Source organism: Notothenia rossii (genome assembly GCF_949606895.1).
Source record: "Notothenia rossii genome assembly, chromosome: 5".
NCBI classification, from domain to species: Eukaryota; Metazoa; Chordata; class Actinopteri; order Perciformes; family Nototheniidae; genus Notothenia; species Notothenia rossii.
In genome coordinates, this window is record NC_136903.1 from 62,417,836 (window position 1) to 62,478,783 (window position 60,948).

Here is a 60,948-nt window from a genome sequence, read left to right on the forward strand (position 1 = left end):
ATCTTAAGTAAATATCCCACACCTGGTGCAAAAGCGATAAACAGTGACACTAAGAAAGTTACATTTGATGGTCAAATATAGGTTGTTTTGTATGTGGGTGAGATGCCAGTGAGGGAATGGTTCCTTGACACTTAATTTCCCAAAAATGTTCTCTTTCTGGCCACACCAGAGGTTTGCAGAGGTTCAAATGTTTGTCACTGGTCAGAAGTGAAAATCTTCCTGAACCTGAAATAATGAGATTAGATTCAACTTTAATTTATTGGCACTCGATAACTCACAGTGGCACAACACAATGCATTTAAATTCCCTTGATGAAGAAAAACAAGAAAACAAAATTATTTTTTATGTTGGAGTGCGGAGCTGATGATTCTTACAGCCGGAGGAAAGAAGCTGCTCTGGATTCTGGTGGTACAGCAACAGGTGGTCTGGCACCAGAGTGACAAACAGACTGGAAGATAGATAGAGCTGATCCAAAATGCAATTTAACGGAGTGAAACAGAGAAACAACTCTAATATACAACACTCAGATCAGAGTCATGCAGACCAGATTAGTGTGAATATCACTAGGGACTGGCCCGACTCGGTCCTGGGTTAGGAGTCATTCTCTGTCCAGGCAACAAGTGGACCCCTCCCCAGGACAACAGGACAGATAAGATAATGTAGGATACTGACAAACTACATCTTTAGCTCTATTGCTGGTAAGGCTCTTAGGTGATTGCGTCTGTCAATTTCTTGTTACGCCATTAGGTGGTGGCAAAGTCCAGACTGGAAGGTCACCAGTTAAAGTCCCGGCAAGACCAAGCGCTACCGAGGTGTAGCTGAGCAAGGCACCGTTCCCTACACTGCTCCCCGTGCACCGTTCATAATGGCAGCCCACTGCTCCTAAAACTAGGATGGGTCAAATGCAGAGAAACCATTTTGTTACCTGTACTGTGTAATGACAATAAAAGGGAAACAAATAAAAATAATGTATTCTGTGTTACACACTATGGTTACACATCATTCAAAGTAGAGGCTGCATTCCAAATCCAAAACATTTCTTTCTACTTTCACTAAACTGCAACTGCCCACAAAAAGTATGCTCTTGTAGGCAGTTTGCATACAATTGGGACATACTTCTTCATGACAAAGCGCCTTAACCTACTTAATCTTATATTTGCTGCACAAAGGATTGTGGGTCAGAAAAAACAGAAAAGCATGCTCGCTTCCGAATGAGCAAAATACAACCATGCAGTCGGGCATCCTGGTATTTTTGGATGAATCAGACTAATGGTGTATTACCTTACCCTGTGTTGCAATACTCATACTACCATACTAACGTGCCAGAAATAGATTAAGTATGTTACGATACATATTAAGCAAGCCGAACATAACAAGATGTCAGACTGCATTTAGTTGCATTTTTAACTATGCAAGAGAGCATGCACTTTTCGCTATTCTGACCGACAATTATTTGATCAAGAGGGTCAAATGTTAAGGCGCTAACGTTAGGACAAGGTAGAATGTAATACAGTATACATTTTTGTAAGGGCAGCTGAGGAGTGCACTAAAAGTAAAAAGAAAAAGTATTTTCAATGCATCCTCAATCTTTTTCTTCCATACTCAATAATATGATACTCTGGGTTTTGGAGCTCAATCTGCAGCTCCAATTGTGTAGAAACTTGTTTTTCCCTCAAAATCGCTGATCTGCTCAGTGCAACACTGCCACCCTGTGGACACCAGCTTATTTACACCTGAACAAACTCATTCTGCAACAGATTATAACTAAATTGTAAAAATGATGTGGTACAGTAATAACATTTTATTAGAAAAATAAACCAAAGCCGCCCGCAATGAATATTGGCTTGAAACATATTGAGCTCATTGACCTGGTACTTTACTATTTCTGGATCTGAGACAGTATGTCTTAATGAGCCTCCTTCTTGACATCATCCTGAGATACTCAAGCTCTATTCAACCCCAAAGGGAGAGCCACCCTTGAGCATCTTGGCCTGATTCTCAGGAATGTAAATTGACTAAAAGACCCATGTTTCAAAAGAACGAGATCGCGGGTACAAGCGGCAGAAATTCTCTCTGCAGACCCATTCTCACAGCGTTTATCAACCTAAAACCTTTTTCTTACTCAATATCAAGCCACACTTATTGTTTTTACTTCGGCTGTGACTTTGTGTGAGCTCAGGATGAGTTTGGCTGTGTATCACTAAACAAGGAAATCACACCTGCACGGAGCTCAGCGCGATTCACAACGTACCGACCAATCGGAGCACACTGGGCTCACAGGGAGGGGGGGGGGCAAGAGCTGCAACGAGCCGTTTATGCGGCTTTCACACCACCGCTTTTCCCTTTCTAGCTCCGACCTAGAGCTTTTCTGGTTCTTCTCCGGTTTCCCTTTTTTGCTCCCGCCCTGTTCACACCGCCCAGAGCCCGACTGGTGCAGCCGCTGCTGCGTCATGACGTCACCGTTCACATCGCTGATTTGCTCCCCAACGGTGTTACGGCGCTCACAACAACAACAACAACAACAACGGGGGACTGCGTTGGGTCGATGATCGTGTTGCTTTAATGCCCAATCCCAAACCACTCCCTCGACCCTACCCCTCCGTGACGGAGTGAACTCCGTCTGTTGCCACACTCGCAGCTCAACGAGGCTCCCTCCTGTCAGATGGAGGGAGTAAATACAGCAGCAAGCTTTGGGACGGCCTCCCCTCTCTCCGGCAGAAACAGGAAATGCCGTAACTGTATGTAACAACGGTTTCAAATCAGCATGTCTTAGACAAAAACTTTAAATGGATAACTCAAATAAAACTCCAAACATCTTTCATTGTGTTTCAAAGCTCTTTTAGTTTTAAACCTGATGTTTATAAGCTTCTTAGTTTTTGAAACGGTCTGTAAATACACATAACTTTATAATAAAATGCACACATTTACCTTTTTCTAGACTAAACACAGGTATGATCCTAAGTTAAAAACATATGAGGTTATCATGAGTAGTGGAGAGAGTGAATACTGCTGAATACACATACTTTACAGAGATACTGTATGCGAAACCAATGTGAGTTTGGAAAATTGCACAGTATAAATCTATTTTAGTATACCTCAACAATGGAATTATGATCAGTGGAAATGGCCATGACATGGGACCTTTAACATCCCGATAGCAATAAATATCTTAAGTACTTTGACAAAAAATCCATAAAAGAATTTCATCTGTGGAAGCCGTAGCGCTGTAAAAAGCACGACCAATCATTTTAGCCGGCCCGGGTAAAATAACTGGATGGCCTACCTGCCTGTCAGCCTTCCATCTGTGCACAAACTTATCTCGTGCCCTCATTGTTCATGTGCGCGTTCGTGTGTGTTGGAGAAGCGGCTCTGTAAGGAAGTGTCAGATTTTTTCCGGCTGTGTATTTTCAAATTCTAGAGCACTTGAGCTGGTTTCTCCAAAATTACCTACCCCACCTTTAACTTTAGTCTAAGTTATCTCAGTGGGTCACAAAACGGTTTGGTCACGGTTAATGTAAATAAGTATTTCTGAGGCACACGTTTATATGATCATTATAGGTATACAAAAAATAAGAGCATATATGACAAACAGGTATGAAATACTATATGACAGTAAAGCAAGAATACACTTTAAAAGGAGAGTGATTTGTAAAATATCCATAAAGAAATAGAAAATCGGTTTACAGTTCTGTTTAATATGTGTTGAGAGATGTATCAATAGATCTCTTCATGTTGCTCTCAAAGTGCACCAGATTGATGCATTTAATTTCAATATTTAAAAAAAAATCTTCCCTGGGGAACATGCCCCCGGCCCCCCTAGAGGATGTACTAAGTACTAAAAAAAAAAATAGTAATTTACCCTGCTTACACGTATATGCCATGAGCTGATTATCGAACCTTCATTGTAACAGTCGCGGGTACACTGTTTATGTGCGTGTGGGTTCAAATTCAACTGTAGGGCCCGGGACATTAATGGGAAACCCTAAATGTTTGAGCAGCCTCTATGAAACGTCAAGCTACCCCAAAGCACCCTCAAAACAAAATCTCTGGCGCCGACCGCTGCTCGTTGGATCCGAATGTTTCTGGTTTTGCGCCGTCCCGTTCAAATGAAATCGCCGCAAATCATATTTCCACGCACGCGCCAGGGCCGGGGGAGCAGTTACACGGCTCGTGTCTTGTGCTGCATTCACTTGCACTCCGACGTTAGAGACTTTCTCTCAAAAATGTCCAATCAGCCAGAACTTTTCTTTCAAAACAAAGCTGCCAACTGGGGTGGCAGCTGGGGTGGCAAGGCCTATTTTTAGGGTGGCAGTTGCCACCTCGATAGATCCGCCCCTGGCCGGCAGTGACAATTGAATACAAATAGAATAGAATAGAATTCCTTTATTGTCATTGCACCAGGTACAAAGAAATTTAAAAAAGCAATCCTCGCAGTGCATTTCCACATAATACGAAAAAATAATATATAAACATATACACATATAAACATATGCTCACACATCCATAACAACATGCATACATGCCCGCAAATAATTTAAATACAGTTTACAATATAAAAAACACAGGGAGGATATTTGGCATCCCTGATGTCAATCAGTTAATAAATTAATAAAACTATTAAAAAGTAGTGAAGTTGCAAATTGTTACTGTGTGTGTGCTTGTTCAGCGTTTGACGGTGTTCAGTTCTCATATGACTCTGAGGTAGAAACTGTTTTTCAGTCGGTTTGTCCTTGATTTAATTTACCTGTAGCGTCTTCCGGAGGGCAGAAGAGTAAACAGGAAGTGTCCAGGGTATGAAGAGTCTGCAATTATTTTGCCTGCTCTGTTGAGGCAACGTTGGCTGAAAAGTTCCTCCAGAGAAGGCAGTGAGCAGCCGATGACCTTCTGGGCTTTGTTGATGACCCTCCGAATGGCTTTCCTGTCCTTTTCTGAGCAGCTGGCACACCACGTGGTTAGGCAATACGCCAGCACACTCTCTATGAAGCAGCGGTAGAAAGACACGTTGCATCATCTGCAAAAAAGCTGATTACATACAATCCTGCAGTAAACAAATTTAAAATGGAAACTTTTACCATCTCGCATTTCAAGGTGCTTTAGTATTTGGTTTCGCTGCTGCAAAGCCTAGCAACACATTTAGCAACTCATTCAGGCTACTAGTGGAAAAGCAAGAAGCATTCAATTATGGCAAATCACATTTTAATATCTATATCAATAAATACAAAAAACACATTTAGATAATGAAATGTAATATGTTTATAAATATATAAACTGTATCTATTTATTTGTATATGTTTGAATCACTGCAATTTTGTTTGCGTTGATTGCAGCACTGGTTAAAAAAATGTTTAATAAAAAGTGTCGTAAAAACTAGCAAGTGTTCATCTTACATATTATTCAAAGTGATATTTTGGGGGGGGGTTACCTTGGTTACAGTGGCGAGCCGTGACTTTTATACCTAGGCCCTCTGACCTCACCCGCCCTCGAAAAAAAAGAAGAGTTATTACGTCACACCGTATACCTCAGCGGAATATCAAAACAGCGGCCCGGGGTGCAAAACGCATCAATGACAGCGACCCTCTACCACACAAAAAAACACCATTTATATAAACACCTATCATGACAGGGCACCCACAGCCAAGTAACAATTACAAATGAATTAAGTCGGCACGGCGGTCCACATTGAAAATGACTTAGGCCTACCTTTGAAGATCAAATCACTGAAACCCAAAATCCATCCTCCTGTCCTTTTGGATTAAGCACTTGATGGCGGGGTCATGCAGCTGATCCTTTGTCCCTCCAGTTTATCATTGTAACTCAATCTTGAAAATGACTCGGTTAATAATTTTGCAAACGATGTCATCACTATCACTGAAGTGAGCCATCATGAATTTACTTATGCTAATCATAAATATATCGATCATAAATCTATCGATTAGATTTATGATTCAAAAATAATAAAAGTAGGGTAGACATGTGGATATTATCCGGCTGAAAAAAATGTGCATTTATCTAAAAGGTTCGTTTTCTACAGACCTTATTTCAAGCTATTTTCCTAAATCCTATGGAGAAATCCCATTGCTTTCTGTCGAGGGAATCCGAGCGCAGCTTACTTCCGGGTTTGAGGACGCGTCACTTCACCACTTGCATAGACTTCACAGCGGGCGGAACTTGTCATAAACTCCGGGAAATAAAGCCCGCCCATTTAGATATGATTGGTCCAGCGCCATATCTCTCGTTGAGTTACTATAGTTGGCCCTCTGTGAATGTAGAGGGACTAGGGCCCCGTCTCAGGTCGGTTAAATTAAATCCTTGCTTCCCTCACTTGCGTCGTTTCCCTGTGTTTAGTCCCTCCCTCCAGGGAAGCATGGAGGGACGCAAGGAAACCACGAGAAGCAGGGAAATGAGTTTTAAGAGCAATGGGACGTCCTTTCCTCCGGAGCGTCACGTGAAGCGACGTCCGTTTGTGATGACGCCGCACAGCTGTTCGTCTGACAGCAGCTCTGTCCCCGTTATTTTCACAAACACCCCTGGCACACATTTACTGACACAAACATTTGTATCATCTGTTGTAGACCCCAATAAATAAAATCAAATAAGAACTAATTCTCAAAAAAGATAAACGCCATTCTTAAAATGTATACACGAACAATAGTTTGATTAATATTGATTAGAGTGCACAATAGAAATAAAATAATTGAGAGAAGAAAAATATATATATTATCTATCAAAACCCAGTTAGATTAACATTCATTGGATTGCACACTTTGTTGTTTGTGTGGATATGTAGCACATTAACATTTTAATAGCACTTAATGACTGACTGAATGGAAATGACAGTAAATGAAAATATAAAAAATGTTTCGAATAAATGAATAAAATGATTTTTGACCACTTTGTTGTTCAGATATATCACATATTTGTAACTAAATGATACATGAATTGAAACAAAACACAGTTTAAACTGAGGAGTGACTCTCGTGAGTTTCATTTATTTTCTTCACTCCGCTGGGGTACTGCTCTCATGTCAAGAACAAGAAGCATGAGATCAGTGCATGCACTGCGTCGTCCAATCAGTGAGCGATACACAGTAAGGGGGCGGGGCGAGTATCTGAGGATTTCATCGGAGGATGGACTGGTGGTTCCTCGATTATCGCTCCTCCATTATCGCTCCTCACTCCTCGCTCCTCGCTCCTCGATCCTCGATCCTCGGTCCTCCGGCAGAAATAAGAGCCATGGGACGGTACTCAAGATGGCGCAGACAAATCAACTTCCGGTGAGACCGAGGACCGAGGAGCGATGAAATGAAAATAGTCGACCTGAGACAGGGCCCAACAAGCTCTCCCGTCTTCAGAGTAACTCGCAGATACGGAATTTAACCCTTCACATTCCAACAGAAACTGAACAGGCAGATTCGAAGGATTTATTTATTTTGAAATGTTATTTTAAATACAATTAAATCAAGTTATTTAGGTAAAACTAATGAAACATTTAACAAAAAAAATATATTAAAAAAAATATTTTTAAAAAAATGTTTTTTTTTTATGTTTTCAAATATAATTTTTTAGAATATCTTAGACCCTCACAGAGGGCCTAGAGGGCCCTGACGGCTCGCCACTGCTTGGTTGGTGATTGGCTAATGGTTACACGACCCCAAAAATACATTATGACATCATAAAGTGGCCAGAATCTGATCAGCTAATTTTCACACAGGTTTTTATAGAAATGGATCCGGACAAAAAGAGAGGGGCCTTTTATCCTGAAACTTTCAGAATCTCTTTACACAGAGGGGAAACATATTTATGTATAAAAGACATGAACAAGTCGATTTTGCATAATAGGTGACCTTTAAGATATTGGTGTTTTCAACTCTGTCTATGTACTGCTGCCATCTGGAATCTTTTATATATAGAATTCAACATCCTCTGGAGCGCTCCTACATTTTAAGAAAATTGATAACATTTGATAAATAGCTGTTATCTGTAAAATATATTAAAAAGTTTTATAAGGCCCTGATAGGCATTGTGCTTCCGGCTGTGATAAAGTTTCCCTTCAGCTACAGATAATTAGTTTATCTGCAGCTCTCTCTTTCTTCTCTGTTGATCTCTATTAGTCTCTGACTTTTCTTTACAAGGCCATCATTTACTCTTTAATGGAATTAATCACTTGTCCTCTATCTCTCCACCCACAATCCTCTGACGCTGGCCGACATTTCTAACTGAGGGAAACTCGTCCTGGAGGGTGTCGTCAAGACGACTGCATCTCTAAGGGTGACTGTGGTGACACCGTGGCAACCATGGACTCCAGTTTTTTTGGGGTTCATTACTGTTGGAGGTGACTGTAATGTTAAGCAGCTGCAGAGGAGCTCCAGGCGACAAACATCTAAACTACAGACAGAGTGTGTTCACAAAAGTTTAAACCTGAGCTGACTGACAGTTTGCTGACTTTCAGTTTATCTACACTGACTCAACATCCATAAGATCACTCAGCCCTATTTTTATAAATTCCTTTGTCACACGCCTGAATCTGTCCGATAGAGAGGGAAGGATTAGACCAGAAAATAGAAAAATTAAAATCCCTCAATTGAATTTCATCTCCCCTTTCAAAACACCTGATTATGTAAAGGGTATTTGCGAGTGTGTAAACAGCCAAACTGTCAGACTGAGGTGGGGGAAGCTGTTTGGGATTGTAATTTTTGAAAATAACCCGGAAAATGTTTGATGTTTTTTTACCCTAGAGACACAAATATCACATGTCAGAGAGATGTGGCACTGACGTTTGTTTCATTCAGCAAATGAAACGCCCCACTTTGTTTTGTGACTCTTAAGCCTGTGTGTGTGTGTGTGTGTGTGTGTGTGTGTGTGTGTGTGTGTGTGTGTGTGTGTATGTGTATGTGTGTGTGTGTGTGTGTGTGTGTGTGTGTGTGTGTGTGTGTGTGTGTGTGTGTGTGTGTGTGTGTGTGTGTGTGTGGGGCTTCTTTATAAAAAGGTCTGGAGGTCATACCTGAAGTCAGTTTAGTGTCTGATCATCAGAGGAGCTGCTGTCACCAACAGGGACAATTAATGTAAGTTTATAGAGGGATCTCCCCCTCACTTCACTTATATTCATTTCTGTGATTTATTCTATTACATTTTTTGGGTCACGTTCCGTTTTCTCTTCTATTCTAAGTTGCTTCGGTGAATGTGGTGTGTTTTGGTGAAATTGTGTTCATCAAACTGCTATTGGATTATTTAAGGTTGTTTATGTTTAAAAGTATACATGTGATGCAATTTCAGTTTTATAAATCAATTTAACATATGTCGGATTTATCTTTCTAAAAAAATGTATTCATGGGATTAACATAAAATCTAACAAAATGGAAATTTGGTAATCTGACATCTATACTTTTATTGCACTATGATGATCATTCTCTTATTATCATCATTGTAATCATAACGTGCATTGTACAGTCATTGTCGCATCTATCATCATTGCATAATATAACTATCACAATTTGTGTAGTTATTTCTTGCATTAAGAATATTATTTAATATAATATTCACAATTTCGAAATAGTTATTTCGAATATATATATATATTTCTCTTATATTGTGTTTACTTTAAAGTTACTCCTAATTTGAATAGAGATTTAGCATTTTTGTCTTGTCGTTGGATACATCCTGAGCTTCAGGCACTTCATTTCTAGATCTATGAGTTAGATCTCACATAATTGAACTGATACATTTAAAGATGGATAAAGGCAAACACACTCACACACACAGAGTTAAACTGAGATTTCAGATATCTTTACACGTTATCTATTCTGCTTTTAACAACCTTCCTGACAGCAGTTGGTTGGTCAGTTTACACGTTGCTCATCCACTACTCCGACGAATGAGCTGTACCATTGTGGGTGTATTTAGATTGAAAGAAGGGTTGCTTATTCTTTTTAGGCGCAAAGCCGTCAAGTGTTTTATGCAGGGAGAAAAACAACAATAGATGATGTGTTTTGTTGCACAAGGTGTTTTAGGGTTTGACAATTTAGTTTTTTAAATCTCTGAAATCTTGTGAATTGATGCAGATATACAAAGGTTTTTCAAATATAACAGCAGAATTTGGAATATGTGTCTTTCATGGACCAGGTCACTTTTTTCCTCTGAATCTGAATTTTTAGTGTTTGTCTTACCGTTTTTGTTTCAGAAGATGCAGATGTCCCACAGACCTGTGGAGTGGCTCGCTGTCATGCTTCTCATTGTTTTTACAGCTGCTCGGTGTCAACAGAACGAGAGGTGAGACTCCTGTTCCCACCTAATTTATTATTGATATTTATACATGATGCAAAATCGTGCAATAAGTTCAGAAACTTTTTTTAAGCTGTACAGTATGTCTTAGAGGAAGACTTTTAAAGATACAATATATATTATATCTATACAGAAAATCACAGCAAAACATCAGAATGTCTACAAAAAAGCAACCAAATTCTATAACAAAATCAGATATCGATTTTTCAGTGTTTTTCAGCAATAGATGTTTAGGATGATCGCTTTGTAGCTATATGCGAGGGATGCATGTCTGGTGATGATTTTAATATAACAGGATTTACTGTACATTTCAAGCACCTTTAATTCATAAAGATGTTTTTTCAAAAGTAAAAAAGCACTTTTTATATTTAATATCCTAATTTTACAAATAAAATCATAACCATTATATAATCATCCCTGTATAAAGCCTATATGCTTTAAATAATGTACACATTCACCCATTGAATGAAGACTACAACTAGCACTTGTATATAGACATTTTATAATTCTTTGTTTTAAGTCTCTATTTCTCCAATACACTATACTTCTGTACTTTGTTGTGCTTGCTTTTACAGTAGATGTTATAGGTTTATTTTTGTGCATGATCAATGCAAAAGGCTTAAAATGGCCAATAAAGCATTACACGTCACAGATATTCATTGATAAATACACTTAACTTGCCACTGTATGTATTTAGAATCTGACTCTGTACTTGGATGAAATATCTGACCAGTCTTTCTCCTCCCTGTCCCTGCAGCCGTCGAGCTGTGAGCGAGCACCAGCTGATGCACGACCGCGGCCGAAGCATCCAGAGTCTCAAGAGGCTCATCTGGCTGTCCAGCGCCATCGAGGGTCTCCACACTGCCCAGACCCGCTCTGCTTTCAACCCCACAAAGACCCTGAACCAGGCTCTGAATCCAGCGCTGGTGTCTGGGGCCAGGAGCCCACAGCCCCCCCGGGTTCAGAGCCTCCTGAGAGACTTCTTTAACCCTTACCTGACTCAACAGTCAGACAGGGAGGCCTAACATCACTTTGATGCTCAAACATGGGGCTGCTACACACATACATAAAACGTTTTCTGTGTCCATTCTTTGTCTTAAGATACCCATTCAACTGCAGATGTGCAGAAATGTCGTGATGTATAATCGAGGGCTGGGCGATACAAACAAGTAATGTTTTCAAGCATGGGGGGAATCACAATAAAAAAAACTACAAAAAAAGTCAAGCAAAACTGATAGAAAACTGAAATATTGTGCCCGCTATGTGCAACACAGAGCTTGAACCTGACTTGTTGGTCTGGATGAATTGTTTTTAAACTGTTTTGACTCGCAAGCCCCTAGAGTCTAGAATATGGTGTCACAACCCGTCCCCCCCTCCATGCAAACACATTGATTGCTCATAAACTGTACAGCTGTAGTGTTGCTGCATGGCAAGTGGTTACTATTACCCAAGAAAATATCTTTGGACCCACTTGAGGGTCCCAACCCCAAGGTTGAGAACCACGGGTTTAGAGGAGGTGTTTTTAAAGTCAGAGAATTCAGACCTACTGCAGACAAAGTCTGGAACAAGATACCTCATCCCCTTTAGGTTTCCTGGATTGATCTTGGCTATATATTATTTGATCCCATTGACACTATTGCTGTTTGACATGACGTTACACTAAACCAAATACATTTAGAGAAGGTCTGTCTTGAGACATGTATCACTTTCTAACTAAGGAGAGGGGAAAATGTTTGCCCCAAACTATATTTGACCATTTAACTGCTGCATTAATTTGTATGTTGGACAGGACGGAGATACAAATGTGTTTAACTAAATCTAAAGTAACTAAAGCTGTCATAAAAAATGTAGTGGAGTAAAATGATAAAGTTGCATTAAATGTAAATATTCAACTGAAGTATGAATTACAGTAGTTCGACTCCACCACTCCTGAGAACTTCTTCTACCATAATACCGTTTTTTTCCTGTGGACACCAGAAAAAAACCATTAAACAATTCAAATAGGACGTCCCTTGCTTTTGGTGCATTTTAAACTTCAAAATGCGTGCACAGTTTCATTTTAGGAAAAACAATGTTAAATTGAATTTCTCCTTGAATAGCCTGGGAGACCAAACTCAGGGCCTATGATGATTAGAACAACGCGAGATTTCCTTGATGGCTAACGTGAACTGACGTGAACTAGCTGCAACAACCACTGTGACACCGGTACTGGTGATCCACCTCCAGCTGCAAATCGTCCCTCCGGTGGTCTACGTCTGATAGAGAGAAACGTATAAACTAACCACCCACAGAGGGGTCCTGTCTGCTGGCTTGAAGCGCCCTCCTTGCCCCTCGGACTGTCCGCTGCTCTCGTCCTTTAATCGGCCAGGTCAGTCGGTGTTACATCCGTCAGTTAGCTGTCTCTGGGGTTAGCTCGTCAAGCTAACTTCAACTAGCCGCACTCATCAGCGCAGGTGTCAAGAGTACACTCTACATTCATCAATATTTTTAAGAGGCGATGATATTTTCATTAATGATGGTGTGAATAAGTGATAATAAGCCAACATGAAGCAAACTATTTAAAAATATTAAAGTGACAACATTGTCTTCCGTAGCTACCAGCTAATGCTAATTTTCAACAGTAGCAATACTGAAAGGAAGCAGCTAGCATGCTAGCATTAGCAAACCGCTGGTAGCAGGTTGTTTTGCTAACGTCAGTAGCTCATGTGTTGCTGACAGTCACAATAAATGGGTTAGTACTACGGACACGGTCCATCAAGTAGATCACACACTGTCTTTGGTTGTTACAGTTGGCAACAGTTATCTGAATAAACCCTGTCAATGTCTGCAGATAATGGGGTCTTATTTGGTATTCATGTGTTCATAGTTGATATTCATGTCAGGTACTTAGTGCAGTCATGTGGTTAGTACTGTAGTATACACTCTGATGTAAGCCCTGGTGCTAACAATAACACGTGTGTGTTCAGGGCAGTTTCTGATCATTTTGGTGGTGGAGAGCAACTAAGTATATTTACTCAACTACTGTACTTAAGTTCAATTTAGAGGGACCTGTACTTTACTTGAGTATTTACATTTTGTACTACTTGATCCTCCACTCCACTTGATTTCAGAGGCAATTATGTTCTTTATATCCTACTACTTTTTTATTTAATTTGATAACTTAAGTTACTTGAGTGATTTAAATTATAATTGCAAAACATGTTCACCACTAAATAATGATGTATCATTAGACATGATTCATCTGGATACGTATATGTCCTCTTTATATACAGTCTTTATTGGTCTGTATATCTAGATGTCAAAGCATTTGCTGTACTTTTGTATAATTTTCTTTTTTCAATGTTTTACTTTTATGTTTACACTGGCATTAGTAATTTGAAATAGTCATGTACTTTATCCACCCCCAGTGACTAATCTCTCTCGCCTGATATTAGACTTATGTTTCACTTGTTATTATAATATCTAAACCAGTGGCAGACTTATTATCAGACTTGTCTTGGGACTGATCTGAACCGAATTTTAATAATGGGTGCTGATCCTGACATAATGAACTAATCAGTTCCATATATTGATCCAGCTGGCCTATTGTCGTGTGTTTAGCTCTATACAGTATTTAATGGTGCAATTATAAGCACCGTTAATCCTAAAATATTGTAGCAGAAATAAATAATATGTTGTATTACTTAAAGCTCTTTAAAGATGTCACGAAGTACTTATATATTTTTGTCTCCCAGAATTATTTGAGATTGAGGTACAGTTTGTGCCGCCAAAACGTAACATGAGACAGTCTGCAGTCTGAGGAGCTAGTAGCAGAGGGCTTACTCAATGTGTCCTTTGTTTGGAAATATTTTATTCTTGAAATACAGAAAAGCAAGAGAGCAGCTTGTAATGTGTGTACATCAACATCCTGAGCGGCTTCTTACAATAATGCTAATTTAATTTAGCATCTGCAAAAGCATCACGTGAAAGAACCTCAGGAGTTCATGCTAGCCAAATACTAAATATCTGTATCTGCACATATTAAAATGCAGGTATTGGTTTAGATCTGACAGAAAGTATAACAAATAATCATCAGATTAAACAATGATGAAACGCTCTTCAAATATATTTTCACGGGACAGTATCGTGACAGTGGTCTCTTCTTTGTACGTATTTTGCAGCCTCATCCAGCCCCACTGTGGATCTTTAGCCCCTCCGGCAGGACAGTGGCAGAGGCGGAGCCAGAGCCATCGGGGACCATAGCAGCAGGCAGCAGGGCTCTATGAGCGCCACGGGGCAGCAGCAGCAGCAAGGGGGGGGCCTGCGTTCTCGCCGAGGCCTTGGCCGGGAAAAGGACCCTGGGCCGGGCCTGGGCATGGAGGCGGCCTGCTGGCTGGCCCCCGGAGTGCTGCGCAGGCTGATCGAGCTGCCCACACCCCCCCTGTCCCGACACCAGCTCAAGAGACTGGAGGAGCACAGGTGAGCCAGCTGACTGAGACGCTCAGGGAAAACCTTACACCAGGGGTCAGCAACCTTTCTGATATGAAGTGCCTTTTAAAAAAATTAAAATGTGATCAGTGTGCCAAATCCACATTAAGATCACTATGACACGCACATGCCATGGCATGACCACCCAAACAGAAAGATATGGACACAAGATGTGTGCATATTATTATGGTACTCACCTCCTCTAGTGGGGTCCGGGGGCATGCTCCCCCGGGAAGATTTTTTTTTTATATTGAAGTTAAAAGCATCAATCTGATGCACTTTGAGAGCAACATTAGGATACAGCTCTCAACACCCATTTTAGACCCTCCAGAAAAACGCGATCCTGCGATCGCAAAATTTACCGCATAATCAGCAAAATGGCGCAGATTTTTAAAAGGCCGCATATTTATCAAAAGGCCGCATAATCCCCGCATTTTTCCACACAAAGTTGAGGAAAAAAAAGTTAACTCGTGAAGTAGTGATGATGATGACGCGACGTCATCAGCTCGCGCATCACAGAAGGTAAACAACACCGTAGAGTGAACGTGTGGAGCTCACACGAGAGAGAAAACACCAAGATGAAAAAATCTGATCCATCTCATTTACCGACGAACATTTCTGCTAAAGACCGAGCAAAGCAGTACCCCGATGTCTTGCACGAAAGTGGGGGGAAACTATTCTGCACCCCGTGCATCTGTGTGTTGGAGCATAAGTCTTAGAGAAAATCGACGGTGACGACTCACTTTGATTCATTCAAACATTCAAAATGCTTTCTGCTGCTGCAGACAAGAAAGCCAAACAACTCACGTTCACCGAGGCATCAACCTCCAAAACCCTTTCGAGGGCTACAAGAAAAAAAGTGAGTAGCCTACAAGGTGTGTGTGTGTGTGTGTGTGTGTGTGTGTGTGTGTGTGTGTGTGTGTGTGTGTGTGTGTGTGTGTGTGTGTGTGTGTGTGTGTGTGTGTGTGTGTGTGTGTGTGTGTGTGTGTGTGTGTGTGTGTGTGTGTGTGTGTGTGTGTGTGTGTGTGTGTGTGTGTGTGTGTGTGTGTGTGTGTGTGTGTGTGTGTGTGTGTGTGTGTGTGGTAAGGCAAGGCACCAGAGGATCCACATGGTTCAGCACCACGGCTGTGATGTAAGCGAATTTTACCTCATGAAATCACATAAAAACCCCGCATGTTTAATCAAGGATTTTAGCCCGCCTTTTTGCTGGAGGCTCTACCATATGAAACGGAACTGTAAACAGATTTACTTTTTCTTTACGGATATTTTACAAATCACTCCCTTTTCAAACTCTATTCCTGTTTATTAATAATAACTTTCTTTTACCGTCATATAGTATTTTATACCTGTTTTTTTATTTATTCTCTTTATAACTATAATGATCGTATAAAGGTGTGCCTTTACCTCACTCAGCTGAGGTTATCAGCCTCTTAGTCTGACAGATGAGCTCTCTTCCACCTGGTTGTAGAAAAAGCTCTTTATATCCCTTAGCATAGCTAGCTAACCGGATGCAATAATCCCCGGTACCGCTCTCTCTCTCTCGCTCGCTCACACAAAATACGCTCGTGCCACACACGCAGGGCCGAGCTTGAATGACACACAGAGACCCAGAAGTAGTTGTAGGCCTACTGTAATGTAGCATATTATTTTCTATGGCGTTATTGTATGATCAGTATGACAGACAGGGACTGACTGGGACTGAAAATCAGCCTGGGAATCTCATCCAGACCAGCCCATGTGAACTGTCAACGGGGGGAGGGAACGGTGGACCTAGTGGCCCGATGGCCAGTCCGCCACTTGATGGCAGATGAACAGATCGCCACTGGGCTTACAACTAAAGACACAGCCACGCAAAAACTGTGGCATGTGTACAGCTCTGTGTACTACAATTTTGGAAGTGCTGGAGCGGCATTCCGTGGGCCGGGCCCTCCGTCAGCACTACACCACGTTTTGACACGTTAGGCTCGTGTTGTGTTCAAGGAACCTGTCCTTGGCCAGGAGAAACAGGCAGTCGCTTGGTTAATTCTGTTGCGGTCTAAATTTCTTAAATGTTTTGTTTCCTTCTGCGCTGTGTTGCGTGCATGGCTTCCTTCTGCAGGTAACGGGGAGACGCGCTCTGGCGACGGTCTCGTTCAGGATCCGAAAATACAATTTAAATATTTTAGGGTTGCCGACCCCTGCCTTACACTATAAGTTGGATCATTATGTATTCCTAAGGGAAATACTTGTTCCAGAGATTGCTAAAAAATGAAACAACATGGTAATAGAACTTAAAAACATACCATGGTTGCAAAATAATTAAATAAAATTCCAGTTTCACAAGTAGGTTTCACAAATAGGATGCATTTAGTCAAATAATTTAAAACTTAGTTACTGTTTGAGATTGATCATTCTCAACATTTTTTTTTTATGTTTCTGATAATATCAGAAACTTATCTGATTACATAGGGTATGCATACCAGTATTTGATTAACATTCAAAATTGGCATTATACAGAAAACATTAAGAGACCACTGCAGAATGATCAGTTTCTCTGGTTTTTACTATTTATAGGTATGTGTTTGAGTTTGTTTGATTCTATAAACTACTGAAAACATTTCTATCAACAGACACTGGAATGGAATGGCTGCCAATGCTGCCATACATGTAGAGATTGAGATTTAAGAAACATTTGGAGTGTTTTTCCCCAGAGCTGTATGTATTCAGTATAGTTGTACAGTTGTTTATTATAATAAACTATATCACAATTGCAGCTTTGAAAATTATAATCTTTCCTATAGCATTTCAGTATTAAAACAAGTTATGTTCCATCCCTAATACAAGTTAGTTGTATTTGTATTCCACTGCTCTCATCACGACTCCTATATTGTGTCACCATCATTATTTCTGATAAATCTCCAGTGTAAATCCTCTCCTGGCTGCTGTTCCCCCCCCCACAGGTACAGCAGTGCGGGGCGCTCCCTGCTGGAGCCGCTGATGCAGCGTTACTGGGAGTGGTTGGTGGGACGAGTCCCCGCTTGGATCGCCCCCAACCTCATCACCATCATCGGCCTGGCCACCAACGTCTTCACCACCCTGGTGCTCATCTACTACTGCCCCACGGCCACTGAACAGGTCAGGGTTCATCTTAAAGCATTTTAAATGTTAAAATTACTAATTCACTCCAGTTGCTTCTCCATATTGGATTTGTATCTGTAATGATACTGTGAATAAAAAACAAAATATTATGAAAATCAGCATGAAAGGTAGCTGCAGGAAGGGTTTTAATGTAAAACATTTGCAGTAGGTTTTTGTGAGTTTTTACAGCAAAGGAGAATACATTAGAATAAAGCCATGAATAAAAGCATGTTTTTGTGTTGTTTAAAAGACACTGAAGGAGCTGCAGAGTTGATGGAATATAAATTGGCATTAAGAGGACATTAAAGCAGATGAAGAAAAACTATTGCCATTATGTTGTAATACGAGACTACATATTGTTTTGAGTTTCTTATACTGTCAGAGTAGTCTTTTCCTGGTTTTGAGGCTGCATTCCATTGTATGTGAATGTGCTTTCTGAACTTACTGGACTTTCCTAGCTGTTATACTATTCGCCTTTACCCACTTAATCATTAAATCCACTTTACTGATGATTATTTATCAGAATTTTCTCCATGTGTAAATAATTTGTGAAGGAAAAAAAATCAAACCATACATTATTGTCCTAATATCATCATTGAGGTATTTGATCAGATATATCGTGATATTTTTGTTTCTCCATATTGCAGAGCCCCAAAGCACATCAGAAACAGGGAGGTTTTACTTAATTAATAACTTAATTCAATAGTTGAGTATCAATATCTTAAGGGAGGTATAGTATCAAGTAATTCTTTTGTCTGGGTCACCTGATCTGAGATCTCTTTTACCTGTTATGTGCTTTGAGTTTGATATGAATGTGTGTGTGTTTCAGGCTCCTCTCTGGGCGTACCTGCTGTGTGCGGTGGGTCTGTTCATCTACCAGTCGTTGGACGCCATTGATGGGAAGCAGGCGAGACGCACCAACAGCAGCTCTCCGCTGGGCGAGCTGTTCGACCACGGCTGTGACTCCCTCTCCACCGGTCAGTTCTCTCCGGCTGGACTCTGATCCACTTTGTCTTTATTCTGAGACTCGTTCTCTAAAGCTGACTGTGTTCATGTGTGTGTGCAGTGTTTGTGGTGTTGGGAACCAGTATAGCCGTGCAGATGGGCACCAACCCGGACTGGATGTTCTTCTGTTGCTTCGCCGGGATGTTCATGTTCTACTGCGCTCACTGGCAAACATACGTGTCAGGAACGCTGCGCTTCGGCATGTAAGTCAAGCGGCTTGTTATTTGTTGGTTTGATGGTTTAAGTTATAAAGGTTTTCATTTTACCCGAATACCTGATTTTAAATGATTTAAAAACATATTTTTTTCTTGCATTCAACAAAAACATATAACATGCACTATTATTAATTTTGTCTTAAATTGTATTATTCATTTTACATTTCAAATTAATAACAGAAACACTAAGGCATTATATTATATATTTAAATACCCACAAAATGAAAACAATACAATTATACAACAACAAATCTTTCTCTTAGTTTATTGGTTAAAAATACACACAGTAAGAGAAAATTGAAAAAAGAAGCAAACTCCAATATATATATATATATATATATATATATATTCTGTTATTAGACATTAAAACATATATGTGTGGGGGAAACTTCTGTGTAGCAGTGCAAGAGGAGTCACCGACTCAGGAAGGAGACACGGGGAGAGCTGGAGCTTTGATGTCAAACACTGATGGTTTATTTAGGAGCTTCGGCCGGAGAATTCACAAAACAAGTCTAAGAGCCAGAGCTGCTGACTTCACGGGAGAGTTGCCACGTCAATTCTGGAGCGCCTCTCTCTCGTTAGACCTTTTAACTGGTTCACAGAGAGTAATCAACATATTTGGGGAGATAGCCTAAAACAGCTGGGAACACTGAGTTACTTGCGTCTGACACTTATGAACTCGAATATTTCACACCTTGGAGTCCACAAACACAGAGAAGGAAGTGTTCCAGTGTACCCACAACAATAAACCATCTGTGACCTAGAGTTTCCCGGTCATAGACTGGTAACAACAACAACATTGTGGCTGAAGCAGGCAAGCAGCCCATTTCCTTAAAGTGGACCTATCATGCTATATTTGAATAATATAGTGTAGGACCATACCTATATAAGGCATATTTATACTTTTTATTTTCCAAGATACCAAACAGATCATGCATTTTAGCCATTCCTCATTTCGCTCAATTTAACACTTGTCTTTTCATGGGCTGATTCTGAGAGAACAGCACCATCTACAGGCCTGGCATATGTACTACAGCGTCTCCAGTGCTTTCAAACGGCAATGTCCGTGGCTGTCTCCTCCTGATTGGTGGAGTTGGCCCAATGGCCGTAGCGCAACTTCTGTGACGTCATAGAAGTGTTCAAATTTGGATCAGTCTGTATCAGATCCGTTGCAGCCCCTTTTTAAGAGATTTGGGTATGGACGAAAATAGAGAGGGTTGTGTTTTCTGACACTTGGTGAGTTCCCTGGAACACCGGGGACACATATTCATGTATAAAAGACGTACAAAAGTGCATTTCTCATGATAGGTCACCTTTAAAGCTGGGGTAGGTAAGTTTCAGAAATTGGCTCGAGTGCACTAAAATTTGAAAGTACACAGCCAAAAAGAATCCGCACCTTCCTTCAGACTTCCTTACAGAGCACCTCCTCCGCGAGAGCAAGCTGCAGTAACGTTACATATTAGGCAAGGCTAAACACCTCTAGGTTAGCAATACTACACAGCCAAAGCAACTCCGATATTGACTCTGGTTTGACTTCTCCTAGTTTCCATTTTCTTTTTGTTCTTAATTTGCTCCATTACATTTTTTCTTTTGCGACCATTAGACGATGTTGAACCTAACTCTGCCATGGTGAAAGTGGCCGCCTGTTGCTGGCGAGTGGCGAGTCATTGAAGTACTGCTGCAATGCACGCCCAATGACGGCACGCCCAATGAGGGCACGAGATACATTTGTGCGTGCACGAGATGGAAGGCTGACAGACAGGGCGGCAATCGCCTGGCTAAACGGATTGGTTGTAGTTTTTACAGTATTACGGGTTCCACAGATGACATTTTTTTATGGATTTTTTGTCAAAGCACTTAAGATATTCATTGCTATCGGGATGTTAAGAGCATTCCATGGAATATAACAAAAAGTGTATCTCGAGCTGGTTTCTGAAACTTACCTACCCCACCTTTAATGCTGCGTTCACAACGGACGCGATGCGAATATTCGCTTCGCTCTAAACGCTCCTATCACATCGCTCTAGTCGCTCGAGTTTCACCGCGGTTGCCAGCTGTGTTTACTCGCATCATTCAAACAAGACGCACTGGCTCGGGAGCTACAACCACAACAAAATGAACATATTTGACCGTGATTAAATTGTAATACACGTTTCTAAATGATGCCGACGTAACAACATACTGATACCGGTTAGTAAAAACCATGAATTAATGCTTGACAAGTCTGCAGACAGACGGCAGGCGAAAAACCTGTTTAAAATGCTTGTTTTCTGATTGGAGATTGGGTCGACCAGGCTAAGCTAACGTTGTATGCTTACTTCACACTGATAACAACGGCCTACAGACATAAATAAACCAGCGACTGTATTCGCCATGACATAGACAGTCTGTGGTTTGTACTTGTTTAACTTCTGTACAGTTTCTGAACAGATATGAGGAGCTGTGATCTCTGTGTGCTAACTGCTAACAGCTAATGGCTGATGTTTTCTGGTTGAACGTCAGTGACGGCAGGCTGAGATCCTCACCTCTGATTGGCTTCCGCGAGAACGCGTCACGTGAATTTGATGCTCGAGTTGAACAAATTGAACTCTCGCGTTTGACGCGGCCTCCTTCAATCGCCTCAATCGCGTGATTCGAGCCGCGTCCACCGCTTCATGCGCGCCGTCGGAGCGAATTCGCGTCTGATCGTGTCTCTGCATTGACTTAAAGGCCCAGATACACCGGCCAGTCACCTGAGAAGTCGCCGACACCGACTGTTGCGTCGCCGGACTCTCCTGCGTATTTGCCGACTTCGCGCACTGGAACACACCGCAAATCCGAGCCGAGCACGTATGAACTGCGCGTATGCGTGAGTGGCAACAACTCTCCTTACCAGCAGGCGGCGGTAGTGTGTATTCATCATTCAAAAGAGGCAACAACCGGAACAACCGGAAGACAGAGAAGAAGAACAGACTCCGTGATATAAACAAACAACAAATAGCGTTTTTCTTTCCATTTTCACTGTTGTCCATTGAAAACCGGAACAAACAGGAGCTCTATAAACCGATGAGGTGAAATAGACGTCCGTGTGTGTTCCATCTTCCATTTTAAATCATTTGTTTACCTCCCTCACTTCCGTTAACGCTTCTCATGCACTGATTCGCTAGCTGAACAGCCAATCAGTGTTATCCCTTTGTCCGACTTCCGGTGGTGTTCCCGACGCCGATTCAACATGTTGAATCGGTGATTGGCTGTTCAGCTAGCGAATCAGTGCATGAGAAGCGTTAACGGAAGTGAGGGAGGTAAAGAAATGATTTAAAATGGAAGATGGAACACACACGGACGGCTATTTCACCTCATCGGTTTATAGAGCTCCTGTTCGTTCAGGTTTTCAATGGACGAGAGTGAAAATCTTCTTCTCTGTCTTCCGGTTGTTGCCTCTTTTGAATGATGAATACACACTACCGCCGCCTGCTGGTAAGGACAGTTATTGCCACTCACGCATACGCGCAGTTCATACATGCTCGGCTCGGATTTGCGGTGTGTTCCAGTGCGCGAAGTCGGCAAATACGCAGGAGAGTCCGGCGACGCAACAGTCGGTGTCGGCGTCGGCGACTTCTCAGGTGACTGGCCGGTGTATCTGGGCCTTTACATGTAATCGCGCCGCCCCCAAACGTCGCATCGCGTCCGATGTAATTGCAGCATAAGGGAGATAACAGACGTCAGGGTTGGTCATAAACGTCAAAGGGCAAAAGGTGGATATCTATGAGAATGATTCCCCAACAATATGTACAATATATCTGTTTAAAAATGAAAGGGCTGTACATTCTTTGCAGAAATGTGCAAAACATTTATCATCCTTTTATCTAAATCAGTATTACAAGAACAGTACATTCATGCATTTACTCTCTTTAAACAAATATGGTGCCAAAATCTGAAAAGCCTGTTAGATTCACAAAACAGACAAGAAGCGCGCTGACATTGAAGCTAAACTAAAATACTGAGTAAGAAAGTTCTAAAAACTCCACATTATTAATATTTTATATTTATAAAACAATAATAATACATGCATGTATTTAATATATCACTTTTCTAAGGAATCACAAAAACTTTGCAAAAAGCAACAACATTTTTTTAAAGCATACAAACGCATGCAAAAATGGATGTATTCTGTGTGTTGATTTGACACAACAGAGGTGCAGATGTGTGTATCAGGATTACAGATGTTCACAGCAGCTGTGGGTCCCTGTCTGTGGAACACCACGGTAACCTCCCGCTGCTAACTGCATCTCCTTCACCAGCGACCTCTGACCTCCACTCACATGTCGGTTCTGCTTAAAGCTGCAGCCAGTAAAACATGGCTCAGCTGATCTCAAAAATCCTAATATGTTTGCTAATTCTCAATTTGCTAATTAGGAAATTAGATTTGACTTTGCATTACCAGGTTAGACAAATGTCCATGTGATTGAGTACAGACTGACAGCAGCCTGTGGAGCACAACTGTATAGTTCCAATATTTACATTTTCCTTCCTTTTATGAGAACAAATTCTGAATAATCTACATATTCCTAAACTTCATTTTCTAACTACTGAAAAAAATGATATAACTGCTCTGAAAAGTGAAATTAAATATTATATTTTACAGTGAGAGCAGAAGAGATGCAGTATCGTCATCGTCTCGTCTTAGTCATGTAAAAAAGGTCGTTGACGAACATTTTTCGTCATAGTTTTTGTTAACGAAGTTAACACTGCCCCGCCCCCCCCTGAAAATAATGAGTGACAGGCTGATAGTAGCCTGATAGAAACTTTATTATTCACTTAATGACTGATTGAGATATGATGAAGCTAACTTAATCTCCTAAAATCATGCGATTTATGTAACAGTAAGACAGAGAATAAGTGTGCACCCACATGCAGTATTTTTGTTTTTATATGCTGTTATAAATACTCCTGTTGTCTGCTGTGTTCAGACTAAAGTCCTGTTAGTGATGCCACATTCAGGACATTCAGTGTCCTTTTTTTAACAGAAGACCGTTGCTAGAAGCTACAGCTAGACTGCAGAAGTATTAGTTTTTAGTTGTTGAGGATGGAACACCTTCACATTCAGATATAGGAAGGCTAGACCTATACAATTGGTTTACTTTGGTTTATAATTTAATGTCAAGACATTTATGTTATTTATTTCTGACTTACTTTCTAAATAATAAAAAGGGAGTTCATATTTATCTTACTGCATGTGTTCATTGATGAAAAAGAAGCCATGTGCAGTAATATAGAAAATTGAGGATGCAATGCATTGTTATGCATCGGGATATCGAATCGAAGACAGGATAATCCTAATCGAATCGAATAGTGAGACCAGTGAAGATGCACAGCCCTATTAGCTTAGCATAAAGAATGGAAGTAGGTGGATTGCTGATTGCATTTTAATGAAGCTACTTTTCTGTTAAAAATCCTTCAAAATAACCGTGCTGTGCAGAAGAACCCCAGAGCGCTCCCTCAGCTCCAGGTCCAGCAGCGTGTTGTGGGAGAGGCAGCAGGAGGGCTGCGTGCTGCTGCTGGTCCTCACTAATCCTCACTGTCCTCTCTGCTTCCTCCTCCCTCTCAGCATTGATGTGACTGAGGTGCAACTCTTCATAATAATCATGTATTTGCTGGCCGCCGTGGGAGGATCTGCTTTCTGGCAGTCACTGGTAATTTATGGGTTTTAATTCCTACAGATTGAGATGATGTTGTAATAATGTAAACATTTTCATTTCTTCTTGCTTTTACATTATTTTGTACTGTCATTTTTATCTGAAAATAATAACTAATTTACCATTCTCTAATACTACTCATGATGCTTTTATTGCGGATGCAAAGGTGTATTTACACACATTTACAAGCTACAGAAATATCTGGACGATTAAAGATTGATCAACACATTTTTGGACGTAAATGTCCAATATGTGTTATTATTACTTCCTTTTTCTGTTTTGATTTCTAGATTCCGATCCTAAATATCCAGATGAAAATGGTTCCCGCCATCTGCACTTTTTTAGGAGCCATCTTCTCCTGCACCAATTACTTCCGAGTTATTTTTACAGGAGGTGTGGGCAAAAATGGATCCACGATAGCAGTAAGTCATTTTAGTTTTTATTATATTTATTTATTCTTTTAACATCCAAATAACAACAAATAAATGATATGCTCTGACAAAAAGAGAACAGACACTATCTGTGTGTGTCTGTCATAAGATTGTTAGATCTTCTCATCCGCATGATTACGAGAATTAACATTACATTTGTTGTGACCCAAACTCAAGTATTATTTAATACTATATCTGATAAGCTTTCTGTGTGTCTGTATGCCCCACCATGCAGTATTGTTTTGATATTGAGAAATACTGTGTGCTTCTATGTTGCAGTCATTGCTACATAATGGCACAAATACCAGTAGTTCAAAGTTTCTGACTAGAATAGACATATTTTTATTGGCATCAGTTCAGGTTTCAGATCAGTTTATTATCTTATTAAAATGATCTTTGTTTTTGTGTGCCTGACCTCAGGGAACCAGCGTCCTCTCTCCAGTCTTACATATTGGTTCGGTTATTATTTTGGCGATGATGATATACAAGAAGTCTGCTGTCCAGCTCTTTGAGAAACACCCGTGTCTTTATATCCTGGCATTTGGCTGCGTCTCGGCCAAAATCACCAATAAATTAGTTGTAAGTCAACTCTACTTTTATTAGGATAAAGATTTGAATTTTTTTTGCAGAGATTTTAGTGTCAGAATGAATCTGTTGTGGTGTGATGCCGATTGTTTTTATTTTTGTCTGCAGGTAGCACATATGACAAAAAGTGAGATGCATCTCCACGATTTAGCCTTCCTGGGACCAGGACTACTGTTTCTGGATCAGTATTTCAATAGTTTTATCGACGAGTACCTGGTGCTGTGGATTGCATTGGTGAGTATTTGTTTAAATCTACTCAGCAGTAACATATGTGTATATGTAGTCAGGTTACGTCCTGATTAATCAGTAATGTAGAATACATGTCAGGAATAAGAGATGAAAACACTTATGTCAAAATTGTGAGATAGTAAATTACAATTATTAAATTTGAACATGGTAAGTCACAATTATGAGATATATAGGGTCAGTTAAAAGTATGATTTTATACATTAACAATGAGATATTATAAAACTGAAATGCAGTCCAAATTTCGACTTTAACAATGTTAAATATCATTTGACATGAGATAAGTCAATCATTTTCAAATATAAATCAAAAAGTATGATTTTTATTTGACACATAAATATTTATAACAATCAAATGTTGAGATACTGAGTTAAAATAGAGAAAAGTATGGTTTTATGAATTCAAACCATGGGATAGTAAGAGAAAATGATCAAATATGAAGTCAAAAGTATGGTTTTTATCATTTGAAACTGAGATATTTATGATAAAATCGAAATTAAGATACTTAGTAAAAATGTATACTGATATGCAAAGTCAAAATTGTGAAATATTAAGTTCAAATAATGATTTTAAGACTCGAAAACATGAGGTTTAAATATACGTTTTTATAAATAAAACCACGAGATAAAAAAAATAATTATATAATAACTGAAATGTATGATTTAATTTATGATAAAGTCAAAAGTAAGATAGTGAGTAAAGATGATGAGACTGAAGCAAAGTCAAAAGTCTGAAATTCTATATTGTGATTATAGTTAAAACTATGAGAAAGTAAGTCGAATAGAAGGATTTTCAACTTTTTAGGTAGCGATGCGGTCACTGAGACCCTCCTGTCAGATCAGTGATTCTGTTTCCCTCTCTCTGCAGATCATTTCCTTCTTTGACTTGGTGCGTTACTGTGTCAGTGTTTGCAACCAGATTGCCTGCCATCTTCACATTTTCGTTTTTAAAATTGCGCCTTGCTCAGTGCTCAGCTCCGCTCCTCACTGAGGACACGCCGCCATCACTGACTCTTCCTTCCCGTTAGTCACGCTCTTCTTTTCTTCCTCTGTTTTCCACGTAGCGATGCAGGGGATGGCGTGGTGTAAAAGTATGTGCTTCTGCCAACTGAATGTGTGGACAAATAATATATATTAAGATACTGGAGTATTACTGTCTTTGTTTCATCTTCTGCCGCAGTAATAACAATTCTCCTTCTGACAAACTGGTGAGCAGATACTTCAGGAGAGTACAGGTGCTACTCGGTGTGTACCAGGAGAGCAACTTCATGTGTTTTAACTGTACGTGTGCACAGAAAAAATGTATAGGACATGAATCAAACTCTTTGCTTTAAATGATTATAATTTTTGTAATATTTGCATAACTTCACCTTTTTGCTATTGTAAATACATACTGTTACAGTGTCTGCTTTTTCTTTTAAGTTAAAATCCTGCTTTGACACATGTATATACCCTCATGTTTATTATTTTAATACAACTTTATCTCCTGCACATTAACAGAAACTGCGACTGATCAACAAAAATGTGGTTTTGGAGGAAACTTAATGTCGATCTTAGAGTATTGTTATTGCAAAAAGATTCTCCAACAATGTTTTTTTTAATGTAATATGTTCTACTGAAACTCCTCCGTTAGCCGACACATGCAACTTTTTGGGGCTTTTTCCATGTCTGAGTATGGATTTTGTGTGTTTATTGTCACATGTAGTGTTATTTGTTAATATATATTCTTTATAAGACTTGGGCCTTAAAATGTACTAAAGACACTCCATGTACAAAAGAAAAAAGGAGAGCCACAATCAGAATATTTAAAAAAAAAAAAATCCAAACTCAAGGTTCATTGTTAACGTTTGCAGGTAGGCATTTTAAGTTAAAAATGTAAATGATTGCTCAGATTTCCAAAAATATTGTAATTGTTGGGAACAAAATAACAAATGTCATACATGTGTCTCCTCCACCAGCCCCCTCTTCTCACAGTCAGTGCTTCTCCTTCACTCGCACTTTCTTTTTATATTTTTCAAATTGTCAACAAATCCTCGGAAAAGACTGAACGTGTTAATCCGTCTCTTTACATTTCCTGCCTTCCTTACTCTGTCTGTATCACTCAGCCTCAAACTTATTGGATCTTATACTTTATAAAAATAGAAAAATAAAAAGCTTTTATGCTTAAAAAAAAGAAATGCTGACTTGTATCCAAAAACAGCTGGTTCCTGCAGCTTTTTAACAAGTGTTACTGAAACTGGAGGAACGAGTCCATTTGTTAGGGACTACTTTCAGTGGCGGATTAATCCCCATCTGGTACTGAGTGTTTGTGGCCAAATGAACTGCTGTGTGCGCGTTCATGAAGGAACATGTCATTGCAACAGTGAGCCGCATTTGTGTTTTTATTGATTATACATATCCGTGTCTTTGGACCAATTCATTTCTGGTTATTGGCCTTTTCACAAAACGTGTTGACAAGAGCAAATGACACTCCTTTATTACCAGTGGATGCTGCAAACACTGTTTTTAAAACTTGAAACCCTAAATAACAATTATTCTATTTGTCAAAGTATCGTAAAATATTGTAAAAAAAATGTCCATTTCACTTTTTGATGTTTGTTAATGTCAATGATTCAGTTTAAAGTGATTTGAAACAAATACAATAAGAAACTATATATACTATGTTAGAGGTTGAAAACTTAAAATAAGTGACTGTATACTTTTTTTAAAAAATTAATAACATAATCTGGTTGAGATTTAGTTTCCCCCGAAACCACAAACTGAACCCACTGAAGCAGACATGTGTCGGAGATAAAGTCCCATGATGACATCACAGTTTTGAAGGTGGTGTCTGAAAAGAAACAGATCAAACTTTTGTCCCTGACCGTTAAAATAAAAACCTGTTTTATTTGGACTGTTTAATGTTGCTGCTTCTGAAGAGAGCCTGTAGTGATGTTTCAATATGTCCGTGTCCATTATATATTAGTTAATTGCGTTTTGCATAATGTGCCTGTTTTAAGTTATATTTCGTCCAATCCTATCTGCAGATGCTGCATTAAGCCTCAACATTTTAGTTTAACCTGTTTCCTTTATGACTTCAGGTTCAGGGTGATTTCACCCGGCAGTCCTCTGAACAATGTTGACAAACCCTTCTGCGACCCTGTTAAAGAGTCACTTCAAATCACAACCATATTTTTTTCTTAAATGCCTTGCAGTATGTTAAGATGGAATATTAGCAACATATCAGGAATATTGTAAGATGAATACAATACAGATGCATATCATTAAAGATCAAGTTTTTTTGTTATAAAGATATATAATTTATAAAGAAAAGAATACTAATGATACGAATAAAGTTGGTCCAAGATGAGGCTTTAAAGGTTTTTAAATGAATGCAGTTCAGTCCCAATTGTTTCCACGAAGCTTGGGAGAACACATTTTTTCCACAAAAACAAAATAAGCTTCACTTAAAGAATAAAGCATCCAGATTCTGCGTATGGTTAAAGGCGACCTAATGTGCTTTTAGGATTTTCCAGCCTGCCACTGGACTCACAGCACATTGGAAGTTATAGGGTTAAGGGCTGGATATCTCCAATCAGTTGACCAATCACAACAGAGCCAGCTAACCAATCAGAGCATGGAGGCTCTGGTTTCAGACAGGGTGAAAAGTGGTGCTGCAGCACAGGCAGTGTGAGAACAATAAAGAGCTTTTTGAACATTAAAGCATTGAGACATGTCACAGAGTAGAGGAAGAACATACAAATAGGAACCTGAATATTAGTATATTTCCTCTCTACAAAAAGTATGTAATTGAATGATTATTAAGTGCCTAAACAGCCTTGCAATTGCATGAATAGGTATGACTGGAAAGTTAAGATGGAAAATGATGTGGCATCATGTTTGTCTCCATTGCAGCCGTTTAGCTGTAGTGAGATCAATTACTGAAACTAGATGTCACTGTATAAAATGTATGTGACCCCTACGGTAATCACAGCCTCCTGAAACTATACAAAATACAGTGAGGACAAACAGGCTTTTTAAAGTTGTTTGGATAATTTGAGTGTGGCTATTTAATAGTTAAACAATTTTTGGTTCTATTGTTTTGCACACAGCTGTCTAGAAGAGTATGTTGTGTTTGCCAGACTAACAAGCTATGTCCCTACAGTGTGCAGAAATACAGTAAACAAGATCTGATAATCTCTTAATACCAATGCAAATAAATTTCAACCATGTCAATCTAAAGGAATCTCTTCCCACCTTTAAACAGTATGTTATTTGCAAAACCAGGGAAAATAAAACATTAGACTTACTGTATGCTAATGTTAAGGAGGCATACAGCTCAATAGCACTCCCCCCCTTAGGCAGATCAGACCATAACCTTGTGCACTTAAAACCCCTTTATAAACCAGCAGTCCAGCGGCAACCTGTGACTACCACTACTGTACGGACGTGGTCACAGGAGGCTGTGGAGACTTTACAGGGATGTTTTGAGGTGACTGACTGGGATGTCCTCTGTGATGCACATGGGGAGGATATAGACGGACTCACAGACTGCATCACCGACTATATTCATTTTTGCACGGACAATATAATCCCCACCAGAACAATTAATGGTTTTTCCAATAATAAACCCTGGGTGACCAAAGACATCAAGGCGTCACTTAACAGGAAAAAAGCTGCCTTCAGGAGTGGTAACAAGGAGGAGATGAAGAAGGCACAGTTACAACTGAAGAAGGAAATACAAACGGGCAAGGAGTGCTACAGGAGAGAGCTGGAGAGTAAACTGGCCCAAAACAACACCAGGGAAGTGTGGCGTGGGATGAGAACCATCACTGGGTATGGAAACAAGACTGACCAGGTGAAGGGAGGAGATCTACAGGAGGCCAATAACTTAAACCTGTTTTTCAACAGGTTTGATGATGAGGTTACCACCCCTCCCTCCTCCAGCTCCTCCTCCACCTGTGACTCACCCCCTGTGATCCCCAGGGAGCCTTTCCTCCCATCTCATCCATCTCATCCCTCATGCCCCCCCCCCCCCCCCCCCCCCCCCCCCCGACCAGGGCTCTCTCTCAACCCCACTGTGCATGCCCCCACTTACCATCACTGCAGAGGACGTGAGGGGAGAGTTCAGCCATCTACACTCAAGGAAGGCTGCAGGGCCTGATGGCCTCAGCCCCAGTCTGCTGAAAGGATGTGCTACTCAGCTGTGTGCAGTTTTTCGGCACATTTTCAACCTGAGCCTGGACATGATGACCGTCCCTGCCCTGTGGAAGACAACATGCCTGGTTCCTGTGCCGAAGAAGATACATCCACGCACACACAGTGACTACAGACCGGTGGTTTTGACATCACATGCCATGAAGTCGCTGGAGAGGCTGGTCCTTAAACACCTCCGTACAGTGGTCGCACCATCACTAGACCCCCTGCAGTTTGCATATCAGCCTCGTATGGGAGTGGAGGACGCCATCATCTTCCTGCTGCACAGAGTACACACACACCTTGAGAAGGCAGGCAGCACTGTGAGAGTCATGTTTTTTTACTTTTCTAGTGCTTTCAATACCATCAGACCTGCCCTGCTCAGCAGTAAGCTACTGGACATGCAGGTGGATGCTCCACTGGTGAGCTGGATAACCAACTATCTCACAGCTCGGCCACAGTACGTGAAGCTGCAGAATAACACCTCTGACATTATATTGAGCAGCACGGGCGCTCCTCAGGGCACGGTCCTCTCTCCCTTCCTGTTCACAGTCTATACATCAGACTTCAGACACTGCTCACAGTCCTGCCATCTGCAGAAATTCTCAGATGACTCTGCCATTGTGGGCTGTATCATCAGAGATCAGGAAGCTGAGTACAGGAGTGTGGCGGAAAGTTTTGTGGAGTGGTGCGGTCAGAACCACCTGCAGCTCAACGTCACAAAAACTAAGGAGCTAGTGGTTGACTTCAGGAAGCGGCGTACCGCCCCAAGCCCAATTACCATCGTGGGCATGGATGTGGACATTGTGGACAGCTACAAGTTCCTGGGTGTCCACATAGACAATAAACTGGACTGGAGTGAAAACACTGACGCCCTATATAAGAAAGGCCAGAGTCGCCTGGAGACTCAGGTCCTTTAACGTCTGCAGCACTATGTTGCAGATGTTCTATGACTCGGTGGTCTCCAGTGTGATCTTCTTTGCTGTAGTGTGTTGGGGCAGCGGGGTGAAGACAGCTGATGCCAACAGACTCAACAAGCTCATCAGGAGAGCAGGCTCTGTCCTGGGAGTGGATCAGGAGTCGTTGGCAATGGTGTCGGAGGGGAGAATGCTGAGGAAACTTCTCAGCATTCTGGACAACGGGTCTCACCCCCTGCATGCCACACTGGTTTCCTATCGGAGCACTTTCAGCCACAGACTGAGATCACCCATAACCACCACACAGCGCCACAGGAGGTCTTTCCTCCCAGGGGCAATCAAACTCTTTAACTCTTCACCCCTAAGTAAAGGGCACTGAGAACTTCCACACCAACACTATGTGCAATATACTGTAAGTTCCATCACTGCAATACACTCGCTGCTATATGTATATATAACTATGTGCAATATTATATCATATTATTTTTATTAGTATTATTAATAATACTATGATAACGTGCAATTACGTAACTGCCACTACGTTTTAATTTTTGCACTATAACTACTAAATACTGCTAATAATAATTGCATTGATTGTGTGACTTTCTATGTTTCTACGTTTCACGTTGTCTGTGGAAGTTTAATTGCTCTTTTTGCTGCTGTGTTTATTGTGTTTATTATATTTTGTTACTCTGGCACAACAATTTCCTTCGGGATAAATAAAGTCTTATCTTATCTTATCTTATCTTATCTCATACTTAAGTTTCACCTGACAAGGTGTGTGTTTCACTGGAAATGTTCAAACTGAAGCGTTCACTTCCTCGTTGCCTCACCTTTTTGCCTTCTAATGAAAACAACATTCAGTTAGTGTGTGCAAAGTAAGAAATTGAACTGCAATCATAAATATTGATTGAATATTTACCATAAAGTGGAAATACTAAAGTAAAATACAAGTACCTCAGATGTGTACTTAAGTACAGTAATAAAGTGAATGTAGTTATTGCATTAATTTGATTTAGCAAAACATTGTCATTCATTTATAAGAGATACTAAGTTGTCTATGTAACTAAAAGTGACTATACCACCATCTCCTTGGTGGTCAGTCTCCTATTAGAACAATAGCTGTCTTGTATTATCCCTACCATTAACATATTTTTCATTTATCTTATGTCTTTGTTTTATTAGTAGATTTTCTATTTTTATCAATAGAGTATTACATTCTCAGACTAACAGCCAATTATGTTATCAACACTTGCATTATTTTTGTTGGTCTTTTGTTAAAGTTAGTTATCTTTGAATGTTTGACTTTAATAATTACTTAAATTACTTTAAACATTGAATTACTTAAAACCTATTATGAAATTAATCGAGGAAATTATATATATATTTTATAATATATAACGAAATTAATTAATTAAATTATATAAATATATCTAATACACTTTTTTCATTTACTTACAATCTTTTTTAATCTATCAATTTTGTTTTTCCTTGTCTTGTGCTATGTCATGCCACTTAAGTCTATGAATTGACTTGCAGCTTCTCTGTGTATCTGAAATGACTAATATAGTGTATTAAATAATGATTTAGAACCCTTCATATGACCTTCCCCAATCCCCTCCCATGCTGCCGAGTCAAATGAGGCCACAGCCCGCCTTTCAGACAAATCTCGGGACATCAATCTCACATTAGTCAATTTGCGCATGCGTGGTCTTAAATCGACTAGTAGCAGGACAAGCAGGACCCGCAGGACGAAGAGACAACTTTTAAACTTGATGTATTTTTTAATGGAAGTTTTGTTAAGAGAAGACCCCGTAACTACACCGAGAATTGCGGACGTTTGCCGGAGATCTCAACCTCATAGTCGGGGTTAGAAATAAAGGATTAAAGGACTTTAGTTGAAGGTTTCTGGAGGACTCGGATAACGTGAGTGTCATTAAACAGCCTGTCAATGTGGTTAGTTCACATGATGTTGTTTCCTCAGCCCACAGAGTTGTGTCTAACACCAAACACACGGTTAAAAGGTTGAAATACAACGTTAATATATTCGGTGAATGCTATGTGGTGAAGCTAACGTTAGCTAGCTTGGTGTTAGCATTCATTTGTTTTGTTATTATATTTATCCGTAATTGTTTACCAATATTATTAGGTTCATGTTTCTGTATTATCTGTAAAAATTAGAGTTCATGTATATTCAGTGTGGGCCGTTTGGTGTACCTTTTCTCTCGAATACTTAATTGTATAATGCGAAACATGTTAACTGTTTTTTTTTTAAAGCGTGCATTTATTAATGGAGTTTGGTTTGCGGTCCTGGTTCCCTATCAACGACAGCCAGTAAACAGCTCATGTCACCGACATCTTGTCTGACTGTTTTCGGTTTCACTTCCTTAGTGAAAACCAGACTTATTTTTACTAATTATAATCCAAGTTATTGTCTTCAGTCCTCCGAAGATGTTATTGTCCAACCCTACAGAGAAAGGCAAAAGGATCACTTATTAATAAACACAAAAAGGCTAAAATAGTGTTTACACTCTGAAAGACCCTTTATCCACCACTCCCTCAACCCTTGAAATAAATAATAATAACAAAGAAATTCAAAATATGAACAATGATGCCCCAACAGTTTTAATGACAGGGTCACCATTTTGTTTGCAAATCATAACTTCCAGGGCACAAGTTAAATCTTAAAATGTATATTTTCCAACAGTTCAAAACCCCAATATTTAGTTAATTTAAAAGTGAGAAAAGCAGCGAAATATTAATAATGTTGTTTAAATTACTGTATAAGTGAATTCAATTATTATTTAATTGATTCAAATTGATCAGAATGGATTATTTACCCAATTATATATTACAGTGGTATGTTTGAGACTCCAGAATTTGTCTTGGATTTATCAATGTACAAATTATAGGTTTTGACCTGGTAGAAACAGAAAGAAAAATCCATAATTGGCAAGGACGTTGATTGCCAGTTTGTGATGTATATGAATGTGTGTACCTCTATTTGTATGTTGTACATAGGGCAGAGTGAACACACACCATGTGGTGGTTCCAGCAGGGTCTGTGCTTCCTGCCCGCGGCGCTGGTCATCTGGACGGCGGCGTCCTTTGTCTTCGCTTACATCACAGCCGTGGTGCTGAAACATGTGGATCCTCTGGTGCCTTACATCAGGTCTGAGTCCACACACACACACACACACACACACACACACACACACACACACACACACACACACACACACACACACACACACACACACACACACACACACACTCTCTTTGTTGCACTCAGAACAGGGGGTCTGCACAGTCAGTTTATGAAAGTAGATATGGTGCAAAATGCGAGAGCGTGTAAAACCTGATGTGAGCACTTCTGAGCTTGTGTCCATACATTTACACTTGTATAAAATATCCACGTAACTGTGAACCAAATGTACACTTGTATAAAATATCCACGTAACTGTGAACCAAATTGGAAGTCACAGAAGAAAAAAAAAAGTTTTGTAGCTTGTAGAAAAAAAAAAGAACTTATTGATGAAATGTTCACTCGCAGAAAAATACATATTTTGAAATATATTTTCCATTACAACTGCAACTTGGTTATTACAACCTCTCAAATCAGTCATTACAACTTGACGAATCTGCTCTGTGGCAGTATAAATCGACGATTCTGCGGTCTTGACTTTTGCTACACTTCTTGCGATAAATGTGTCGCAAAAGTAATTTTCACCTGTAGATCAGCTGTAGATGTGGGGGGAGGGAGGGGGGTTGGAGCGAAGGGGCGGAGCTATCAGAACGACGAGGCTTGACTGCGGGGCTAACGGTTCGTTTCGCTACCAGTCCGCTGATATGGCGCGTGAATCAACGGTAAGTTTTGCCCATTACTTGCCCAGTATTACTTTGAATATTATTATTGTGATTGAGGATTCAATCCGCTTTGAAGACCACCGTTTTATATCGTGCAGTTTAGCGGCAAAATAACGTCAGTTAGCCAGCTAACGCTAGCTGTGTTGAGTTTATGCTAGCTAAACAAGTAGTGGTTGTAGTCTACAGCAGTAATTAATATATTGTAGCCTACTGCTTTGGCACTAACGGTTGATAACCGTTTATGAAAATGAAACCAACTGTACTGAAATAATGACACATTTTATAATTGTCTTGGGCTCCTGCTGTGTTTTCATGCTATTTTCTAGAACGAAGACTTCAGAATCTTAAAATCCCTTGACGTTTGTATGCAATTGTGCTCAATTCAACTCTGGAATCAAGCAAATATTAATATGTTTGCATGACATTAGTTATTTATATTTTGCCATCACTTAATTATACGTTTAATACATTTAAGTCAAGCTAAGGTACATGTGATGGTAGCTAGTTAGTGCTCTTACCTGTGAGGCCTCCTCCAAACAGCATAATAACCAGACTGTATCAATAAAACTAAGTACCAGTTCTAGATCCTTGACTTTAGACAAACAATTCAAGAGACAAGATGTATTTAAAGATCAATCTTTATTTGAATGTTCCTCTTAACCTGATATATTAGTTATACAGTAATAGTATTGACAATCTAAAAAAACTGAGCAACTCAACTTTATATTTCTTATTGTACTCTAAAGCATTTATTATTTGCTTATTAATTTTTCCCCACATATTCCGTTTGGATGGATTGAGACAGCGTGGTATCCATAGAGCTGCAGAGACTTCAGGGAGAAACCTCTGTGTGATGGACGTCCTGTCTGTTGGTTTGGCTCGGAGAGGACTGAGGGTCTTTCCTCTGCGAGGAGGTCCAAGCCTGATGGAGGAGCCCATGCTGGGCAAAGCTGATACCAACTGCACAGGCCCTAGTCTGTCACTTTATTTGACTAAATGTGTTTACTTATACATTTAATAGGCTTTACACTTTCTGTCCATATATGCTTTTTATTTAAAGCATTTTTGATTAACTTTTGGTTCACATTTCAATAAATTGTATTTGCACTCCTTTCGTCCATTATTCTTACTGAAAATAGATTACACATTCACATCTGACTGAAGATTGGCCCCATTTATTTGTGACGTTGCAAACTCTGCGGTACAAGGCACAAGTGATGTGAGGCTCATAAAGTGAGGCAAATAGAAATAATCAGCTGATGGAGTATAGATGTGGAAATAGATGCATCCCGTCAGCTGACTATGTTTTTCGCCACACTTTATAAGCCTGACTATAACCACCCCTTCTCTGAGGTGCAGGCTGCGTCACAAATAAAATGATGGTCCTGAGAGACTGAAGGATAATCCGAAATATTCGGTGTGCAGATCTTTGTTTTCACAATAAAAGTAGTTTCTTAGTGTACTGGTCTTAAAATCTCATAAAATCAGCTTTTAATTTTCCTCTTGGATGTTCTTCTTGACCCTCAGAGAAGGAGAACATGTCGTGTCTTTCAGGCAGGTCCTTTCCTAACAAAAATGACAGGAAACATAAAACATATTATTGCAGAACAAGTGTGTTATTTATGAAAGCGGTGTGTTTGTGTGTTTAGGGGCTGTAGATATAATTATTTTGTAATTGTAATCAGATTATGAATGAACAGTATGAAATTCATCAACATTGAAATATATTTTATTATCAAAATAATATTTAACTGTTACAAAACGTAGTGCAACTGTAGAAGCTTGCTCTGTTGTCTCACTGAAAGAATAACTTTTACCACGTTTTTACAGACAATATTGAGAGATAAATAGTCGCAGTTCTCACTGTGTTAAATATCTTTGCCTTCAATACATTAAATTAGAAAGCTGACAAAATCATATTGCTAAATATCTAAATGTAACTTTTTGCATGGAAAAAACCCTCAACTTCACTGTGTAGGTGATTTAGTATTGTTTAATGGTATGTATATCAGTGTATTAAAGTCAATACTTCATTTATGTAAACCAATATCTTTCTTGATTCTTTGTACAGTATGAAAAATTAGTATTTGTACCTGTGCTGAAGTTCACTGCTGTGAGGAGTCCAGTTCTGTCTCTCACTCTCTGGTCCAGCCTGTCTGCATCACCTGGACACCTTAAACAAATTATATATATAAAAATACCATGTGTACAAACAATATAACTGATTATCTTCTGTTGAACATGTTGGATTGTGTATTGTCCGAGTCAGGGTCCTTTTTTATGTTACTTTAACTTTGGAAGTTGTGTTACCAATGCTTATTGTTTATTTGATACCCATTTGGTAATGCAATTAATAAAAACAACAAGGTTTGGGTTTGTTCTTCAGATATGACTGACGTAAACGAGTAAGCTCAATAATGAACTCCAGCTCAACCAACCATATTGTAATATCTAATTAATCATCTTGAAATATGACATTAATAATTGTAATATACACACGTCTTATTGTGAGGTTGATTTCACATACACTACTTCAACGTTAGCTAAATAGAAAATAGCATGGATAATTTACAAAGGCTTTAAAAACACCACCGTTAGTGCCAAAGCAGTAGGCTATAATATATTAATTACTGCTGTAGACTACAACCACTACTTGTTTAGCTAGCATAAACTCAACAAAGCTAGCGTTAGCTGGCTAACTGACGTTATTTTGCCGCTAAACTGCACGATATAAAACGGTGGTCTTCAAAGCGGATTGAATCCTCAATCACAATAATAATATTCAAAGTAATACTGGGCAAGTAATGGGCAAAACTTACCGTTGATTCACGCGCCATATCAGCGGACTGGTAGCGAAACGAACCGTTAGCCCCGCAGTCAAGCCTCGTCGTTCTGATAGCTCCGCCCCTTCGCTCCAACCCCCCTCCCTCCCCCCACATCTACAGCTGATCTACAGGTGAAAATTACTTTTGCGACACATTTATCACAAGAAGTGTAGCAAAATTCAAGACCGCAGATTCGTCGATTTATACTGCCACAGAGCAGATTCGTCAAGTTGTAATGACTGATTTGAGAGGTTGTAATAACCAAGTTGCAGTTGTAATGGAAAATATATTTTAAAAATATGTATTTTTCTGCAAGTGAATATTTCATCACTAAGTTCATTTTTTTTCTACAAGCTACAAAACTTTTTTTTTTCTTCTGTGACTTCAAATTTGGTTCACAGTTACGTGGATATTTTTATACAAGTGTACATTTGGTTCACAGTTTCGTGGATATTTTATACAAGTGTAAATGTATGCACACAAGCTCAGATTCTTTTTCTGCAAGTGCTCACATCAGGTTTTACACGCTCTCGCATTTTGCACCATATCTACCTTCATACAGTGTACCTTCCAGCCTCATGGAACTACTTTTAGAGCGATCTGAGCTAAATATGTTTTTGTAGAAACCATAAAGTATAAAAAAACATACGCTATACTCAAGATATCTCACTCCTCTTTCGATTTAGAGACGCTAATAACAAGAGTGCAACCAATTATGAGGTCATTAGCATGCAGGATAATTCTCCTTAACTCGCTTAATAATTTCCTCGTGTATTTTGCAGAGCTACATTCAGTCATTATCTTTTGGACACAACTAATCAACGACTTGTTTTATTTTCAATTATTATAGTCAGCTGGTATTGTTATTATTATTTTACAAAGCTTTTATCCTATTTTTTTTGTTTAAAGAAACTGCCATATCGAATGAAATTGTTTGTGTTGCAGCGACACGGGAACGATGGCACCAGAGAGGTGTGTGTTTGGCATCATGCTGGATGTGTCAGCCTTTTTAGGTAACACACACACACACACACACACGCGTCACATAACCCAATGTCAACACAGTGTTGCGACATTTCTTAAAATGTTTAGAGACTTTATTGATCACCAGAACAAGGAATTATGTATTTAAGTGAATCGTGAGGTTAATTGACAATCCAATTATTTTTATTTACTTTAAAATGTTTTTAATATAAGTTTTAAACGTATTGTGTCTCAATGAAAAATTTACAATAGGTTCATATAATTATCAATCTCATGATCAATCTCTTGTACAGGAGTTAAATATTCTTCATCCTTTTATTCTTTATTTGTTGTATTTGAGAGATTTTAGCAAAACTGTGTCTACGTAAAACAATAATAAAAAATAGAAATGTGTGTGTGTTTTTATGTGTCTAGGAATGGCGACGGTTTACGTGCGCTACAAGCAGGTGGAGGCTCTGACGGGTGAAGAGGAGCTGAAGCGGGTCAGACTGAACCGCTTCGGGCTGCTGCTCGGTCTCATCAGCTCCTTCGGGATGTGCGTGGTCGCCAACTTCCAGGTTAGTGTGCTGCTTCTCTGGGATCAGTTCCTGCTGTAAAGTGTGTGTGAAGGCTAGTTCTCCTAAACTGGAAAACTTCTCAGTTCCTTCTTTGGTTAAGACGGTTAAGACATGTCATACAGCATTTAGATGGACAGGAACTCAGGTTTAAACTTTGTGGACATCGCTGCCTTGACTGAGTTGAATCTGAGCTTAACATCTCCAAATGTCATTTCCAGACCTACAGTCAGTCATTTTCATTAGTTTCAGGACAAACCATATCATTAAATCTTTTCTCATTCATTCATTTGTTTTTTTGTCTTTCTTGCTTGTAAAACCCAAACGGTGTGTGAGCAGAAGACCACGCTGTTCTCCATGCATCTGGTGGGGGCAGTGCTGACCTTCGGGGTGGGGGCTCTCTACATCCTGGTGCAGACGCTGCTCTCGTTCTACATGCAGCCCCACGTCCACAGCAAGAACATCTACCTGGTCCGCCTGGGGGTGGGCCTCTGGACCCTCGGCAGCATCATCACCAGTATCCTGAACACAGCTGGAAACACACAGCTCAGTTATTCTTACACAACTAGACATATTTATTCATATCTTTACTCATATCATATATATTTTTGATTATATTCTATTCCCTATAACTGGTGTGAACTCTTACCTGTCCTATCCTGTGTTTCTCTCTTTTTGCTTATGCTGCTCCTAAATCTGCCTACAGTAGATAGAAAGAGCATTTCTCTATGTGTAAAGTTTGTCCGGACTCACTGGTTACAAAGTCTGTGTAAACATGTAAATGGCCTCCCAGGTGTCGTTGTCCGTAAAGTGTCTTAATTATGTCCCACAACTTGAACTTAAAAGTTTCCACAATAAGCCAAAAATATCTTCATGCCATTTTTTTCTGCTATGCATCAGTACCTGGCAAAACAATGAAAAACAAAGTAATATATTAGTAGTTCTTAGCAGTATTTTATTTTAAGGCGAGACACGGCAGGCAAAAACATCGTTTTTCATGCCCATGTCAATTTTGAGATTTTGTGCTATTTTGATTCAATAAGATGTTTTCTTTCAGGCTTTTGGAAGGAAAACGTACAAAATACACATTTAGGTGTTTATTTTACTATAGTTTGTCTATTTCCGTCGGTAGATTTCTCCTAAATTCACCAAAAGTTAGCAATCTAACGTAACATAAAGTGCCGTGACCGCTGTTTGCTCCATGTCATGAGAGGTAGCGTTGGAAAGCTCAGGTTCTCCTGCACAATCTCATCGGATCCAAATATGGTCATTTCCTTTGTATCAGCAACCAATCGTGAAAGTACAAAGGGGTCATCTGACCAAAGAACGGAATCTTATTGGCTGGTGTCAATTTCTGACAACGTGATTCGTTCAGATGCGTCACGTGGTGCGCCATGACACTTCCTTGTTTATATTTGCGCTGAAAATTTAAATCTCAAAATGCCGAAACATCCGCGAAAAAATCGTTCAAAGAGAAGAGGACAACAATTGTCACTTGCACGTAGCAAGGTAGAAGACAAAACAAATGACCCCGAACCTGAAAAACCTTCACTTAGTGCGTCAATGCGCAAGCTGTCACCCAAAGAGCAGGAGGGTTTAGATAGCGCCACACAGCAGTGGCTGATAATACATGTAGCGCGGCTGAATGAACTGCTCAGTGGGTTGATTTGCCCAAATTGCGCAGGGACAGGGCTCAAAGTTAACATCGATCCGCAAAACCATGGTTTCTGTAGCAGCTTAATTTTAGAGTGCAGTCTGTGTGATGGTGGGTACCGCAAAAGTGTGTACACATCTACACGTCTTCAAGACGAAACCAGGAAGGATGTTGCTTTTGATGTGAATGTGAGAATGGTGCTCTTAGCGCACGAGTTAGGCTTGGGCTATGCAGCTCTGAAGAAAATAAGCAAAGTGTTGGGGATTCCTGCACTTCATCTCAAAACCTATCAGAGACATGACAAGAGAGTGACAGGTATAGAAACAGGATTGAGACCAAGAAAACTTGAACTATTGAATTCAGAGTATAACTTATCAGGACATTCAGTTGACTTATTTTTTTCTCTTATTAGTGGCAGAAATAGAGAGAGGCCTGGAGTCACTTCACAGGACAAGGGAGCAGGTCAGGCAGGCTTATGCAGATGTGGACCCAGATGTTGCAGAGTTGCTGAGGGAGGATGCAGAGGCAGTTATAAACATCAGCGTGTCATTTGATGGCACATGGCAAAAGCGAGGCTTCACATCCCATTATGGGATCGGTGTGTGCATTGACATCCTTACTGGATTGGTGATAGACTATGAAATCCTATCATCCTATTGCCATGCTTGTGCTCTAAAGGGAAATGCCAAGCAAGAGCAAAAGATTACAGAAGAGGAGTATGACAGTTGGCGACAGACACATAGTGATTGTGCAAGAAACTTTGCAGGGTCAAGCAAGGCAATGGAGCAGGAGTCAGCCAAGAGGATGTGGGCCAGGTCTGTGAATCGCCACCAGGTGCGGTACACAGAGATGTTGTCAGATGGGGATAGCGCAGCATTTAGGGGGGTGGTTGCACTGAACCCATACCCTGGGCATGAAGTGGTGAAATTAGAGTGCATTAATCATGCCCACAAGCGAATGGGTACAGCACTCAGAAAAATGAGTTCACAGAAAAAGTTAGGAGGGAAGGGTGTAGGGAAGCTGACTGCAAAGAAATGCAAAACTTTGCAAAATTATTACAGGGGGGCAATTCTCAACAACCAGGGTTCAATCGATAAAATGAAGGGAGAAATATGGGCAGGTCTCCTCCACGGCATGTCTACTGATGACAGCCCCTTACACACCAGGTGCAATCACTCCTGGTGTTGGTATAGGAAAGCAGAGGATAATGGGGAAACACCTGGTAGCCACAAAGAACATGCTGGAAACTTTTTAAAGCGAGAGGTGGGGGAGAAGCTTATCCCTGTGTACCACCGCATGTCAAGTGACAGCCTGCTCCAGAGAATGCAGCATGGAGGTACTCAAAATGCCAATGAGTGCCTCAACTCTGTGATATGGGCGCGGTGTCCAAAAACGGTCTTTGTGGGGAAAAGCAGGGTTGAGGCAGCTGCAAGTATGGCCATCTCCACCTTTAATGAAGGTGCCTCTGCCATGCTGGCTGTTATGGAGAAGTTGTGGCTCCAGAGCACAGCTGTTACTGTCAGCGCAATGAGACAAAGTGATTTGCTGAGAATTTCAAAAGCTGAGGCCATTACATCTGCTAGTTTGAAATATAGGCGCAAGAGTCTAAGCACAGCAAAAAAGGTGAAAAGACATCAGCAGGAGATGCAGGAGGGGCCTACTTATGGAGCAGGCATGGACTAGGGTGGCAGTTCTGCAGTGCGTGTGTTACTGTGGTCGTAGTGTGTGTGTGTTACTGTGGTTTTGTTCATCAGGTACATACTGTGTTACTCAGTTTTCAGTTGTATTGTGTTTTATATGTTCTATATTGTTGTTGTTGTAAGTATTAGATTAGATATTGTGTCTGAAAATAGTGTCTTCCAATAAAAAAAATATGGAATTTGACAATACATATCTTTAAAGGTCGTTTTCTCAAAATGAGTTTTTTCTCCTACTCTGAGCACAAAATTTCCACTTCAGTAGCACGTAGACACACCAAACCTTCCAGTTATATTCCTATCCATATTCTGAAGGCTTTTACCGAAGGGTTTGTTCATTTATCATTCATAGCCTGAATTATAAAACATTTTATACCTAAAAACATGGCGAAAATTGATATTTTAGGGCTGTTGACAGTATTTTCTGATTTATTTAGTGATAAAAAGAGATATAAAAAATCCCTTCTGTAAAAGCCTTCAATTATAATATGACAACAAAATGAAACAAGAATTTTGAACCTGGCTTTATCCAATACAAAAAATTCGTTTCCTGAAATGTGTTAAAATATGCGCATATTTAATGAGATTATGGCTAATTTGCATATTTAAACATGCTATTTCTGAAAACTTGTAATACAAAAAACAATTGCCTTATTGTAAGTAATTAACTGGAGAAATTTCTAGCTGTTATCTTTAAGTTAAAAAAAAAAGTACCCTATTCACCTGTAGTGTCTCGCCTTAAATGATCAAAGAAAAGTCATCCTGCAGTCGGGGACTTGTTTTGTGCCTAAATATAATGATTTTACCTTACACAAGCGTAGGAATTGGGCGACATAAGATTAAATCACACGTTAAAAAAAACTCACTATAACTGCAATTGACGTTATCTGGATAGTTGTGAATATCCTCACGAGCAACGAGAAGGTGTTGAGCTCATTATTATCATATAAAACAAAACAAATTATTTCTTTTTAATATTTTAAACTTTCTCATTTCCTCAACACAATGTACAGTTCTGGTCATGTGAAGCTCAAAACTACAGTTTCTTTAATATTGAAGCTACATTCAAATTAGATTTCATAATGTTAGGGGATAAAAACCAGGCCGTTATGGGAAATGCAGTTGAATTTGTGGCTGAGGCTACTCCCTGACGCTTACATAGACAAATACATATCTTTCACCTGTATATAAAACATGTCCTGTTGTATTCCTTAACATCGTCCTCCTCAGTGTTCGTATCGTCGGTCATCATGTACAGCAGTCTGCCGGGGGTCGACGTCGCTCACAAACTGCACTGGACTCCTGGAGAGACGGTCAGTTCTGCATATTTTTAAGATGGATGAAATCTTGGGTCCGATGTACCGTAATTTTCGGACTATAAGCCGCACCTGTATATAAGCCGCAGCAGCGGCATACCACTCTCGGTTCCACTTTTACTTTTGCGCTCTACCTGTCTCACTCTTTTCCGGCCTCCAGCTTTTCCTGCTGGAACCCGCCGCTTAAAGGTGGGGGTCCGCGGACCGGCCATAGAGCCCATAGAGTTAAAGGTGTTGGCCGTTAGCTGTAAAAATCCATAGATTAGCCGCACCGTTATATAAGCCGCAGCGTCGAAAAATAGGGAAAAAGGCGTGGCTTTTAGTCCGAAAATTACGGTAGTTCTGTTAGAGCTGCTACAAAATGAAACATTATTTGACACATAAAATCATGTTTTTCACTTCCGGGGTATTAAACAGGAGAAGCTAAACAACAACTTTGTCTAAAATCAAATATACACTTTGGACAGTAACAAGGCTCCTGTCAGTGTTACATTGATGGTTGTATGTGTATTTTCAGGGTTACACGGCTCACATCATCAGCACCATCTCTGAGTGGTCTCTGGCCTTCTCCTTCATCAGCTTCTTCCTCACCTACATCAGAGACTTTCAGGTACCTTGACAGTGGCTCTAATCATCTTCTATCATACGTAGGTCATATTTACTAGAAACAACCAGACAAATGATGAAGCAACAAAATAAATGGTTTATTTGTAGTATAGAGATATGATAGTTCCAAATGCATAAACTATGTAGTAATGGTGCTCTAGGAGATTCAGGTGATAAGGTGGGCGGGGGGTTACATTGGTTGGTTATTGGCTAATGGTTACACAAGCCAAAAAACATGACCTTACTTACTTACTTACTTTCTTTCTTTCTCATTTCCTTTCTTTCTTTCTTTTTAAGAAAATCACCCTGCGTGCGGAGGCGGACCTTCAGAGCAGCCACCTGTACGACAGCTGGTCTCAGTCTCCGCATCACAAACGTGACGCCTCGGAGACGTCTCCTCTGCTGGCCGGAGGGACGTGACCGCTGAGCCTCCCGCTTTACACTGACTTGAACCTTTTTTTAAATCTGTCACCTGGCTTTTTATAAAGACTTTCTTAAATCTGCTGTTTTGTGTCAGCATAGTTGTATCTATCAAGTCAAATCGTTTTGATCAAAGCATTTCAACATAACACACCTGGCTAGTCAAGCCAAACTATCTGACTGGAGAGATGTATACATTCATTTTGTATGTTAGGTGAACTGAGCCTTTAGATGCAAATGTGACGCTTTGCACTTTGACCTAAAACTGCATCAGTCCCTCTTAGTGACTTTGTCCACTTCAGTGCAGCACTTTATATCATGTATACTCGCTATTCAATTGAAAAGGCAACCTCTAACCACCTTAATGAGTCCATGAAGCCCACTGAGGGTCATATGGTTTCAACTGTAATGGGAGTTTACAGTCTGTGCATACAGGACCGTTGCATTTTTTATGTTTTTTCCATATACGCTTCCAAATAATACAGTGTATTTTTCACAGTTTTTACTATAACTCAAATTCAAAAATATATTATAAACACCATCAAATTTTATAATCATTTGTATATTAATTACTCACCGGTTCTATGTTTTAACATCATGAATAATTTCATTTTAAAATAACTGATTAGCTTTTAATTTTCTATGTAATAATACTTTTTTTCATATTTTGTTGCTTTTTTTATTTTATTTTGGTAACAATTCTTTTTTTGTTTTCCAGAAAATATTTACATTTAGCTTTTAGCTGAGACCAACAATGGTTTCCATTAACAAAATAACTTTTTGCACTATGAGGCTGACATTTGGCACGGAGGTTAAGTGTTAGTTCAGTTGTGTGTGTGCGAATGGACGAATGTGTTGGATACTATGATTTGTTTCTGAATATTTCATATCATTCATTGTTTACTTAAATGTTAACTAGATAGCATTAATACTTTTTTGTTGCCGTGTGTGTGTACACACACAAGCATTTTGGTTTCTTTCCGTTCCTCTAGTGTGTTCTAAAGGTTTGTGTGCATGTAAATGGTCCGCAAAGGCTAAAATCCGTGTGTTTCCTCCAGAGGGAGTTTCTCTCCCACACACTCCCCCCCCCCCCCCTCCCCCCTGCCTGAACAATTCCAATTGACACCTTTGTTTACTTCCGTAATATACTGGCATCACTATGTAACATTAAAGTATGTAAACATATCACAGTAGAGGCACAAAATACAAACATAAACCTGGAAATGAGCAGAATAGGGCCTCTTTAAACGGAAGTGACAGCTAATCGTTTTCACTTCACTAAGCCAGAGGAAACACCAGACAAATTATGTTAAATAATGAAAACTCGCTAATTTAAGAATCCCCAATAATGTTGCTAATTATTATTTTACATTATTACTCAGTGTCTTATTCTTCTGATGGCACCCTTAAGACTCCATAGAACCATCTGTCTTTATCATATATTGACATATCTACAATGTTTAATCAGACACAATCTCCTAACTGCTAACATTGAGTTGCTATTGTGCATTGTTCTGTTGCTACGTTATTCATGTTGAGAGAAATAAATATGTATTTCTTGCCCCAATGGTCACATTTGTCTCTGGGATATTCAAATATAATTATTCAGTCTTTAAGAAGAAACATATTTTCGTATACGTATTATGTGAGCGGGCAAAGAGAGAACCTGAAAACTCTCACTCTTCTGTCTTCTCATTGGTGGAGAAGCATTCAGATGCTTTACTCGAGTACAATGACTGACATAATAATAATAATAATAATAATCTAAAGTAGTAAATACATCTGTAAAATCAATGTAGCTGAGTAAAAGTGCAAAGTTTCCAAAATTTAGTAGAGTAGTAGTATAAAACGAAAATACTTGTGTAAAGTACAAGTAACTAAAATGTGTACTTAAGTACAGGACTTGAGTAATTTACTTAGCTACTTTCCAACACTGATCTTCATATTACATCCCTTTGTTCTCCAACAAACTCGACCACTTTCAAATCACAAAGTCAAGAGAAACCCAACACAGACGGACACAAGTACATGACAAGTTTTATTTTCTCATAAAATGTTGACATTTCTATGCAAAGCGTACATTTAAAAAATATTCTCTCCTTGCTTTGGTTCCAGAGACCCAACTGGTGAAGTTTGGATACTTGTGGCTTTTTGGGTTTCTGGAGCAAAATGAGAGAGACCGATCAACTTTGGCAAAATGATTTTATTCAGACTTTAAGGATAAGGAAACCCTGATCAAGCACGAATCACACAGTCCACTGCTTCATGGGTTTCAGGAAATCTGACACACATTACTATTCAAATATTAATGCTTTAAACATATGTACATACAATCATAACAATAAATAACAGCAAAATTAGAGAAGCAGCTTTGTTTGTACATTCAGAATAAAAAATATCTGATCCTTATAAACAACGTGGATAAGAATACAACAAAAAAAAGGTTTTAGATTCAAGTCAAATCTAGTTGTTAAAGGGTAAGTTCACCCAAATCTTAAACACATATTCACTAGCTTTTCTCTCCAGATGTTTCTGAGATTTCAGCATTAAAAATGTGTTTGAAAAAAATTACAAAATCAACTTCTTATTTAGGAACAGTGTCCCCATGAAATACTGGATAATCCAGAAATATTTGATGGGGACAGATTTCTGATGTGGACACTATTTTAAACCAATTAAAACTGTACATTCATTCTGGCTTTGATTGACAATTAGCTAGAAATTCAAATCACTATTTAAAAGATTTCATTTTTTACCAACTTTTTTAATTATGTCATTAAAAAATATATATCTAAAAAAAATAGCAAAAATGTCACTTAAAGTTTAATCTCCAAACTTCAAATGAGCTGGAACAATGTACTAATCTGTTATTGAAATAAAGATAAAAAGTCAAATTTACAGCTGGCCGAGTTAGCCATTTTAAAAATTAGAATAAATATCAAACTGCTTTTTAAAATCTCTATTTTAATACATTGTTATAGCATAGCAACGTCACTTTTTGGCACTAATGTTATAAGTTTGTAGAAAACAAATGACAAAAAAACAGGAAGTTGTCAACAAGAAGCAAATAATAGATCCAAATAAGAGGAAGAGTCACATCTTCCTCTTATTTGTATCTATTATTATTTCTTCTTTACATGTAGAACGACGTGGTACTCATTAACAGAAAAGGCTCCAATAACCCGTCTGACATGTGTTTCCTAGAGGACTCGACTTGGGTGAACTGTCCCTTTAACATCAAGGAACGAACCAGATGAAGAGCTGTGGGTGAGTATCAGAAACACAGCAGGAAGTGAAAGTCTAGAGTAGACACTGAAAGTTCCCAGAATGCAATGCAAAATAAGTAAGCGCTCACTGACTGAATGAACTCCAGCTGCTCCTAAACTTAGTTTGTAATAATTTGATTAAATGCAAAAAGAACATTCACCATGTAATCTGCAGCGTCCCTGATACACACGCTCAATGTAGTCTTTGTTCTTAGATTTGCACTTTGCCTTGATGCCCTTGATATCTATGTTGAAGCACTTTGAATGGCCTTGTTGCTGAAATGTGCTTTACAGATAAACCTGCCTTCAATCTGCTGTGTTCATGTCAGCTGCTTTCTGTTCAGAGGGGTCCTCACATCCAGGCCTACCAAGCTGTGGATTTTAACACAGGAAACAATTCCCTGTGGTGCTCAGGTCAGGTTAATGCCAAGCTCTCATCACTTTTCACCACCTTCTGAAAGAGAGACACCCAATGATTGATGAATTATTTGAAGTTCTAAATATATGCTAGAAGCTATGGCACGGCACATCCAGAACATTGGAGAGTTTAAAACTCCGGAGGACAAAGTCATAGAGTCATTTCTCCATCCTCTGACCTCCTGGAGGAGGATCCCTTTTTCCCAAACTCAAGTCATGTGAGCAGTGTTTCTCTGAGGACGCAGGGAGGACTATGGGACGGACGGGCGTCATTAAAAAAGGCCGGAGGGAAATAAGGCATCGGTGTGGCGGGGCCACAGAAAGGCCGATCTGCACAATCCTGAACTCTCCACGCTGCTCCTGAACGTCTCTCCTCCTGAAGTTAAAACGTTGATCCGTCACAGATGATGTTCTGGCCTCGGCCGGGGAACAGCTCCATCTGCCAGTACCGAGGGTCAGCGTACACTACACAGGGTCAAAGGTCACAGGGAACAACCGTCAGTGATGAGGAGAACAGATCCAGCAGGCAGCGAGGTACAGTCATGGTTTTCTATGACAATATCTTAGATGTTAACTGTAGAAATATTTACACTGTTTGCTTAGTTTGCTGCCTGAAAGGACGACGCACAAACAACGATTTAGTGTGTGTGAGATTATCTATGCAAGATTTATTTATCTAAATTATATTATAGGGCAGTGACACAATATATATATATATATAAATATATATAAATTGTACAGTAGTCCGCTGTTGTAGTCAACCATTTTATTCCCACATATTTGTTTTACACCAGTATTTCTAGTATAGAGCCCATATTTTTTCCTACGTCAACAGGATATGGTGTACATTTTTATTCAGCTATTTCATGAGGGTATTATAATAAATTGCAAAATAATACCATATTTTTTTATTATACTAGAAAACAATTGTGCAAAGGGTTGTAATATACTTTTTGTTTAATGTTTTGTATATTAAAATCCTTATTATTGTTAGTAATTCACTAATCATTTTGTAAAAGACTTGAATACACACATTATTATTTTGGGAGGGGCTCCATATAAAACACATTGTGCATACAGGACAAGAATAAGTTACATTTATTAATTGATTTGGAAATGTGTTTTAAGTAGAGATATTGTTTTGTCGAAAGGCGAATGTTGATGATTTTTCACAATGAAAGTGTACGCGGTATAAAACGGTAGTACCCATGTCTCCAGGGTTCAGCCACAGGTTGAAGGAGCTGCAGTGTTTCTGGCAGCGCTGGACAGGCAGGACTCGCACTGTGGGAAGACCCTCCCCCACCACCAGCCAGCCAAACACCCCCACCCCCTGAAACACAGAGCAGAGGCTGAGGGGTTATTTACGGTGAGTGATGGACGGATGCACTTTCAACTGCATTTTCACCCTTAGATAATTCAGACAGAAATGTATTATATCATGGAAAGGGCAAATGATGTCACAAGCCGCTGTCATGGGGACAAAAACATTGGGACATTCAGACTTGATCAGAAGAAAAGGGTTTTTTTCTTTGCAAAATTCTATAATTTTATAATGTATAGCCTGAGGACACCTGTCCTGGACATGTTGACGGTCCAGGTGTAAAGATGTGTGTGTGTGTGTGTGGACTGACCTTGCTCTGGGAGTTGGTGCTGTGTGTGACCAGGCAGCGCTGCACGATGGTCCCGGCGCTGTCCAGCAGGGGGCAGAGCTCCGCCTTGGGGAAGAGCCACCTCAGCACCTTCTCCCTGGTCCCCGAGCTGAACCTCCTGCACACAAAACACCAGAAACAATCATAAAAACCCTCGCCGAAAATGTACGGCATATCATTTCATAATACATTACATTCCATTTCTTTTAGTCTACGCTTTTATCCAAAGCAGCTTTCAATAAGTGCAAAAAAAACCTTCAGTAAAGATAACAATTCAGAATCCTGCAAGTACATTTGCTCCATAAAAGCCTTAAAGTCTAGTTGCCTGCTCATAGAGTCCTGTTGGGAACCCTGAAATGTTGAGTACACCAAAGTGTTATGTTAGAAATGTATAGTTGGGGTCCCCAACACCTAGAAACTGCAGAATGCTAACTTGCATATGTTGGGCAACTTGCACAATTAGCATTGCATTAATAAGCATGAATTACCATTATAGCCTGTGGAGAAATTAGTGATATAATGGCTTGGCCAATGGGGACCATTTATAGTGGTTTTGGGGATTATTGAGGATGCCGGGTCCAATTCTGACATTCAAAAAGAGGGTCATATTAGTACTCCTGGTGGGCTGATTTTCAAACATTTTGGGTTGATTTTGAAGATTTAGGGGACTCTGGATCCTCTGGATTCGATAGATTGTCAATTTATTTGAAGAAAAGCTGTCTACAGTAGAGATAATAATTTTCATCTTGTGCTCTCAATATCCAATGGTCGCAACACTACTCAGCATAGTCGAAATCAGCACACTTTGATTAAAGCTGCAATTTTTGATACTGAAAATGTCAGAAATGCATTCAGCATCCTCAATTACCACCAGAATTGGCCAAGCCATTTTTTAACTATTGTTTACCTGGGCTATAATGCAATCCATTTCATTTAACGCAATTTATACTAACTGTGCAAATTGCCCAACATATGCAAGTTAGCATCCGTTTTTGCTGGGGACCCGTGCTATACATTTCTTACATAAAACGTTGCCGTACTCAACATTTCCAGGTTAACTATGCTGGAAACTAGACTATAAATCTAAGTCTACATTCAAAACCAATGAGTACCAGAGCAGAGTGAAGTTGGCGGGCCCCTGGGGGAGGCCATGGTTGTGGCTGTGCAAACCGTCCTCCTCCTCCAGCAGGATGGACATGGAGTTGGAGTGAGCCAGGTAGAGCTCCTCCAGCTGCTGCCGCTGCACGCTGAGGGACTCCCCACCCTGCAGGAGCCACATTACAGGAGCCGTTATTCTCTTTCCAGCAATGTTCAAACCTCTGCTAGTTCAATGCAACACTCACAAATTGCTTAAATTAGCTCATTTTTAACTGCAGTCCATGGGCAAGTAACAGGTATACAAATAACAATCAACTGAGATAAAAAAAAATGACATAGTCTCTATCACACTAGCTATTATCAAACGGGTTTTAGGGATTCTAGCATTCACAGCCAGAGTTTTAGTAAGTAAAGACCGACTAGGGAGAGCAGACAGTACTGTGTTTTCAAACAGGTCAATTTACCCAAACACGCAGTCCTTCTTAAAAGCCCCCAGCAACACCCCTGGACTAAAGCCCATTACAAGTTGGCTGCGCAAAGATGCTTTTTGCTCTTACAATTATGAGATTCCAAACTCCTGGCCTTTGTTCGTGTTCAACAGGAAAAAGAAGAACCTTTTTAAAGAGCTACCGTGTAGAGTCTTGGACACGTTTAACACTAAAGAAGTGTAAAAAAAAAAGGAGCATATGTATCAGTAACTGTAATATTAGAATTCATTTGAACTCAAAACTCAATATAGGGTTAAGTTCATGCTTTTCTACACCATGGGATAAGGAGTGAAAGTGTGTGGACGCTTTCAGTTCTGACCTTCAGCAGGACGAGCTGCGGCCCCCGCCTCAGAGCCACCGTCCCCCTGAGGCTCTCTGGGACCTCCATCACCGAGGAGATCTGAGCACAGCCCGAACAGTTGACCAGATTCTGCCGGAGAGAGCCGGCACTCCACCACTCATGGAAACCTGCAGCGCACACAAACACAGATTCACTTTAGACAAACTATAGTCCAAGTTGATGTTTCTTCCAAAAACAGATGTTGGAAAGTGGAGGTTTTAGGGCTGAAGCAAATGTGTTTTGTCTTTGTTTTAACATATATACATACGTATGTCTGCCATATTTATTAAAGGTCACCCTACAACTAAAGAGAACAAATACATTGTTGCTTATAGTGATTATTTCATTTGCGGGGCCGTTAGATGAATACAGTTGTGAGCCTCCTGTAGTGTGCCACATGTGGGAGAGCAAACTGGTTATTGACCACATTAAATGTCTTTAAAACGATTAATGCCAACAAGTATGGATTGAAAGCTAAATATTTAGACCACATGGGAACAGTCCTACGCAGCAAACACTGGACTCTTGTTCTACAAATAATAATATTAGTGTAGCTTAATCTTTATTCGCAACTCTTCACATATGTCGGGATTACAAATAACAAATACAAATGCATAAGAACAACAATATTATATTCCAAAGTGTTCATATTGAAATATCTAGTACAGCTCAAATTGGACTCCCTCCTGTTTGTTTGTCAGTGCGTCAGACCTTGCAGGTTGTACTTCTTTGCGATGGGCAGGGACAGCAGGCGGACGTGGCTGAGGGGGGACGACCAGTTGTAGCAGCCCAGGTTGACCAGCCCCAGCTGGGGGGCGCTCTGAGGGTACGTGAAGGCCAGCACCACCACCAGCAGGAAGCCCACTGCCACCACAAACTGCACAGACCACAGGGATGTCACTTCACTCTCCTCAAAGCAGAGACTGTATGCTCTTTACTCTCCAACCACAGGCAAGTGTTTAACAATAAAAACACTAATCTACTAGAGATTGATTTCGGTTATTTGGATCTTGGCATGAATTGATATCCATTACATATTTAATCAAATACTAGGGCTGCACGATATATCGTGTCGTGGCGATAATTGCGTTATGCGCATAAGCGATATTGACATCGCAGGACGTGCGATTTCTTTTTATTTAAAAATAATAATAATTCAATCCTTTTTTTTTTTTAGGACGTGCGATATTAAGTAGGCAAATGAACTCCTAAATCTGCCCCTTCCTTCAGACTTCCTTACAGAGCCCCTCCTCCAATACACACGAACGTACACATGACCAATGAGGGCACGAGATAAATTTGTGCACGAGATGGAAGGCTGACAGGCAGGTAGGCCATCCAATCATCTGCCGCGGGCCGAGGCAGATGATTGGTCGTGCTTTTTACAGCGCCACGGCTTCCACAGATTAAATATTTGTATATATGTCAAAGCATTTAATATATTCATTGCTATCGGGATGTTAAGAGCATTACATGGAATATAACAACAAGTGCTTCTGAAGTGAATTACTGCACCTACTCTACCTTTAAGTAATCATTTGTTGTTTTTTTAATTATCTTTTTTAAAATTCATTTAAAACTGAAAACTCCCGTTTATCTTGTCGTCTTACATCATCAACAATCTCCCGATTTAAAATCAATATTAATATTCGAGAAACATAAATATATAATAATAATAACAGTCTTATACAAACTTTTTTATGTAAATATATTTATCTTTACCTTTTGTTATTGCTACTTTTACTCAAGGGAATGTGAATGTTTTTTTCATCTATTTGCACATTTTTGAAATTGTTCAAAAGATAGTTTCCTAAACTCATAATGTAAAGATAAATATATTTACACAAAATAGTTTGTATAAGAATGTTATTATTATATATGTATGTTTCTCGAATATTAATATTGATTTTAAATCGGGAGATTGTTGATGATGCAAGACGAAAAGATAAGCGGGGGGGGGGGGCGAGCCTTGTTAGTAATGCTACCGTTTTAACTCTTGAATGTTAATTCTTGTGTTCTTGTGATCCTCTGGATGGAGTAGAGCCCAACATGGCAGATCACATCTCACTGACGCATAGTTTTGAGTGTCATACTGCACCAGAGTGGTCCTCTGATATCAAGGAGACTGACCAGTCCATTCTGAAAGGACGTCCCTGTGAGATCATAGAAGTGACTAACTTTCATTCTGGAAAGCATGGACATGCCAAGGTAAAACCTGCTTGTTCATCCTTTGGCATGCCAGGAATGCAGCCTGGTGTTTCCAGTTTTACAAGTAACCAACAATGCAAATTTGGCCCGAAGCCATCTGTAATCTGTTATGATGTTTCCTCCAGATTGGCGTTAAAGGACGTGACATCTTGACTAAGGAGGAGATAGAGGATATCTTTGGGCCTCGCCAGAAATTGGATGAATTATGTCTTAAAATTGCAGTTTATGCAGTGAGTGAGGTGGATCTCATCCTAGGGCTGCTCGATTATGGCAAAAATCATAATCTTGATTATTTGGGTCAATAATTGATATCACGATTATTCAAAACGATTATCCATTTACTTTGAAAACATCCATTTATTGAAAAAAAATGTAAACAGTATGTTTTTAACAGTTGATTACCCTGAACTCTAAGTATAATTCAACTGAAAAACCAATCAAATAAAAAAATTAAATAAAATAATAAAATAAAAAGAATAATCCTTTTATTTCGATTATGTTATTTTCATAATCGTTGCAAGCCAAAATCGTAATTGCGATTAATTGAGCAGCCCTATCTCATCCTAAATGCTGTCTGAGTTTACCAATTCTATCTGGCATAAAAAAAACAATATTATGTTTGCATATATTGTAAGAAAAGGTTAACAAGTCATAGGTACTGTCCACAGTATTGAATGCATGTAAGTCACTTTTAATGCAAGTGTTTAGTAACATGTAATGCTAAAGTATCTTTGAGACATTTGAATTGTTTGGCTTTCTCGACAAAAACTACATTTTACAAGACTACACTGAACACAGTCGGATAACGCTACAATTTACCTTCACCTTTTCAATTATTTTTGATTAGAGCTAACACTAGAACTGCCAGAGGTCGCTGTATACCTAAAACCGCCAACGGGTCAATAGTACTCGCTGTTGATTTTCAAGGTACAATGTTCTTTTATTTATCATGTAGAACAGTGAGTTTTGATTTCTCAGGGATGAAACTTATACCAATAGAATCTGTGGACTCTCAGCTTTTCATATGATATAGTTTGTGCAGATAGCATGAAGTATAAAATATTGCTACCAAATCTCTCTATCTATAACTATCTATCGATAACTATCTATCTGTCTATCTATATATCTCTCTCTCAATCTATAAGGAACCAAAGTAGACAAAAGGCGTTGCTATAGCAACACGTCATGTTTACACTGCATTTTCTATGAGGTAAATATTACCCGCTGGCGGATATAGGTATAAATGGCAATGTCTTTGGCGATTTTTTCAATCTGACTTTTAATATTGACAATTTTTTAACAACAGAGGGTGCTACATAACACCCGTTCAGGAAAAGTCACGTACTGGGAGACCTTAATATTCTATTGAAAAAAAGTTATATACAATCAAAAAACAGCTGCGGGTAAAATTGACCTGTTGGCGGTTCTAGTGTTAATTCATCGAAGTTAACTCACACGTCATAAGTCTAATGGCGTATTGTATGTTAAAATAACTCAATTATTTTTTAAATATTAGATAACCTAATGCTATTGCAAAAGTGTGACCCTCAAAATGAATGTTTTCAATGTTAAACGTGTGTGTCACTTGCATCGAAAACTCGTCTGTAGTTGTGACAGGATATACCATTTGGAAACTGTTAGAACAGATTTTAAAATGACGGAGAAACTTTTTCTGACCTGGTTATAGGATTTTTTTGTTCCTAAAAATGTTTATTTCAACGGGCTGACTCGACTCACCAAACAACTGAGGTCCTACTTGGGACACAGCTCAGGGAACCTTAAACAAAGGCTGGAATATTCTTTTCATGAGCTATAAAATATTTCAAAATGAAATGTTGTTGTGGTAGCTGTTTAATAGCAGTTACATTGGAGTTTATAGAACGCTTTGCAGAGTTTTCACTTAAACAGGATGCTGCTCAAATGTTATTCTATAAAAGTATCAATAAGCTGAATGGTTTGCTATGTTTGAATCCAAACAAAAAAATGTCATTAGAAGAAATGTCATTGAATGAATATTAATCCACTGCATTCAATTGCACGCTTTTAAACCTCAATCAATGTCGTCAAACAGGTTTTTTCTTTGGCTTCCTTAGTTCATTTAGTATATTTTCATTCGATTAGATGTTTTAGCAGTGAAATATTTCCCTGACCTTTATGGTGGCTCTCAGGATGGGGAACTGTGGAGGCTCTCTCCTGGGCTCGTTGGTCTCCAGGACCTGCTTGATGAACCTTTCGATCTCCCTCTCCGACATGCCGTAGCGGTATCCCGACTGCCGGAGGATGTCGATGCTCTCGGACAGTTTGTCGTAGATGCACGGCTCACTCATCGTCGTTCCCATGACGGCAGCGGTCACAGCGGCTTCTCGGTCAAACACGTTGATCTTCAGCTGCTGCGGGCTTCAGGAGCATGGTGTCACCTAGGTAGTCATATTAAATGTTTACCACCACACCATTTCATAAACAACTACATATCATAACTAACCTATTAAAAGGTGTTGTTATATTATATTAATTATTATTTGCAATCTATGCATGGTTGTAGTGTGCTGTGAGTCTGGACCAATGGACTTCATGCCAGAGCCATTTATTCAAACAGGTTTGTTGTCAAGCGCATGTAAGAGTTATTTGAGATCATTTGTGGCAATCATCAATAGCGAATTTTCCCTGAAGTAGGAGGTAACATGGTGCAGACATGTTGTATTAGTCTTATACTGATGTCTATGGTGGCCGATAGGTGCACAGCAAACGCACTACAACGGCATACAACATTGCCATTAGCAGAAACTTGTTGCACTTTCTAAAATTATGCAAATATAAAAAACACAAATGTGCCAAAACACATGCCAATGAAGAAACATCTTCACGAGCTTGACAACACATGTGCAGCATTCAGAAAGCATTCTCCAACTTCAAGAAACATGTGCAGCGGTTAGTAAAAGCGCTGCAAAACTAAAAAGGGATGCCAACAGCTGGGACCAGACGGAGTGCTTGTTGACGTTCAGGGATGGATTATAAAGTGGGCCAACAGCAACTGTCCCTGAAAACGTTCCTAACGTTTAAATAACACGTTTTAAAGGCTTATTTTAAATATGTGATTGCATGATTCCTTCCGACATTATTGCAGATCTGCTGTAAGCTAGTTAGCTAACGTAGCTAACCTAGCAGTCATTTCATTTACTGAGAAAACACTTAAAATAATGAAACAGACTAACTCAGTTGGAAGTGTATGGGCTGTTGTAGCGCGTTTGCACCAGCCACTGTAGATTCCCCTCTCTACAGTTTGACTAAAAAACTGGAGTTTAAAGGTGGGGTATGTAATTTATTTCAGAAACACTTTTTGTTATATTTCATGGAATGCTCTTAACATCCCGATAGCAATTAATATATTAAATGCTTTGACAATAAGTACATTAAAAAAATTCATCTGTGGAAGCCGTGGCACTGTGAAAAGCACGACCAATCATTTTAGCAGGGCCTACCTGCCTGTCAGCTTTCCATCTGTGCACAAACTTATCTCGTTCCCTCATTGGTCATGTGCGCGTTCGTGTGTTGGGGGACGGGCTCTGTAAGGAAGTGGCATATTTTTTCCGGTTGTGTACTTTCAAATTCTAGCGCACTCGAGCTGGTTTCTCCAAAAATACCTACCCCACCTTTAAATATGACACATAAATTTAAACTAAATATGTAGCTAATACAATTAGAGATTATACCAGATCGTCATCATTACATGATGCAACACAACAAGATTTTTTTAAAAAAGGTAGAAAAACTTTGTATAGGTTAGCCACCATTCTGAATTAAAAAAGGCAGGTTTTTTATTAACCTTGAATTATTCTGAGATTAAGATTATAATCAACATAACTAAAACGCATAATCATAGCATAAAAACACAACAGATGGAGGAAAAGGAACTAAAATCCAAGAATAGGGAACTCACATTTTACTGGTTACCAAAAAGTGAGCTTTTTAACAGGAGTTGAATAACATTGAAATCTTAATGAATCTGCCTCTAGTTCTTTTATTTAGGATTCAAAAGCATTCAACAAGATGAGTTCACTAAGTCTCAGGTCTATATGCAACATATTCCATGCCAGGGTTGCAAAATACTTATATGCCGTTTGGGACAGAGAGCATACTGTAAAGATGTCCTTTGAAAGCAAATATTACAGTGAGGCACTTTTCTGAGTAATAAACATGCTGATTTAAAACACAATCAACCTTTGTTCATGTCAGCGAGGACATGTAAGAGGAGACATTATGAGCTCCCAGGTGTCCTCAGAGAGACAATAACAGACTCCTAGGTGTCCACATGGTGACAATAAGGGATGCCCCTACATGTAAAGCAATAAATGGACTTGACAAAGAAAAACTCGTTTTATCCTCGTCACGCTTCGTTGAGTAGTTATATATCTATAAACCATAACACTCTAGATAACAGAGATTATCTTGCTTGGTGGTTGTTACAAGCAATTAAGAGTATGTTCAGTTTGCAAATTCAAAAACATGTTTTTAAAAATAGGATGGTAGACACATTTTAAAATCAGGTATGATGATTATTGTGTTTGAAACGTTTTTGCATAGTTAATCTAAGTATTTAAAGGGGTCCTGCCCAGATATAATATATACAGGTATGATATAATTAAGCTTCAGACTTTACTGTTAATACATTCTGTTTCCCCTTTATTGTTCTGTTTTAAGTGCATTCTTCTTGAATTGTGTTTAACATAAGAACAACATATGTTACTAAAGTACTACTTTAAAATGGATACATTAAAATTAAGTACAAGTACTTCAAAACTGTACTTAGCATTAAGTGCTTGAATATAATGTACTTTTATTTACATTCCATCACTGTGTAACACAATAAATACCACCAGTCCAGCAGCTGCTATTACACATTGATATATAATGTCACTAGAAACTCAGTGAGATTCATTAACGCTGAGGATCAATAGATATGTTATTAGAGAAAACGTACTGATATTATAAAAAACATCACAACAGAGCTTCTCCACTGACAGCGGTACAGTGGCTGGTGTTAGCCTGGGCTTGTTAGCTTTCATTGACACTTTACGTAGCTTCACGAAAATACAAAATACTTTATCCTCACCTTTAAAGTGACGTCCACTGCTTCTGTGTGGGTCCCTCCATTCCTACTTTAAATACTCAAATAAATGTTTTTTTCTCCAAATAAACTAGCTAGTTATGGGCATGGCTAGCACTGGTAAGCACAAACAGCTAGGATACTTCTTCTTCTACGATTTTTTTTAACGATTTTGACTGAGGGTTGGTAACCAGCGTTACTGCCACCTTCTGCTTCGGAGTTTAAATAGAAGATTTAATCAACATAGCAATTATTCCTGTTTATCAGATAAAAGAAGGGGGAAATAAACTGATTTATTCGTACATAGATTCGCTTGATAGGCTATTTCTTTGTTTTATATTAGGAGT

The 60,948-nt window shown here is 39.4% G+C and overlaps 4 protein-coding genes and 2 long non-coding RNA genes across 8 annotated transcripts; 4 read left to right on the forward strand and 2 right to left on the reverse strand.

Moving 5' to 3' along the window:
- Positions 1-8,927: 8,927 nt before the first annotated feature.
- Positions 8,928-11,476, forward strand: pth4 (parathyroid hormone 4). The gene is made up of 3 exons (XM_079685384.1): positions 8,928-9,061; positions 10,177-10,265; positions 11,035-11,476. The coding sequence occupies exons 2-3, from the start codon at positions 10,180-10,182 to the stop codon at positions 11,300-11,302; spliced, it is 354 nt and encodes a 117-aa protein (XP_079541510.1). The 5' UTR covers positions 8,928-9,061; positions 10,177-10,179; the 3' UTR covers positions 11,303-11,476.
- Positions 11,477-12,428: 952 nt separating this feature from the next.
- cept1b (choline/ethanolamine phosphotransferase 1b) lies at positions 12,429-28,908 on the forward strand. The gene is made up of 10 exons (XM_079683362.1): positions 12,429-12,645; positions 14,438-14,735; positions 17,684-17,858; positions 18,691-18,838; positions 18,928-19,069; positions 24,669-24,753; positions 25,047-25,178; positions 25,608-25,766; positions 25,881-26,006; positions 26,886-28,908. The coding sequence occupies exons 2-10, from the start codon at positions 14,539-14,541 to the stop codon at positions 27,006-27,008; spliced, it is 1,287 nt and encodes a 428-aa protein (XP_079539488.1). The 5' UTR covers positions 12,429-12,645; positions 14,438-14,538; the 3' UTR covers positions 27,009-28,908.
- Positions 28,909-33,767: 4,859 nt separating this feature from the next.
- Positions 33,768-47,593, forward strand: LOC307040655 (DNA damage-regulated autophagy modulator protein 2-like). Of its 2 annotated transcripts, none has more exons than XM_079683707.1 (8): positions 33,768-34,035; positions 35,136-35,280; positions 39,746-39,813; positions 40,199-40,341; positions 40,678-40,855; positions 44,920-45,002; positions 45,523-45,615; positions 45,909-47,593. In XM_079683707.1, the coding sequence occupies exons 2-8, from the start codon at positions 35,150-35,152 to the stop codon at positions 46,029-46,031; spliced, it is 819 nt and encodes a 272-aa protein (XP_079539833.1). In that variant the 5' UTR covers positions 33,768-34,035; positions 35,136-35,149; the 3' UTR covers positions 46,032-47,593. The 2 variants fall into 2 exon arrangements, with proteins under 2 accessions (XP_079539833.1, XP_079539832.1); XM_079683706.1 differs by having other exon boundaries at positions 33,769-34,035; positions 35,131-35,280.
- Positions 35,296-37,085, forward strand: LOC307040657. Its single transcript, XR_013808561.1, has 2 exons — positions 35,296-35,975; positions 36,781-37,085. It is a non-coding gene; the product is annotated as an uncharacterized lncRNA (long non-coding RNA).
- LOC307040656 lies at positions 37,423-38,861 on the reverse strand. Its single transcript, XR_013808560.1, has 3 exons — positions 38,795-38,861; positions 38,069-38,148; positions 37,423-37,541 (listed from the first exon to the last, which is right to left on the reverse strand). It is a non-coding gene; the product is annotated as an uncharacterized lncRNA (long non-coding RNA).
- Positions 47,594-48,056: 463 nt separating the features above from the next.
- cUnh6orf89 (chromosome Un C6orf89 homolog) lies at positions 48,057-60,745 on the reverse strand. Of its 2 annotated transcripts, none has more exons than XM_079684274.1 (8): positions 60,608-60,745; positions 57,648-57,914; positions 54,001-54,166; positions 53,269-53,417; positions 52,476-52,627; positions 51,346-51,481; positions 50,921-51,044; positions 48,057-50,179 (listed from the first exon to the last, which is right to left on the reverse strand). In XM_079684274.1, exons 2-8 carry the CDS (start codon positions 57,834-57,836, stop codon positions 50,097-50,099), a joined length of 999 nt encoding a protein of 332 aa, XP_079540400.1. In that variant the 5' UTR covers positions 57,837-57,914; positions 60,608-60,745; the 3' UTR covers positions 48,057-50,096. The 2 variants fall into 2 exon arrangements, with proteins under 2 accessions (XP_079540400.1, XP_079540401.1); XM_079684275.1 differs by adding an exon at positions 58,977-59,060 and having other exon boundaries at positions 48,057-51,044; positions 60,608-60,738.
- Positions 60,746-60,948: the final 203 nt, after the last annotated feature.

Bases quoted from the DNA above. Each gene is read 5' to 3' on its own strand.
- cept1b (XM_079683362.1), top strand. From the start codon at position 14,539: ATGAGCGCCACGGGGCAGCAGCAGCAGCAAGGGGGGGGCCTGCGTTCT. The intron at 19,070-24,668 runs GTAAGTCAAGCG...CCTCCCTCTCAG, and splicing joins GGAACGCTGCGCTTCGGCAT to CATTGATGTGACTGAGGTGC. The intron at 26,007-26,885 runs GTGAGTATTTGT...CTCTCTCTGCAG, and splicing joins TGGTGCTGTGGATTGCATTG to ATCATTTCCTTCTTTGACTT.
- cUnh6orf89 (XM_079684274.1), bottom strand. From the start codon at position 57,836: ATGGGAACGACGATGAGTGAGCCGTGCATCTACGACAAACTGTCCGAG. The intron at 54,167-57,647 runs GTCAGGGAAATA...TGGTCTGTGCAG, and splicing joins TCCTGAGAGCCACCATAAAG to TTTGTGGTGGCAGTGGGCTT. The intron at 50,180-50,920 runs GTACTACCGTTT...GACCCTGTGTAG, and splicing joins GCTGAACCCTGGAGACATGG to TGTACGCTGACCCTCGGTAC.
- LOC307040655 (XM_079683707.1), top strand. From the start codon at position 35,150: ATGTGGTGGTTCCAGCAGGGTCTGTGCTTCCTGCCCGCGGCGCTGGTC. The intron at 35,281-39,745 runs GTCTGAGTCCAC...TTTGTGTTGCAG, and splicing joins CCTCTGGTGCCTTACATCAG to CGACACGGGAACGATGGCAC. The intron at 45,616-45,908 runs GTACCTTGACAG...TTTCTTTTTAAG, and splicing joins CCTACATCAGAGACTTTCAG to AAAATCACCCTGCGTGCGGA.
- pth4 (XM_079685384.1), top strand. From the start codon at position 10,180: ATGCAGATGTCCCACAGACCTGTGGAGTGGCTCGCTGTCATGCTTCTC. The intron at 10,266-11,034 runs GTGAGACTCCTG...CTGTCCCTGCAG, and splicing joins CGGTGTCAACAGAACGAGAG to CCGTCGAGCTGTGAGCGAGC.